Raw genomic sequence first — 72089 nt, forward strand, 5'->3', positions numbered from 1 at the left:
AACAATTTATTTGGAAAAAGTAAACAAAATGTAAACATTTTAATTCCAGTCAGCGGCCCTTATTAGCTGTACTTTGAAGAACATAGCCTTTTCAAGTTAACTCCCCCGAATGAGCATGTAATGTGAAATAATGTATCACAGGTACAATGTGTAATATGGTCGTATAATGCCAGCTCAGTTTTATATTGACATTCACAAACCTGTCGGCCCACAGTTTTGTGGTTCATGATGTCACCAGAATCCCTCAATGGTAAAAGTTGCTATATATGTAAATAAACACACCCTGACCCCCAAGACCATGCAGGGAGTTTCCAAAGGGGGAACAAGGGAAGCTTGAACAGATCCATAGGACCAGGTCAAGCAAGCTTGCCCTAGATTTGTGGATCCCATCCAGGGATCTAAATAACATGTTTAAAAAGGGTGGCAGCATCTGGAGGCAACCACCATTGCTTAGACCATGGAGGTTGGCTGCCTGCAGAGGACTGGGTGCAGGGATGGCTGGAGGCAAGGCCCTGCGTTCATTCCCAGCTGTGCACAGCCTTCATCATGTGCAGTGGGGGCTGGCGGCTCATGGTAAGTTGGATGGAGGACAATTTGCTGCCTGGGTTGGCTGCCTATGGAGGAATAATCAAAGGACTTGGCTGAATCTGGATCTGCAGATCCGGCACTGGCATATGAAGCTTGCACTGCCCTACTGTACCACAGCAGTTACGCTAACCCTGGACCCGTTGAGCTCATTTTTGATCCACTGATCCAAATAATATTTTTTTTAAAAGAAGAGGCTAGTCGTAGAACAAACCCTAAAGCCAACCACCAATGTGCAGGCCATGCACAGTGCCTGCAGAGTGTTGGGTGAAGGGCCAAAGTCCATGTGCAGCATTGGCTGGCTGCTGGTTGAGGGTGGGGCACACGGAACTATTTGGATTGGAATATCAATCATACAGTACTTGTATAGCACAGCTTGTCACCCATGAGGGTATCCAGGCACTGGGCTGCAGGTTTCAAACGAAGAGCCAAGTCTTGAGATTCTTCCTGAAGTCTGTCAGCGAGACTGATGTTCGGAGGTGGAGTGCATACCATGACTTGAGGGGGGAGGTGGGAGAAGGAGTATCCTCCGGAGCAGAGGCAGCGGATGCACGTGTCTGTGCAAGGGCAAGGTAGGCGGAGCGGAGATTTCTGGATGGTTGGTGGAGGTTCAGGCGGTGGTTCATGTATGCAGGTCCTTGGTTGTGGAGGGCTTTGTAGGCATGGTTCAGTAGCTTGAAATGGCATCTTTTCTGGATTGGGAACCAGTGGAGGTCTCTCAGGTGCTGGGTGATGTGGGTCCTTTTGAGCAGGTTGAGGATCAGTCCGGCTGCTTAGTTCTGTATCATCTGGAGTCTTCTCATGAGTACGCTGGGGGTTCATGTATAGAGTGTGTTGCATTAGTCAATGCGGCTGGTGATGAGGGCCTGCGTCACTGTTTTTCTGGTGCTGATGGGGAGCCATTTGAAGATTCTGCGGAGCATGTGGACAGTGTGGAAGCAGGCAGAGGAGAGGGAGTTGACCTGTTGTTTTATGGAGAGTTTGCTGTCTAGAATGATGCCAAGGTTGCGGGTGTGGTCTTTTGGTGTGGGGATGGTTCTGAGTTCTGATGGCCACTAGGTGTCATTCCAGAGGGAGGTGGGGCTGCCGAAAATCAGCACTTTGGTTTTGTCCGTGTTGGGCTGCAGGCAGTTGTCCTTCATCCAGGCTGAGATGTTCTTCATGCAGTTGTGGAAGGTGGATTTTGAAGTGGCAGGGTCAGCTGAGAGCAAGAAGACAAGCTGGGTGTCGTCGGCGTACAAAATGATGTTGATGTCGTTATGAAGTTGTCCGCTAGTGGCATCATGTAGATGTTGATGAGGGTTGGACTGAAGGATAAACCTTGAGGGACACAGCTTGGGTTGTGACATGAAGGGAGGGAGGTACGTCCTGTGAGGATTGATGCCATCAATCAAAGTGAGTCATCTTTGATTCCAATCTAGGACAGTTGTTTGATGAGTGTGTGTTGGGAGACGGTGTTGAAAACTGAAGTGAGGTCGAGCAAGATCAGGGCGGAGAAAACTCCTCTGTCGAGTAGGGTGCGGATACCAGCTGTGGTGGTGATCATGGCTGTCTCAGTGCTGTGGCTTGCTCTGAATCCTGATTGGGAGGGATCTAGCAGGTTGTTTCTCTCCAGAAGTTCGGTGAGTTGGAGATTGATGGCCTTCTCCATGACTTTGGCAGGAACAGGAACAGCGAGATGGGGCAGTAGTTATAGAGCTCCCTGGGGTCTGCAGAGGGTTTCTTGAGGAGGGGTCTGTCTGACCTTTGAGTGTTTACAGACATCGGTAAAGGTGGCTGTGGCAATGGAGGCTTTGTGGATGGTAGTGAGCTGGTGGCTGATCTTGTCGCTTCCGAGGCTGAAGAGTTGATGGTGGCATTGGTCAAAGGTTGCTACCCAGTGGATGGAGTTCATTAAGGCAGTGGTTTTCAATGTGCTGAGCTGTTCCCTTGTGGTGAGCAGGTGGTTGGTGGCAGTCTTCATGGGCGTGAGAAGGCTGAGGAGGTCGATGGGTTGGGGGGGTTGAAGTTTCTGTATATGGAGGCTATCTTGTTGTGGAAGTAGTCTGCTAGAGTGTCTCAGAGTTCCTGGGTGGGGATCGAGTTTTCAGTGGCTGATGGGCAGGTGAACTCTCTGACGATGGTGAAACATTCCTTGGTATGAATTGTGCTGACCTCGATGCGGTTTGCCAGGGCCTCCTTTTTCGCCTCTTTGAATTGGTGGTGGTAGTTGTTGGGGGCGGACTTGAAGGAGGCTCGGTCATTTTAGTTTCTGCTGGTGCGCCATCTTCTTTCTAGTTGTTTACATCTGCGTTTCACTGCACTGAGTTCTGGGGTGTACCACCTGGCTCATTTGGTGGATCTGTGCATTTTGGCTGGTTTGGTGGGGGCAACTCAGTCGGCGGCGTTGGTGATCCAGGCGTTGATGTTCTCTACTGCCTGGTTCAGGTTGGTGGATTCGTCAGGCTGGGTGATGGTGAGGGCTTCAGTCCATTTGTACTGCGTGACTTTAGTCCAGCAGCGGAAGGGGGCTCTGTGGCTGTTGGGGGTGGTGTGGGGTGGTCCAGCGGTGGTGAAGTGGATGATAAAATGGTCGTAACAGGTGAGTTCTGTAGTGTGGCTAAATATAACTGAAGTGAAGATAGGGCCAGGATGTGTCCTGCTCTGTGCATGGGATCTGAGACCAGCTGCGGGAGTCTAATGTTGCCCATTTATACCAGGAGGTTGGTGGAGTTGGTGTCTGTGGGGCCGTCCAGGTGGAAGTTAAGCTCTCCCAGGAAGATGTAGTGTTCGGATTCGATATGATCAAAAGCCACAGAAAAAAATAAAAAATCAAAGGTCAAAATGAAACTGTGGCTGGCATAGTTATAACACCTTAACGCATGATTAAAAAACCTCAAAAGGTCACCTAAAAAACCTTGGTTACAGTAGAGTTATGGTTACGAGTTAAAACCGAAAATCAACTGAAATTCACAAGTTATAGTTAGGACTACATCCCATAACTCGCACAGCTGCATTCAAAACATAACTTGCACAATCGTATACTGCCGTTTTCACTTCTATGGAATTCAATGCACTTTGATGCAAAAACATGTCTGGCTTGGTATGAAAGTAGAACTTCACTCAAGAAAGTTTATTTGCTTGTAAATCTGTTCAGTAGTTTTCGAGAAACTTGATTAAGTCGGGGCATGAAAACTTTAAAATATAGAGCCTAAAATCCCCAAAATATCGAATTTTTGTGAACAAAAGAGCTTTTTCTCCCATGGCCATTTTAGGCCAGCTGGTATTGTGGACCCGAAGCTCTCTGATTGGCTAGCTAAGAGAAAAGTCTGTCGCAACTGCTTTTACAGGATTTGGGAGCTCAGGTGCTAAGTACCAGAATCCAAAAAAAACCTAAAAACTGGGCTGGATGCGGTAATGACTCGAATATTGGGAAAATCTGAGAGCTCAGCCCCAGGGTATTTTCCATCATATTTAAACCTATAAACAACCATTAATATTGTCCCTACACCACAGACATATCAATATAGCCTTTATATGTTGTTCTTGAAAAGGTGGCTATATCAGGCGTTTGTCAATTTTTTTAACTTTTTTAAATATATTTTGTTAGTATTTTCGAAAAGCATAGTTTAAATGAACAATACCTTGCTATATGTAGTTTTGATGACTTACAGGATCCGTATGACAAACGGTGTACAAAAAATCTACAGAAGTGTCTTTGCCGTCCACAGTCCTCTAAGTGAATAAAGGTCCACAATTGATAAATAGCTATGCATAATGGCCCAGAGAAATCTCACAAGGGCCGGTTAAAAGGAAAAAAGCGGAGCAACCCATCTGAACAAACAGGGTCGGACTGGGAATGAAAATAAGCCTGGGCACCAAAGTAAAAGTGCCCCCCATTCACGAATTGGGGAGAAAAAGAGTGACCCTCATTTGCATCGTATCTACTTGGAGATGTGTGACATGCCATCTGGTTGGGAAGTGAGAGGTTTGGAGCCACATGCATATGTGCTTTCTACCGGCATTATTTGTAGTAACCCTGGAGATAATGTAGCAGTAAATGTCATTATGCCCATCAAAAAACATGAACATTCCATCTCTTCTACTCACAACCTCCATTGCAACTGCTTTCAGTGTAATACTAGCACTCCCAAGCCACCTTCTTCATTCCCCCACGCATATGGGATGTACTTACGTATATAGTATTTCTATAGTGCGAACATAGCCAAAGGCAGCGGAGTGCTGTACATGATCAAAGACCATTTTTTCCCACACCTTTACTATGACGCAGCATCACTTTCCACCTTACCTGTCCTCCTCCCCAACTTTTTGACCTACGTTGAGGGTAGTGGAAATTTTAAGGTGACATTTTCTGTAACAGTTGTTATTTTTGTTTTGGGGACCTAGGTACAAGGAGGAGCAAGCAGCTTAATTTACATTGAAGAAATTGAGAGCTTGTCCTTTAGGAGGTACATGGAAAGTGATGCATTGACCTTTGGAAATACATTATGGTACCACCAGCAATCAATTCACATTGCTAAAGTTGCCAGAGATGGAGTCATGGACAGTTTGTAGATGAGCTAGTTAATAGTCTGCAAGACTGAAGTAAAGAGAATTTCCATAATCCAGACTGAAAGAGATGAGTAGCAAGATTTGCTGAGAACCATAAGTATGCAAAAAGGAATCAGTGACACTTTGTCTATCTTTGCTTTTAAGTCAATATCACTAAGTATTCCGAAACCTGTAGATTCAGATCTCCATTTGTAGGCGTGGACACAGAAGTCCAAACATGGATAGTGCTGTTAACTAAAAAGCCTGGACAAGTTGGATGTGTCACACAACTGGCCAGTGGCAATCTGATTACTGCTTGTACCATTGATAGTCGAGCTTGAAGGAGCTAGGGCCATAATTGGATATTTCCTCATCTTTATCTCTTTTTATTGCTGCATCTTTTTCACAATGTGGGGGAGTATTTGATATGTCAGTGAAAATCTAATTTCTGGAGGCAATTGTGGACAGAACATGACCTGTTTCTGCCATTCGTGTCAGGGTTTAGTCTAGGCGCCTGCCTGGACTACAATTCCCACAACTCCGTGGGTTTTAACTACACTTCCCAGAAGCCCCGGGCGCCGGAAGGATATAGCGCGGCGAGACCGACAGGGGAGTGTTCGTGATTCGGAGGACGTTCAGAACTTGGCGGGAGACGCTGAGCTGGGTCCGGTGTATTTGGAGGCTGCGCGAGGCGAGTCGCGATCGGAAGAGAGGAGAAGGGCTCCCGAGTGAGAATCGAGGAGCCGTTGGATCGTTCCGAGACGTTCGGAGAGTTGGACTACGAGCGGAAGCTCGGACAGGTATCACGGGTGTCAGCTGGTGTGCCTAGAAGCTGGGAGTCGGGACGAGTATCCCAACGTTCCTGGATTAAAGGGAATCGGCAAGGGGCGGAGTGCGGGGGGGGGTAGAGGAACAACCTCCGCATTACCGTCTCGAAGATTCGTGAGACAGTCAGGTGGAATATTGGAGACAGCGCGGACGGCAGTAGTTAAAACCTACGCCCTCCCGTGTTGATTGACTTTGGAGGCAACGCGGACGGTGGTAGTTTGTTCCTACGCCCTCCCGTGTTGACTGACTTTGGATTTTGGTGAAGTTCGGTGTATATGAAGCAATATACACCGAAGGTTGCATGACACTTGTACATAGGGTGATATTTGAAGGGATTAAACCAGGAGGTGACCCGCGTATGACAGTACAAGGATGTTCCCGCAGTAGAGGGGGGTACGTGAATCCGAGAGTTTACAGGGGTATACGTAAGGGGGCAAGGAGAGCCACATCTCATAACCAATACTCTTGTGTTCTGTAGGGGAAGGAAGGCACCGAGAGGAACCAGTGGAGATAAAGTCGACAGGCCAGGCTAGCACAGGTGACTTTCCTTTCATTAGCGAGAATTACTGAGAGTAGGAATTGGCGCATGAGTAACCTGTGTGTTTTGTTTTTCAGCTTCCCTTCCCTGCTGCCCCTTCCTTTCCCTCCCTGGGTTTTTTCCCCTGATTGGGGTTTTTCCCTCGCCGTATCAGTCGCACACCCTGTACGTATTTTACCACCGGGTGTGTGGCAGGTCCGGAGGTGGAGCTTATCACTGCGAATGGATCCCGCGGAATGAAAACCTGACAGAATCACGAACCCACGAATTGCATTCCGCCCGGTTCATTTCGCAGTGATAATGGCGTCCATGGAGGACGTGCTACATGCTTTAGTTTTAGTACAGCAGGAGTTGGCGTCGGCCAGGGCCGAAACCAACGCCTTAAAGGACAAGGTAGAATTGTTGACCAGGAACCCTTTCAGTGCCTCTGCCACTGCTTCTTCCATACAGGTGACGGTGCCTCCTCCCATACCCCTGGCTACCCCCGAGAGGTTTTCGGGCGATCCTCGAAAGACACAGGTTTTTCTAACCCAAGTATTGCTACATTTTTCATGTAAGCCGGCTTCCTTCCCGACCAACCATTCAAGAGTGGCTTTCGCCATATCCTACTTGGCAGGGGACGCGGCCAATTGGGCAGTGCCACTAGTGAGGAACAATGATGCCATATTATCTGACTGGGCGGCCTTTAGAACAGAGTTCGAGAAAGTCTTTGATCGTAGGGCCACAACCTTTAGTGTGGACAAAGAACTCTTGGAGTTAAGGCAGGGAAAAGGCGAGTTGATTACCTATTTGACCTCCTTTAACAGACTGGTGGCTGAGGCTGAATGGCCGGAGGAAAAAAGGATGTCTCTTTTTTATCAGGGGTTGAAAGAGGATCTGAAGGATGTGGTAGCCCAAGTAGATCCACAGCCACAAACATGTGTAGACATGGTCAATCTTGCGTTGAGACTGGATAGTCGCATAACGGAGAGGGGTGGTGGCAGGAGAAAATGGGAGAGAGGAGCGGTTGGCTTTGATAGGTCCCCGCGCAAACCCCTGGGAGGAAACGAAGGTGGTCAGGAACCTATGGAGGTTGGGGCCCTTCGTGCTCCTTTGACGAAGGATGAGAGAGAAGTCAGGAGAACCCAGGGGCTTTGTATGTACTGTGGGAAGAAGGGGCATTATGTTCGGGAATGCCCCTCCAAGCCCAAGAGTATGGGGGTCACTAGATTCAAGAAAGTAGCGGTGTCTTCGGTAGTTTCTGATGGGGGGATGCACGAGAACTCGAGACCAGGGACGGAGGCAGAACCTGAGTGGAAACTCACCTCGCTCTCCACTCGGGGAAGCGGGGAAACCGAGTCTCATCTAGTCTTAGGCATGACGCTCGAATGCGAGAGTGAGTTCCATCCGGTGTTGGCTATGCTGGACTCAGGAGCCACAGGCAATTTTATAGATGAGGGCCTGGTGTCCCGTCTGGCGTTACCCCGCGTCCCGAGAGAGAACCCTGAGGACGTTCTAGCAGTAGACGGGCAGCCGTTGAAGTCGGGCCAGATAACTGAAAGAACACAAGAGGTCGGTCTATCCGTAGTCCTACAGGGAGTGTGTCATGCAGAAGTGTTGTCATTATCACATCATTGCGGCTCCTCAGTATGAGGTAATTCTGGGCATGCCATGGCTATGCCTGCACAACCCTATAGTGGATTGGAAAACTAAGACGATCCGGTTTTCGCCCGAGTGTTGTCGGGAGCACATGTGGCCTAGTCCCTCAAACTATATAGCGGTGTTGGCCACCCCTTACGTGGCGGCCACGGCCGCAGAAACCGATGTGCAACTCCCGAGAGAATACAGCAGCTATGAAGACGTGTTTAGCGAAATCAAGGCGGACACCTTGCCCCCACACCGGGAGTATGACTGCCGCATTGATTTGGTGGAGGGGGCTACCATCCCCACTTGCAGAGTGTATGCGTTGTCCGTCCCGGAAACAACTCATCTGAAGGAATACATAGACCAGAGCTTTCCAAAGTATGTGTCGCGACACGTTACTGTGTCGCCTGACCTTCGTGGGTGTGTCGCGCAACAGGAGCCTTGGCCCTCGCAGTGAGGGCTTGAAGGCAGGGGCGCAACGGAATTGAGCTCAAAGAGCTGTCTGTGTGTGCGCGCGCCCAGGCTGAGACAGCTTCCCACACACACAGACAGCTTTGAGATTATCGCAGCCGCACCCGGGTACTTCACAGGTCTTTACAAGACCATTAACGAGGCTTTGTTTTTTTTTTCACCCCTCCATCTCCACATGGCGAAAGGGACAAATCCTTTGTTTGTCACCGGTAACCTTTGCCGACTGTCCTGCTGCGTGGATATTTCCTTTTCTATGCAGTGCAGGAGAAAAGAAGTTTGTTTATTCCTGTCACCTTTCCCGACCCCTGCAGCAGTTTATCACACCAGGCTGTGACACACTTTGACTAATAAAGTAGGTAGGAGAATTTGTCACTATTTGTTTTTCGATTTAAAATGTGCACAGGACCAGCAGGACACATACTTTGTGCGTGCTTCATTTAAACAATTTTTTTATCATTATCATGACCGATGCAGGATAAAATAAGACAACACAACATGCCCAGATAACGCTGGTGATTAATGATCCTGCTGGAGGGCAATCGTTTGTCTGTCCGTAGTTTTTAAATGCAGATCAACTGTATTTTATGTGGAAGCTCAGTGGGTTACTGCCTTTGTCACAGAGATCCTTGTGCTACTTGCAGTTCAGAAGTTACAATCCTAACATAGGACAGTGACCAATGAACTGTCACCAAAGAGCTGCATACAAACATGAATGGTGTAGTTAGAACTTCGCTTATTTTTGTTTTGTGATATAGTTAGAACTTCCTCAGTCTTTCATTATTCTAATGTTGCTGAAATGAGTATGTTTGGGCAGATATACATTTTTATCAGTAAAGCTGACCCCCATGTAATACTCTTTAAATCCTAAAGTTGTTTCCCCACACCTAACCCTCTTAAAATATATTGCCCACCAGTATGTATGACGTGATTCATACACCTTGTCATCCTCATTGGCTTATGTGACATTCCCTGTAGACTGATTTACATACTTGTATGACTCATTGTCTCTGTATAATGTGTGCGTGGTGTAAAGTACTGACACACTACACTGACATGAGTAGCGCTATACAACAAATGAAATGCATATGAGAGAGGGTCTACGTAAAGATGAGGGGCACTGTTGGAGGGTGGCAGCGAGGGAATCTGAGGAGGAGGTGGTGGTGGGAGGGGCTATGGAGCAATGAGGGGCACTGTTGGAGGGCGGCAGTGAGGGAATCCGAGGAAGAGGTCATGGGGTGGAGGGGGGGAGCTAGGGAGAGACGAGGAGCACTGGTGGAGGGTGGTAGAGAGGGAGTCTGAGGAGGAGGTCATGAGGGGGAGGGGCTACAGAGAGATGAGGGGCACTGGTGGAGGGTGACAGTGAGGGAATCCGAGGAGGAGGTCACGAGGGGGAGGGGCTATGGGGAGATCAGGGGCACTTGTGGAGTGTGGCAGTGAGGGAATCCGAGGAAGAGGTCAATGGGGGGGCCATGGAGGGATGAGGGGCACTGTTGGAAGGTGGTAGTAAAGGTATTTACGGAGAAAGAGGTTATTAGTGTGGCGCCAAAAAAGACTTTCGCATCAGCGCTAAACCCGGCCCTGTCATGGCCTTTCTGTTTTTGTTTAATTAGCAGTCTGGTCATACAGGCTACTGTGGAACATACTTTAAAGTGCGTGCTAATTATATTTACTGCTTTATTCAATGTTTTAAGTTTGAAGGTGATTTTACTATTGTTTTTACCGGGAAAAATGAAAGTGGAGCCCGATGGTGCCTGATATGGGGCTAGGGCCCAAGGTCAGCTGTGAGATAAGGTGCACTGGAGAGGAGTAGTGGATAATCAAGCCTGTAAGGGAGTGCGTTGCAGAGTCCGGGGTCAGGTGGAGGTAGTAATGAAGAGGGATTCTCCCTGAAGGCTCGCTCAGAGGGAGCCCGAGTAGTGTCAGTTGCCTGATACTACCACCTCAGGAACCTCCTTTTCCCATCAAAGGAACATTTCATAGAAAAAACACTTTTTGAGAGTGATAATATTTAGAAAGAGATTTGGAAAAGAGTGCGTTTTACTGGGCCTTGTAAGACTAAGAAGAGATAAAGGAGGGCACTGAAGCAGGCCTGCCTAGACATATATGCGACAAATCGATCCCGCAGTGGCCCCCCCAAATGCACCCTTGGCCCACCCAAATAAAAATTCCTGGAGCCGGGCCTGATCAGGATAATTAAATAAGAGGTCGCAGGCCATGGGGCCATTTTTAGCAGCCCTTTTCTACCTTATTCCATGTCCCTCTCTCACTTACACACACCCAACACCCCAACCCTTTTGGTTAAGACATGTCATTAAACAATCCCTAACGCATGGCTAATGCAACATGTTCACTGCTCTTTAGCAGTTACTGCTTCAAGCTGTTTCAGGCAATACTCTCACCCCTGCACACTGCTGTTTACAAAAAGCTGAACTAAACAACAGGCTTTTCCCACTGAACGATGAGTTGAACAACTGTATTACTTTTACCAGGTAATAACCCGACAAAGCAAAATGACAACTATCAATTATTTAACAAATCCTCTCAATTATCTCACAGCTTTAATGACTGCCGCTGAAAACAAAAACTAAAAATCAATATTAGTCACTGCCAGTAGCACAAGAAACCAAACATGAAAGTTATATGTTTGTTTAGCAGGTCTATCGTAAGTACATTTGAGCTCATTACAATATTTAACAAATTAGATTTTGCTTCGGGGTTGTGCAAAAAAATTATGCAACCCGATGCAAAATCAGGGCCTTAACATGTATTTATTTTTTTAAATCCTGCCACAAAGAAACTGGCAACAAGGAGAAATGCGGCAGTAAATCTGTTCTACTCAACTGGTTGCAAAGTCTGTATTTTAAAATATCATGGGGTTAAGGCACCTGTGGCAGAGATCTTTGTGTGCTCAGTAAAGCTCGGGGAATAATAATAATGGTAAAATAACTATTTGCTGGAGAGGTTTGTGTTTTGTCTAGTCCCAGTTTTGGATCAAAGTAGCATTGAGGGTTAATAGGTCTCCTGGAAAGCACATTATGTAACGCGCAGATGACAGATTTTTATTGTATGTAAATGGGCAAGTGAGTTAGCGCTTTGAACACAGAGATCCTTTTGTTACTTGCAGTTCATACATTGTAATTCTTCTAATATAGCACAGTGAGCCAAGAAGGACATGTGGCTCCTACACCTTGTAACTCTCCCCATTTTATGTAACACTCCCTTGATTTACACACATCATTTATTGTCAATGTATAATGTGTATGTATAAAGCACTCTGACACTACAATGGGATTAGTAGCACTATAGCGCTGTAAAAGAAACAAAACAAAATAGTGGCATTTAAATTGTTTGTGTAAATACTGGGACAGACTAACAAATCTGATATTCCTACACACATGCATATCTCTTATATAAAAGGACTGAACAAAGTCAAAAGCATGCCTGCCTCTTGTGTGATGTGATGTGATAAGCTATGTGCCTTTGTTTCTCCTCCATTTCATTTAGATGTGAGGCTCCTGATAGCTCCCAGCCTGGATACTCCAAGAAAAGGAGACCTGATGGCCCCTTAACTTCGACCTTTGTTATAGGCCCAGCTGGAATCTGATAAGCCCCTTCCCCGTCTGTACATTGCTGCTTGGAACAAAAGCAAACAATGTGCAGGCACTGTTGAATGTGTCCCGGTGTCTAAAAATTGCACCAAGACAAGTTTACCATATTTCTGTGGGGCCCAATCTCATAGCAGGGTAGACTGCGATCACCCTGTGAAAAGAGTGGATAGACTCAGTCTACCCTCAACTTGTGCCCGGTCTACTACATAGTGCCAAGAGATGCATGTGCATCTCTTGACGCTATGTAGCAGCTATTGCTCATTTTAGTAATGATGAAGTTCACCTGTGTGCCCTAATACTGAAAAGCGAGGGCAAGAGATCTTTGCAGTGTAAGTTAGTAGATAGGTACATAGTACATTTCCTTTACAACGAACCATGAAGCGGTGTTTAGGAAATTATTAATATGCTAGTTAAAACAGGTGCATTTAGAAAACTGAGGCCCAAGCTCCTAACTAGCAGGAAGGCCATTTATTTTCTTGATCTGTGCGTAAGTGGATGAGCTCAAAGGGGTAAGTACACATCACTTATCATTTTGCTGGCTCGGTGAGTGAGGTGAATAATAAAGCCGATCTACAAAGAAAACGAATCAACAGGGTTGGGGCGGGCGGGAGGAGATGGAGTGAGTGAAAACACCAGCACTCGTGTGGAGTGCTCAGAGACAAAGAAAATAGTAGCTCCTATAACGGGAGTAGTGGAAGGACGCAAGCACTTGGTCCATGTTCAGGGGAAGGGTCAAACACAGGAAGAAGCATGACGCTTTTATGCTATGGACTAACGGGAACGACGGATATGAGAGCACGATGGAGCAAACAAGTGGTAAGGCAATGGGCGGGCTGAAGCCCACAGATTGAAAACATGCTGTTCGAGACAGCACATGCGCAGCCTAGACGGGACCTAAAAAAAAAAAAAAGGACAGAATATGACAAACAAGGCCAACATGCTTAAAGTTGATTATTATATAATAGCTCACCAGCAACTTAATATTTGGCCCAATACAGGAAATAGGTTTTCTTTTGATAACGTGGCGAAACAAAACTCCACAACCCAACCGACAGTTGATCTAATGTACTGCCTTGTTTTTTTTAACTGGGAATTATTCTAATTTGATTCACATGTTTCTTTTTAGTATTTAAGAAGGAAGAAACGTTTGCCAAAACCAACACTCCATATGCTGTGGGGGTGCCCTTTTTGTGCTGTAAATCACTGGGGCATGTGTCGATGTGTGCATGATTATATTCTTGTTTCAGGCACAAACCTAACCTTACTCCCTGTTTTGCCAGTCACTGTCTTTGTTAAAAACAGATTCACAATTGCTTTATTAAACCTTCTTGCTTTCTCCAATTTGATTGAAAATGCACCATTTGCCCACTATTTTTTAAACCCCCCCGAACACCTCTGTGGTGATTCCGGCTCACTCGCTACGCTCGCTCGCATTACCGTGTCACTAAAGCAGGAATGTCAAAAAAGTGTGTCACCAGCATGAAAAGTTTGGAAACCTGTGACATAGACCATTACCTAAAACTGGGGTTTATTAGACCGTCTCGCTCCCCTGCAGCCTCTCCTATCTTCTTCATCGCTAAGGCCAATGGAGATTTGAGGGCGTGTGTGGACTATCGCGTCTTGAACAAAAACACTGTGCGTAACCGTTATCCTCTCCCCCTCATCTCCGTGTTGCTCGATCAGGTGAGGGAGGCAAGGATTTATACCCGGTTAGACTTACGGGGGGCCTATCACCTGGTTCGGGTACGTGAGGGGGACGAGTGGAAGACGGCGTTCAAGACGCGGTACGGTCTGTACGAGTATAGGGTAATGCCTTTTGGGCTGTGTAACGCCCCGGCGGCTTTCCAATATTTTATTAACGACGTTCTCAAAGAGTATGTGGATCGATTTGTAGTCATGTATATCGATGACATTCTGATATACTCGCAGGACAAAGCTAGCCATACCGAATAAGTGAAGAAAATATCGGAGAAGTTGAGAGAACATCAATTATACGTCAAGCTGAGCAAGTGTGAGTTTGGGGTTAAGGAGGTGGAGTTCCTAGGAGTGAATCTCAGCGCCAAGGGATTACAAATGTCAGACCGGAAGGTTAGGGCGGTACAGGAATGGCCAGCCCCAAAAAACGTGCGGGAGGTGCAGAGTTTTTTGGGGTTTGCTAACTATTACCGCCGGTTCATCGCACATTTTTCACAGACAGCCGTCCCGATCACCAGGTTGTTGAAAAAAGGGGTGCGATTTGTGTGGACCACAGAAGCAGAAGAGGCTTTCAAGATCCTAAAGAGGGCGTTCACCACGACCCCGGTGTTACTCCATCCGGTGCTGGAACAACCCTTTGTAGTGGAGGCAGACGCTTTGGAGGAAGCAATAGGGGCAGTCTTATCGCAGAGGGACGCATGCACTGGTCGCCTCCATCCGGTGGCCTATCTGTCATGCAAGTTGAGCCCCGCTGAGCTCAATTACACCATCGCCGAAAAAGAGCTCCTGGCGATCAAACAGGCGTTTCAGGAGTGGAGACACTACCTGTGGGGGGCTCGGCATGCGGTGACAGTATACACCGACCATCGCAATCTGCAGTATATGTCTTCGGCGAGGCATTTGACACCACGACAGATGCGCTGGATGTTGTATTTTGCCGAGTTTAATTTCGTGGTGACTTATAGACCTGGAGTAGAAAACCGAAAAGCAGACGCCTTGTCCAGGCAAGGAATACCCGCAGATCAACCAGAGGCAGTCACACAAGCGATCATACCAGCAACCAAGGTGGTATGTGTGGTTAGGGCAGAGAGGTTCCTGGAGATGGTGAAGGGAACCAAGTCGGTGGGGGCCTGGGAACAATGGGTGGCCCGTAAGGCAGGACGAGTGGTGAGACAAGGATTGCCATTTCAGGGAGAGCGTTTGTATCTGCCCACCACTGACTTACGAAACAAGGCTTTTGAGTGGTGTCACGTAACGCCACTGGCAGGGCATCCAGGGGTTACCAAGACGGTGCAGCTACTTCTTAGATACTTTTGGTGGGAAACCCTGAGGGAAGACGCCAGACGGTGGGTGAAGGAGTGCGAGGAATGCGCCAGAGCTAAGGGAGAGAACACAAAGAGGAAGGGCCTGCTACGGCCCATGCCCACTCCTGCCCGCCCGTGGCAGAATATCAGCCTAGACTACGTAACGGGGTTGCCCATGGATCAGGGATGTTCGGCCATCCTAGTGGTGGTCGATAACCTAACCAAGATGGGTCATTTCATACCGTGTATCAACCTACCCACGGCCAGCCAAACAGCCCAGCTGGTGGCTTCCCAGGTCATAAGGCTACACGGAGTACCACGTGTGATAGTGTCTGACAGGGGCCCGCAGTTCATCGCCCGTTATTGGCGGACCTGGTGTCAGGCTCTGGGAATCGAAGCAGCTCTTTCCACGAGCTTTCACCCGCAGACTGACGGGCAGACAGAAAGGCTGAACCAGACCTTGAAAAAGTATTTGCGGTGTTATTCCAAGGAAGCGCAGGAATCATGGGTGGACCTACTCTGGACCGCCGAGTTGGCTTATAACAACGCTTGGCATAGTTCTACGGGACTGTCCCCTTTTAAAGCCAATTACGGTTATGACGCATGCTTCTTGCCCATTGTTATCCCTCCAGAAGTAGACAATCAGCCCACCGTGAGGAAACGCCTCCGTGATTTAAGGAAGGTTCATAGGACAGTGCACACTCGCTTGGCAAAGGCAAAAGAAACATACAAGCGTTGGGAGGACCAACATAGAATCCCCGGTCCTCAGTTCAAAGTAGGAGAGAAGGTGTGGCTGTCCACGAAGTATATCCGGTTTAAGATAAAAAGCATCTTTCATCCGAGATATATTGGCCCTTATCCGATAGTGCGACAAGTCAATCCTGTGTCCTACAAACTGAAGTTACCTAACACTCTAAGGATCCATCCGGTATTCCATGTCCAATTATTGAAGAAGGCGATGACGTCCCACAGGAGAACACCCCCACCGGTGATGGGCGACAAGGGGCTGGAATACGAAGTACGAGCCATAAGGGACTCCAAGATGCGCAGAGGGGTACTCTGGTATTTGATCTCATGGAAAGGGTATTCGGAGGAGGAGGACTCTTGGGAACCCTGGACCAACGTGCACCCACCAAGGGCCATCGCTTCCTTCCACCGCAGATTCCCTTCCAAACCTGGGCCTAGAAGGCGCCAGGGAGGAGGACGTACTGTCAGGGTTTAGTCTAGGCGCCTGCCTGGACTACAATTCCCACAACTCCGTGGGTTTTAACTACACTTCCCAGAAGCCCCGGGCGCCGGAAGGATATAGCGCGGCGAGACCGACAGGGGAGTGTTCGTGATTCGGAGGACGTTCAGAACTTGGCGGGAGACGCTGAGCTGGGTCCGGTGTATTTGGAGGCTGCGCGAGGCGAGTCGCGATCGGAAGAGAGGAGAAGGGCTCCCGAGTGAGAATCGAGGAGCCGTTGGATCGTTCCGAGACGTTCGGAGAGTTGGACTACGAGCGGAAGCTCGGACAGGTATCACGGGTGTCAGCTGGTGTGCCTAGAAGCTGGGAGTCGGGACGAGTATCCCAACGTTCCTGGATTAAAGGGAATCGGCAAGGGGCGGAGTGCGGGGGGGGGGGGTAGAGGAACAACCTCCGCATTACCGTCTCGAAGATTCGTGAGACAGTCAGGTGGAATATTGGAGACAGCGCGGACGGCAGTAGTTAAAACCTACGCCCTCCCGTGTTGATTGACTTTGGAGGCAACGCGGACGGCGGTAGTTTGTTCCTACGCCCTCCCGTGTTGACTGACTTTGGATTTTGGTGAAGTTCGGTGTATATGAAGCAATATACACCGAAGGTTGCGTGACACTTGTACATAGGGTGATATTTGAAGGGATTAAACCAGGAGGTGACCCGCGTATGACAGTACAAGGATGTTCCCGCAGTAGAGGGGGGTACGTGAATCCGAGAGTTTACAGGGGTATACGTAAGGGGGCAAGGAGAGCCACATCTCATAACCAATACTCTTGTGTTCTGTAGGGGAAGGAAGGCACCGAGAGGAACCAGTGGAGATAAAGTCGACAGGCCAGGCTAGCACAGGTGACTTTCCTTTCATTAGCGAGAATTACTGAGAGTAGGAATTGGCGCATGAGTAACCTGTGTGTTTTGTTTTTCAGCTTCCCTTCCCTGCTGCCCCTTCCTTTCCCTCCCTGGGTTTTTTCCCCTGATTGGGGTTTTTCCCTCGCCGTATCAGTCGCACACCCTGTACGTATTTTACCACCGGGGTGTGTGGCAGGTCCGGAGGTGGAGCTTATCACTGCGAATGGATCCTGCGGAATGAAAACCTGACAATTCGGTACCACTGCCCCTGGTGCACAGGCCAGGTCCTCTCACAGACCTTTTGGAAAAGACACTAGAGACAGGTCAGAAAAAAACTCAACATGGTGGAGCGTTTGGCCACTACAATGAATAGAACCATTGCCCATAGACACTTATAAGTGCAGCCTCAATGTTGTTAATAGTTTAGCTGAAGAGCCAACAACATTCAAGATTCGGATTTGGGATGCAGCTATATATTTCATATTTCTTCCTTTTTTGTTGATATTCATAAAACATGAATATACCACATAATATGTGGACATTTTGGGCCTCATTACGATGTTGGTCGGTAAGCCTCTGACCACTAGTCGGAGGCTTACCAACCGACACCATTGGTTTACCTTCTGCCTGCCAAATTTCAATGTCCGCGGTCGGAGTGTAAACCGGCCGGTCAATCCGACTGTGTTCCAATGGACTCAAGAAGCTCATCGGCCAGCCGGAAACCTTTCATAATCAGTTATGGACAGCGTTTCCGCCGTCAGGATTATGATTTTGGCTTCCGACAGCCTTTCAATGTCGGGCTTTCCGACATGGAAAGGCTGTCTCAAAGCAACTTTGGGATCCTAGCCTATGTGCTCTCTGAAAATCCCTGCGCCATGAGGCAGGACCAATGAGGTGCCTGCCACGCGACGCAGGGATTTACACAAGCTCCCATAGTGAAATGAGAGTTTGTGACCGCATCATGTGCAGTCGCATCGTAATCCAGTGTTCGGAACCGCCGACCTACAGTCGGTCGGTTCCCACACAGAGAAGGTATCGGTCAGAGGTAACTCCGACCGACATCGTAATAGGAGCCTGAGGATGAAATGGATAGAGGAGTACTTGAATGGGGTGGAGGAAGCATAATAGTAAGATTATAACATATTTCTTACGGCAGTGTATGCATGTAACAATCTCATGGGAGAAATGTTTGTCCCTAAGAATAGAAGGAATTAAAAAAGGACTGGGACGTGTACCTATGACAGTGGTACTAACTAAGCAAGGAGAAAGTTTGATAACATGTGAAGTAAGTGCGTAGTGCTCCGAGCTTTCATGACTCGATGCATGAATAGAGCATCTAGTCAGGATATCTACTGTATAATCTGATTTTTGTATTCCTGAAAAGGTGAGTACACATGCCAGAATGTACAGAAAAACCTGGAATAGATGAGTTGTTTATGCATGGGAGCGGGACAGTTCACAGATATGTTAGTGCACCCGCATAGTCATGGCAATGACAGAATGGATGTGATTAATATCTCCTTACGGGTTAATGGATAAAAAACGTGACTGAGATTCCAGTGACATATACAGCACTGTGGCATTATGTTATCTCATCAACATGAGGAAGTGCCAATGCTCTGCCCACCTTGTCTTTGTTATTACGTGAATTCGAGCTGCATGTGACCGGCCACCACCAGCGGTACTAGTGCTACATTATCAGTACAAACAGGGCCGGCTTTAGCGCTGGTGGCGCCCTGTGCGACAATGTTTGCTGGCGCCCCCCAATGGCCACCTTTGGCACAGATTCCCTCACTAGCACCCTTTAACAGTGCTCCTCAAGTCTCCATAACCACGGTCTCTCCGATTCATTTAGTTTTATAGCACCGCGCATACCACTGTAAGGTGTCAGAGCACTTTACATCACACATGCATTGCACAGAAACAATCATATGTGTGTAAATCAGTGTATAGGAAATGTTACATCAGACAGGACAACAAGGTGTAGTGTAGGAGTGACATGTTATCGATACTGATAGGCAATATAGTTTAAGAGTCCATATTCAGGAAAAGCACAAATTCTGAATTTAAAACATAACACCATTGTTAGGTGTTTGTCTTCAATAATAAGAATTGTTTTCTACCCACATGAACCCTTTTGAGAAGATTAGGATATTGAAAGACTGCAAAAAAACATACTGCTCAATGTTCCATATTAGGATTTTGATTTATAGACTACAAGTCCCAAAAAGAGCTTTTTTACAGAAGCAGTAACCCACTGACCTATTTACATTATATGCACTTTGTGATCTGCATGGTACACGTTGTAGACGAAAACTCCGGTCTCTTTTCAGGAAGACGATTAATCACCGGAGTTATCTTGACATTTTCATTGATGCCTGAAAATTACTGGATGCCAGAAACACGGCAGAAGGTGCTTTTAAAATGATAATAAACTTGCAAAAATGACGCCTCATCCCAAGTCAGCGTCCGGTGTGGTGGAACCGATCGCACCACCCTAGAGAATAAATTGACAAAATCATGCCCATATATGCCTACATAAAATGGCCCACCACAAATACAAAACCAGCCCACCACACCCTAAAACAAGTGGCTGATCTATACAAATACTGGCGCCTAGTAGGGAACATTCGAATAGACGTAAACACACGTGTGTTTAATGCATGCAAACATGAAGACAATGTCCACATATGCATACCTACTTGTTATGAATCTGTGCATTGCTAAACGCTGTAGTGTCTAGGTCCAATTGTCTTGCAGAGGAGCGGCTGCCGAACGCCAATGTCGAAGGATACAGATTTTAAGTATAATGAAGAATAAAGACAGATGCTAATCTACTTCTAGGATGTTTGGTTTTCTTATTACAAATGACTGACAACAGTGTGCCTTTTCCCATTTTAATGCACAAACTTGGTCTGCATTAAGTTGCAGTTGTATTTCAAACAGCTGAATACAGGTTGAAGGAGCACCTGTGGCCGACACCTATGTAATGGACTAATCGCGGGTGTGCTGGGCTATCATCCTTTCCACAGCTACGGATTTGTGAATTGCAAATATTTTTTAAGCGTGTTAATGTTTTATTGTCAAATGTACTTTTATGGTCTTTTGCGGCCGAAATAAAGTTTTTGGAATGGAATGGATTCAGGGTACTTTAAGTTGGCTGCTATGCCTTTTACTGACCAACAAAATAAAACGAAGTGTGATATTGCGCCATAGTTTTTAATAGCAGCTAATCCTAAAATATTAAAATAATTATTTAGTTATTCACTAATTACCTTCCCACTCTTTACACATACCAACCAAGCAGCCCACACCTTAAATAAATATGTATAGCACAATTTACATAATTGATTATCAATTAAATAATCAATGAAAAATTACTTTTTTCATTATTTATTACTTAATTACCTTCCCACCCAATACCCCTACAACCCAGCAGCCCACACTTGAAATATAACTACAATATATAAGTATTATACAATTTAAGTAATTAATTAAGAATTAAATAATTAATTATTTTCAAAATAATTATTAATTAACTCCCCGCCCTTAACCCGTACAGACCTAGTAACCAACACCTAATATATAAATGCAATATATAAATATTACACAATGTATATCATTAATAATCAAATAAATAAGGAATTGTAATTAAATAATTAATTGTTAATTAATTTTACTTAACTTCCCACCCTATATCGGTACAAATCTAGCAACCCACACCTAAAATATAACTAAAACAATACAGTATTACATAATTAATATCAATTACATATGAATTAAAATGTGTTAATTAACTAATAATTAATTATTACTTTATTAACTTCCCACCCTATCCCCCTACAAACCCAACAACCCGCTTTCACACTATAAATTACTATTAACAATTAAATAAGAAAAAAATCAAAACCACTTAAGATTACAAACTAAGGGGCGTTTTATCAAGAATAGTGTTAAAATTATCGCCGCTTTAGCGGCAGGAAACTGCAGTTAAAGCGGCGATAATGAGCTTGATAATATGCCGCAGAGAATTCCAATAGAAGCCCATGTTCACACCAGAACATGGGCTTCTATTGGAATTCTCAAGGGCATATTATCAAGCCCATTATCGCCGCTTTAGCGGCAGTTTCCTGCCGCTAAAGTGGCGATAATTTTAACGCCGTTCTTGATAATATGCCCCTTAATTTCTAAAAATGAATAACAACTATGCAAACAATAGTAACTCATACAATTAATATTTAAACTTAAAAACATTCAAATAATTGAAAAACAATGTTTTTACAACTGTATTTCTGAAAACTATATTAAAAACAACAACATCCTTAAAAACATTATTACATACCTGAAAAAACAATATTCTTGACAACAATATTTTTGCATCACAATATTTTAGTACCACAATATTTTATTTCTGGTATTTCTGTCTCGATATTTTGTCCAACCACCCCCTTATGGTGTTTGGAGCTTCATAAACACTGATTTGATTTAATAGCTTCTGAGTCACCAAGCAATTTACTTTGGATGACAACACAAAAATGCTTGTGCCGCAGGACAAATAGTGCCTATGCGATATGTCTTTTACTTTATGTGTTCTGCAGGATGGACCTGCTAAAAAGGGACACTTCTTCAACTCCTGCAAACGCTCAATGCAAAGCATGGAGTCTCGAGGGTTGCGCAGGCAGACACTGGGTCAGTAGAATAAGCACAGGGATTAAACAGTAAGGCCTGCACCCTGCTCCACACACAGGTTTGTTGTCAGTTTTCAGGGCTCAGAGTCTTCAAGTGTGCAGCCTGCTCACCTGATGTGGCTACATACAGATGTCAAGGGCTGAGGTGAAGCTGTTATGCCGAAGCACAAGCACTGAACCCTGCACTCCTCAGCAGTGCCTGACAGGCTGTTTGACAGGTCAGTGAGTGGGTCATATTCAGGTCTTAACTGTGACAATGCATGTGTTATTTGCTCTTGTTTGTGAGAGATATTGTGTACAGCAAGGAGCTTTCGGTCCTCCCATTGTTTGCAATTTGTTGGGTTGTTTGTCAAACTTATTTGCTGCCTTTTAATTGGCCAGCGTATGCTGGTTTCACTTCCTCTTCTTTCGGCTGGAGCATGGATCAAGCGTACATTACTTCAGCTTGGTTGCGGTCCTTCCGCTCATCACGCTATGATTGAGACACTACTTTTATTTTTTCTTCTTCCCTGTCATTCTTGCAGAACCTCTGTAGCTATGTTTTACAATGTCTCACACACTTAAAAAAAGTGTTTTGATCCCTTGAAATCCATGTTTATTGGAACAACAGGCGTTATCTGCTCTTAATTTACAAGCGATGTTATGTGTTTCCAAATGTATTTTCACTAAGACACAGACATGGGCGCAATTTCTTTTTTTATGTGATAGGATATTTTGCCAAATGTGAATTCTTTTTCTTTTTCATGCATTGGGAGATTAACTGATTTGCTCAGAGCCTCAAGGGTGTTGTGGCGAGACCTAACAAGCATTGGTAAAGCCAACAGGTCTCACCATTGAGACTATTGGTGAAGAAATATAAACTCCTTCTCAGGGGTCTCACTGATACTTAGTCCATTCAAACCAATAATAAAGAATTTGGCACAGAAGCTGAAATATAAAAGAACATTTTTATTAAACTCAAATGAGTGTGACTACGTCACACAGAAGCCGTAGCAACTGAATGAGGTAGTCCATAGAATGGTCTTACTTCACGTCTTATATACTCTTTATCCTGCCCTAGGCATGTAAGGGAGTTGTACCAATTACATTCCTAAACAAATGGAAAATCTGGAGGGTCAGCAGGTGAGTAGCCTTTGGGGTTTTAGCAGGATATGGGCAAAACATTATAATTACATAGTTCACAAAGGTTAATCTGATTTAGATGGCACTGCAGGGCATGACATTATTACATGTACAGTATCTTGATTGGCAATCTCAGACAAAGATCGATCAGGGAAATTGGCTTTGCGAAGTCAGTTTCAGGTGTAGAGGTCAGTTTCTTACAGTTCATTCCAGAGTCAGAAAGAAACCTAGTTAATGTATACATAGACTAAGAAGACCAGGCCACTTTGTTCGCCAGGCTACCTTCACAGGCCTACGTGAAGGCAACACAAAATGGTGGCACAATATAAAATGGAGTCAGTCTCGAGAATTACAGAACCTCATTGGTTCTAACATTGCCTTCTGTTCATGCTGTACAGCATTGGCATTGGAGGCTTTGGCAATGATTTGTAGCCATGCTGTATAGCAGTGCGGCAATTGTGCAGCATGTTTAAAGTATTAATTAAAAAAAAGAGCATGATTCATCCAGCGCTAATGAACATTTAATAAAAAGTGCATTTGCCCTAGCTGTCTCATAGTGCTTTTTAAAATTAGCTTTAGCCACAATGGAAATCATCCATGCTGCAGTACAGCACGGCTACAAAACACTGCCAAAGCCAAAAGCACTCATAGGAGAGACTTATTGGCTTGGCTCATGCTTGTTGTTTTGGCTGTTTGTGGGCCTGTTTTCCGGTCTCTGGGATGGTTTTCACAGTTGACTTCCCTGATAGTAAAACAGACACTGCCTGCAGTAAGCACACACCTATTAAGTCTTCTATACTATCCAAAACACTTATGCAGAGTGTCTTTACAAGTTCAAAACTGCCCTGATTTGCAAACATGGGCCACCTTTTTAGCTATCTCATTCACTTATGGGGGCCTACTTTTATTTTGGTGACCAGGTTAATTTTCTGTCCCAATCCGACCACAGCTCTTCTTCAGGGGGAGCTGTCAGCACGGACTTCCGCAGTGACCTGAAAGTTCACAGATGCAGGAGAAGCTGTGGAACTGGGGAGCCCAGCTCTGTTCGAAGAAGTATCATGTACTGTGAACCAGAAAAATATTATAAGCCACGGAGGGGCTCCATGACCATGTAAAGGCAGAATTCCTTAAGTAGGTGACCTGCAATAGCCTCTTAACGCAACGGGTATTTTATTCAGTATTATGCATGATCATACATTACATTTTTGATCCATTGTTCCTTTTTACGAAAGACAACCCTTTGCGGAAGATATGTAGCAAACATGTGGAGCAGTACTGTCAAAATTAATGCATTAATATATACTTTTGATTTTGTTGCGAACACACTTTGCGCAGTTTTAGGTAAGATGCTTTCAAAATTGATTATGGGTTAAAAGTTGTAACCACAAACGTCTCCAGGCATTCTTCTAATAAATTCAAGCACAATGCTGCATTCAAATCCTTTTCAGCTAATGAAATTTCATTTGCAGAGAGGAAAAGTTCAAAACGAAGGTGAAAATCTGCCTTCCTCCTTTATTTGCTTATGCACAACTCAACTGTAATATAATATTACAGTAGAGTATCTGTGTCTTTTTCTTATTCTGGTTGAGTCGCAATGTGACACACTAGACTGAAGTAAGGAAATTAAATGCAGTGTTCAATACAGCCAATGTACCTTCCGTGGATTACAATATTCCATCGCCCTCCATTATCCGCCTGAGAGCCGGCTTGGTGCAGTGGGTCAGGGCATCGCAGGAGCATCTTTGGTCCCAGCCTCCCTCCCCCTCCTGCTGCCGTCTCTGCGCCGCGCTCCACCTGGCATTAGATAATCACTCTCCTTGATTTGTACTGGATCTGATTAAACGGCCTAATGTGGCCGGGCTATTTCTGGCAGAGGCCTGATCCGGCGCTCTAAACCCGCAGCGCGCGCCGCTCAGCCGCAGAGGCCCCTGGGATCGCCGGGCGGCTCGCGCCCTGCCAGGAGCACGTTTCTGCTTTGCTCACATTTTCCACTCTCTGTTGTAACCAGCTGAAACGTTGAATAGTGCCATGTTGGGCACCGCAATAGCATCTGGGCCATCACTTTAAAACCCACCAGGGCTCCGCCTCCGGCACCACACAAAAAACATCTTCTGCGTCAGGAGCCATTTCATGAGTCAAATCGCAAGGCTCATTTTAACCACTGGTATGCATGGGGAGTCAATTAAGGTTTTAGTAGTATTTAGTGTGGGATTTCACGGTGTTAACACAGGGAGATTTCTATTACACATGTATGTTTTGCAGCCTCCAAAAGGTCTATTAACAACTTTGCAAGTGGACAAAGCTAAGGGGCCTATTAGGATGGCGGGCGGAAGTCCGCCCGCCACCCTAGCGGTGCTGGGACCGGCCGCCAGTGGTGCGGTGGTCCCGCACCGGCAATTAGGATGCCACCGCCACGGTGGCATCCCCCATCCACAACATTGTGGCGGGCGGTGCTCACAGCACTGCCCGCCACAATGCTGTGGATGCACCTTGTGCATTTGCATGCACAACGTGGCAGGCACCGTGTGGTGCCTGCCACGTTGTGCCTGCAAATGTACCCCCATGTGCACCCCTACCCCCCAACACCTTGGGGGCCCGCAATGGGCCCCCAACTGAGGAGACCGCATGCCTTGCCGCCACGGAAAGGCTGCTGCCCGCTGACATTGTAATATGGATGGCGGTGTTTATCAGACACCGCCACCATATGCAACCCTTTTCCGCCCGGTCGACTCGTCGACCGGGCGGAAAAGCGGTGGACTATCTTCCCATCCGCCGCAGTACCCCCGCCATCATAATATGGCGGGGGGGGGGAATGGGAGGCGGGCGGGGGATAAGGTCGGGAGGATCGCCACTGCCATGCGGGAGGTGGCGATCCGCCCGACATACTAAAAGACCCCTTTTGCAAAGTTTTTTTGCTTTCTTACATCTTGACATTTAGGACAATTTACTTTGCAACCATACAGAAGGGTTTACAGAAAACATTCATTACATGGGCAAATCAGTGCATTAACATTGATTTTCGTATGTTATATCCGCTTCACTGGGTCTACGTAGGGCTCCATAGGAGAGTGCTTGTCATCCTATGGTAATCACCGCATCTAACTCACCCACACCCTCCGCATCAATGGATGCAACAGCACAGAACGCTCTTTCTCCTTCTTCACAGCGAAAACGTGGAACGACCTCCCCTTGCAACTACGGACCTCCACCTCTCTACCGGAATTCCGGAGAGCACCCAAGATCTGGCTGTCCGATTGAGCCACCTGACCCCTCATGAACCTCAAGCGCCTGGATACCCTCCTGGGTGATTAGTCGCACTATACAAATGCACTGAGTGATTGGTTAGTATCAATGCTCCTGTAATGTGAGCTTTAGTATTATTCTGCTATAAAAAAGCTCCACGAAAGGTTAACTTGCAGACACAAACTCTGCACACATTCTCTGATAACCCCTATGTTGTACGTCTTGCGAGTGCGCATGCGTAAGACGTACAACGTAGGGGTTATCTAAGAAGAAGGACATCGAGGAGGAGGAAGGAGGGCGGCCATGGCGAGGAGGAGGCAGCCACCGCAGGTAAGTGCCTTTTTTATTACTTTATAATTACTTTGGGAGGGGAGAGGGCGCATAGCAGAGCGAAGTTCCAAGGAGTTGTTTTCCAACTGCGTGGAACTTCGCGTAGAGGCACTACGCCTGCTCCGCCCACGCTCAAGCAAGGTGGGCCAATACATTGTCAAGTAAGTTCATATTGTAATTTTTTATTTTTTGAAAAGTATTTCTTTATTGTTTTTTTCATCAGGTAACAATTAACAATAAAAAATCAAAGTGCATCATCCCTTGTGCTGACATTTCATTATAAGACACAGAATACAGGAGTACACCCATTACCCCAGTTGAGACCAGGTAGACTGTATAACAAAAACAGACGCTTTATTCGTCTTGCCCGATTCACTCGCCCCTGAATTTACAATGAGCCTGACGGGTCGCGCTGGCTCTTACACCGCACACTCCCTGTCCTACTATGCGGACCTGATTCCTCGACCCATTGAACTGAAGCCTGACGTGTTGGGCTGGCTCGCACTCTGCGACTCCCACCCTGCCCTACCATGTGGACCTGATTACCCGGCCCCTAGAATTCGATTCCTTCCTGGCAGCTATGTCTACACGCCAAGACCTCTAACTTCCGCTGGCCTCCATTCAATTGATATCCCCCAGTGGTCTTTTCTACCGAATTTCTACTTTCTTGGATTCTTCCTATATCATTGTGCCACCAGCACTACCCCAAATTAGTAACCATCGTCCTGATGATGACCTTTAATTGAATAGGTCGAAACGCCGTCGACTCTACAACGCTATTCGCGGCTACCAGTGGGTCATTTGCATACTATGAAACTGTGCCTGCATTTGTTTAAGTCATATGTGTGACCCTCATAATTGATTGTTTTAATTGTCTTCCGCCGCCTCACGTTGTTTTCTAATCACTTGTGTCACTGCGCCGTTCACTTACACCAACACCTTCAGTACACATTTGGTTGTTATGGTTACTGCAATCTAATTGTATCATAGTGCTGTTATAACTATATGCAAATAACCTTTCCACTCTACCTTGGTCTCCCTCCCCCTTTCTTCCCCTTCCTGTGTGATTACGGCTCCTTTTTTCAAACAGTCCTTTGCAAATGAAGTACTGGTTGAGACATTTCATTAAAAGCACATCAAATACTGTTCTTGTACCCCGTGGCATCCACCCGCCTCTTGTAAGCAAGTTCTTATTGTAGTTTACCTCTACTTCAACTACACTCCATCGACTATACATATATATCAGCATTCCCCCTCCAAGTTTTAAAACGTATTACTGTTAAAAAAAAAAATCTGATGTTAACTCTATTCTACTTTTTGTATATTTAATATCTTTGTTCAGCCCGACCAACACTCTTCTTTTCTGGAAAAAAATGGGGTCGTGTGGCCCCTCAGCCTGTATGCACTGGCTGCCGCTGCCCCCCACCCTAGTCAGCACCAGGTGCGGCTGCACCAGTCGCACTGGCCCAAATTGGTAAGAGAACGCCTGGACTCCTTGACTCCGCTTTCTAATCTTAGGTAGCAATAGCAGGTTGGCTGAAGCTGATCGAACACAGCATGTTCGGGAGTACCAAGAGAAAGACTGACTACTATGGCCCGAAGAATGTTATAATTTGTATTCTCAGGTAAAAAAAAAAAAATCTTCTTTAATACTTTGAGTTGAAAAAACACAGGATTCAGAGATCATGACTACCTAAGGTTTAAAAGATATTTTATCATCAAAATTAAATCTTAAGTGTTTTTTTACTGACCGTGTGTGACTGAGGCACTTTATTAACATTCTGTATTTATATAATTTTGATTTACTTGAGTAAGCCTCTCATTTTTCCAGTCTTATTTATTTTAAAATTACTCTTACCCTTTATTTATTTCCCTTATTCCATTTTAGGTCTCCCCACCAGACAACTGTTAGCTGTCTGTAGGTGAAAAGCTCTTGTGATCCATACCAATAACTTCCAGTGGAATTAGAGTCATCTGTTGCTTACAATTGGCTTGGGCTTGGCTTTATTGCCACTCTCATTTGCTTGATTCTTATTCGATGGCTTGCGTTCCTCTTCTTGCGTTTGTCCCTCTTCTGGCTTACAGCCTCCTTAACATCCTTTTGATTGGCTGACTTGTATCATTCAACTGCCCACATTTATGGAACTACTTTTTTCTTTTTCTTTAAGCACTCAATGAGAGTGCATGTGTTTTCTGGATCTCGCCCTCGTGTGCTGCTTCCTTCCCTCAACTCCTTGCACACTCTTCTCTGAATGCTCCATGTTGCTCCCACCTACCCCCACTTGCTCTTTCCCTCATGTGATTTGTTTGTCCCAAATCCACCCCTTATCCCATGCGCTCTGTGTTGCTTCCCCTGCTTCTTCCAGGTCATCTCGAAGTAGAACTCTCGGGTTGTACACATGGCCCGTACTTCCATAAGGCTAAGTAGTGCACCAGCTTAAGGGATAATAGGAAAGAAATAGATAGCAAGCTGCGATCAAATTATGCCAACAAATACCAGGTATATGAATAAACGTAACCAAAAACTGTGCTCCACATATAGATCAAAGACACAAATTTGATATTGAAAAATATACATATAATTTTATTTGTATTCATCAATTATTTTTCTATATAAATAAACATCTTTTTGAATTCATCTATTAAGATAATTTCCTTATTTTCTTTTCAAAAGGTGGAAAAAATATATATACAATGCCAATTATTTACAAAAATTAAATCACAAATATCAAGAATTGTATTTAGAAAGAAATTCATAAATTAATATAACAGTCTGATTTGATGAGATTAATTTTACGGTCGATGTGTAGTTGATGAGAGCAATGCAGTAGATGGAGACCAGCTTAAGGGCCATAATTTGGTAGAGCCAAATTCCAAGGTAAGGTCGAAAAACTAACTTTTTCCTCAGGGGTTAGGGAGCTCACCATCAGCAAAATGCTATTTTGCCTTGATCAGTAAATAACCTTGCACTATTTCTGAGTGAAAAGCTGGCCCACTAGACTGAGGAGACTCAGAAGGTATAGACAGACAAGACAAGAGGCATGTGCAAAGAGAACCGAGGCACATTGTATGGTTCATACAATGAACTTGAAATCAGAAGTACTGTGGTGGAACCTTCATTCCTGACCTGCTGCTCAAGAGCTATAAAGGGACAGCAGGCAGGCAGGGAAGCCATTCCTGCTCCCTGCCCCCAATCAGAGAGAAAGAGATGATTGGTATCCCAAGGCACAAGTATGGGGTCAGGGACTAGGTGGAGAAGGCTGAAAACAGGTAACTTGAGCCTTTGGGAGCAGAATGAGGCACCTTGAGGCAGGAAACAGTAACCTGTGACACAGAGGGACTTCAACTGTGGTCAGAGGCAGAGAACCCTAAATGATGTGACAAAGGATCATCTGTTTGTGGTCTAAAGGCAGAATAGAACTCTAATGTGATGGATGAGCACAGTATCTTTGGGATGAGAACTCCAGTTTGAGGCAACCTACTGTCAGTAATGTTAATACCCTAACATAGGGGGTGGAGCCCAGCAAACTATGCTTAACCCATTAACCACCATCTCAGAATTTGGCTCCTTGGGAGTGGAGGGACGGAACACAGGGCCAGATGGAGAAAAAGTGAAATTGGACATAGAAAAATTGTCATATAGAAGCACCTAGAGACTAACAGGCATGAGCTCTTTGGCACAGTAACTGATGACAGACATTCTGTATGCATTTATCAACTTCTAACTGGTGACACGCTTTTTGCTGCAAAATAGCTGATGGAAAATAAGTATGTGGTACTGTGATTGGCGAACAGGCATTCTGTAGCATAGTGACCAATGTACCTACCTTATGGTCTCCTCTGCTTCACAGATGGCACGAGGGTCAGCCAGCGTGAACATGTCCTGTCTGCAAAACAGAGTTGAGGAGTGGCCCCCAACTGGACGTGGGTTCAGACACCGGTGAATGGCAGTGTATACCCACCTATCACTTGCTGTGTACTTTTCTGCTTACTTTCTTGTTATGCATTAGCATAGTGGACTTTGGTCCTGATGAATGCCTCCACACCTCTTTCATGAGGGTAGAAACATGTTGGCCATGTGTATCAAGTCAAATTAAACCCCGTTATTTACCCCCTACTCAATGGGAAAAATAATGCTCATTTGTAAGGTCCACCAGGAGGTAGTCTTAGCAGTATTTCCTAACACCTCAGGAGCTCCCCCTTCTCTCAAAGGTTGTAGTCCACACCAAGAGCAGGTGTGGAGTTGGTGTGAGGAGGGGGTCTGATGATGAAGCATGCCACCCTAGCGTGAGTGAGAGCTGACATCCTTTAAACTGATAGGACTTCCACACTTCAGACAGACTTTCTATTCTCGTATTATTTCACCATGGGCTGACATTGTTTTTATTCCTACTTTCTGTGGCACTTTAATTGGTAGGAACAACCCGATGGCTCTGTATCTGCTGCAGAGACAGGGGCATACGAGAAAATCTATTTGTGTAGATATTTCTCGGTGTAGTCTTGCAAGGGCTGTTTTCACAGACTTGTTTCTGGTCCTAATAACCCCCAAGGCACAGGAGCTCTGAGTGCTGTATTCTATGACACAAGAAGCCTGATGAACATGTTTCTGGCGCCTGTTCCTAACGGGCATCATCCCTGGCACAGCACTTTCTCATGCAACAAGACATATGACTGATGCTGTTTCCCCTGGCACATGAGTGTGGCTGATGTTTCTGCTGTGGTGTAATTTTCTACATGACAAGATGTCTCCTGAGGCGCAGAGATGACTTTATCCCTGTTGAGTATTTGACACTTGATAAATGAAGAGCCGTGCTAGCCCTGCTGTATGTGTCGAGCAGGGAATGCTTCTGGGGTGCGCATATATAGGATTTCTTTTTGCTGCAGTGAAATTGTGCTGCTGGCTACTGTAGTATATGTTAAAAAACGAGACTGCATTGAACTCCGCATCAGAAGCATTTCTGACAGGTGTTTCGCCAAATATACTTGGACACATGGACTTTAAAGGCAGCAGCTGGCCAGCAGGCTGGCTCAGACAGCTTACAAATCGCCACCTAAACATTACCACATTCACACAAAAAATTGTTATCTGTTTTTGTAGAATTACCTTTAGGAGAAGGTACAGATTTACAAAGAGTTCTCTGGAAAGGTGCCCCAAGTGACATTTTTACATGTTGCTATTAAACAATGCAGAATTGTAGGCACAATACACGTCCTCACTGGGGGAAGCCCGCGCCTATGGGTATTGGTATACTTTTACGTTTTTTATCTCCATTTTCCTTGTGGAGAAACTACTTCATTTTCCTTTCCCCTTTCCACTCTGAAAGGTTATTTACTCCAGCCCTTTGCAGGGGCAAATCTCCCAGCCTTTCCATTGTGGAAAGCTGTCAGTGAGGAGTTGGTGAATGCTTTGACACTCATGCGTTTGTGGGTGTTCACAAACTCACAAGGCGACCCGTGCCTTAATCCTAATCTTTCATTAGGTTTACACTTGGATAATCATATTCAGTCATGCTGTACATGGAGTAAATGCATCTAAGCCTGCTCTTTATCCTTTTGTGGATACCTGCTAGGCATAAATGTAGTCATTATGGCTGTAAAGTCAAAATGTGCTTTGTGAATCCTGCCCGCAGTGACTGTTATGTCCAGAGCACAATTCTTGGCAAGGTCGACCCAGCCTTCCGCCCCTCCGAGGTCAGTATATTTAGTACCATTAAAGCGGGTAGAGTCTAGACCAGAGGAAGGCAGGGTAGGCTGTCTAGACGTAGGGGACTGTGTGCAGCGTAGAGTCTAGACCCAACAGAAGGCAGGGTAGGCAGTCTAGACTAAGGGGAGTGAGTGCAGGGTAGAGTCTAGACCAGAGGAAGGCAGAGGTAGGTAGCCTAGACTTAGGGGACTGAGTGCAGTGTAGAGTTTAGACCCAGCAGAAGGCAGGGTAGGCAGTCTAGGCTAAGGGGAGTGAGTGCAGGGTTGAGTCTACACCCTGAGGATGGCAGGGTAGGCAGTCTAGACTAAGGGGAGTGAGTGCAGGGTAGAGTCTAGACCAGAGGAAGGCAGAGGTAGGTAGCCTAGACTTAGGGGACTGAGTGCAGCGTAGAGTCTAGACCCAGCAGAAGGCAGGGTAGGCAGTCTAGGCTAAGGGGAGTGAGTGCAGGGTTGAGTCTACACCCTGAGGATGGCAGGGTAGGCAGTCTAGACTAAGGGGAGTGAGTGCAGGGTAGAGTCTAGACCAGAGGAAGGCAGAGGTAGGTAGCCTAGACTTAGGGGACTGAGTGCAGCGTAGAGTCTAGACCCAGCAGAAGGCAGGGTAGGCAGTCTAGGCTAAGGGGAGTGAGTGCAGAGTTGGATCTACACCCTGAGGAAGGCAGGAAAGGCAGTCTAGACTAAGGGGATGAAGGGGTAAAAAAGAGCGGGTAGTAGTGGAACGATATCACACCTCATACTCAAGATATGCTAGTGGGCATACAAGTAATCGCTGAGTATATATGATACAATGTTCAAAGAGATGGTTCTTTCAAGGTAGTCCCACACCTTACTACCTGAGATGTGAGTACACGTTGGACAGAGGGCCCAACGTGCCAATATACCAGAAATGGATACCACAGCACTCCAATTAAAGTGTTCAAAAAACAAATAAGATCCAAACAGTAAGGATTTGTCTTGAAGAAAGAAGTTTTCTTTAATATAATTCTAGTATTTCCCAGTAAAAACTTGTCCCACATGTCATATTCATCCAGTTTTCAACACATTGATGACAGCCGACGTGTTTTGTCACACAGTGACTTTTTCAAGGCTGTATAACAATGATAATCAAATATTGAGGAACATGAATCCTATCATATATATACATTGTAGACAAGGGGAGATAAGCCTCTAATGGCAGTTACTAGAAAAGTAAACATTACTTGGAAAGCAGCTGCAAAAAGTGTCAAAAGAAACCAGACCCGAGATCGTGTACTACGGTTGTGCATAGTACATTAGAAAGAAACGTGAAGTGCAAAGATGAGAGCCGTGTGCACAATAGTCAAGAATGGAGTGTCAAGATAAGGAAAATACCACCTCAATACCAGTGATAATACGAGTGCAAACAATATATTGGAGCGTCTAACCTTAAATATTTCAAACTTGCCGGTTAAGAGAAAGAAAAGCGCAAAAGTGTTCCATTTTGAAGAGTCACTTCCCGTGATGTCCTCGCGCTGCTTAAGTTGCCACAGACTGGATTAGTAAACAGAAGAAAGCAGATCTAATAAGTATGATAGAATACAGGTGATTTAAGCCTCATGAAATCTATTAACATCCTGCAATAGCTGCACATGTCAAGCACATGTCAACAACCAACTCATCCACTTAAGGTGAGAAGAATGGTGTTCTGTGATAAGTAATGCGTCCTCAAATATAAGTCCAAATAATGCTCCCAAGTAACCTGAACGATGGGAGTGCAGGGTAGGTAGCTTAAACCAGAGAGAGTGCAGGGTAGGTAGCTTAAACCAGAGAGAGTGCAGGATAGGTAGCTTAAACCAGAGAGAGTGCAGGATAGGTAGCTTAGACCAGAGAGAGTGCAGGATAGGTAGCTTAAACCAGTGAGAGTGCAGGATAGGTAGCTTAGGTAGCTTAGACATGGGGGAGTGCAGGATAGGTAGCTTAGACATGGGGGAGTGCAGGGTAGGTAGCTTAGACATGGGGGAGTGCAGGGTAGGTAGCTTAGACATGGGGGAGTGCAGGGTAGGTAGCTTAGACATGGGGGAGTGCAGGATAGGTAGCTTAGACATGGGGGAGTGCAGGGTAGGTAGCTTAGACATGGGGGAGTGCAGGGTAGGTAGCTTAGACATGGGGGAGTGCAGGATAGGTAGTCTGTAATCAGGGGAGTACAGGGTAGGCCACCTAGACTTATAAGACTACAGTGTAGGTATTGTAGCCCTGGGGAAGAGCAGGGTAGCAAGTATAGACCCAGAGGAATGTAGTGCAGGGACTAGACCAAGGGGGGTGCAGGGAGGTATTCTGGACTCTGTGGGGAATATTAACAAGGGCATTGCACTACCGGAACGTCACTTTTCTCGGCATTCCGCTGGCACAGTGCCCTGTTCCATATTTACAAAGCAGCGTTAACCCACTTTGCATGGATTAACGCCGCATTGTAAATATCGTCCCCTTTCACGAATATATCTGCGTGAAAGGGATGTGCAATGGGTGTTGCTGTGGGTGTTCCACCGCAACAACCATTGCATTTTGAAGCTCCCCCAGATTTACAAAGATCTGTAACTCTGAGACAGTGCCAAAAACTAACGCCACTGAATAGCAGGTGTTAGACTGGCGCAGTGAGAAGAAATACTTTTATTTCTCCTCATTTTTGCTATTTCTATGTTTCACCTTTAAAGATTGTTTATGTTCAGGAAGGTGCCCATGTTGCACGTAAACAATCATCTCACCATTGTGCAAGGGTGCCTGTGTTGGCGCTAGGCAGCTCTTTTTAAAGCCAGCGCTAGAGAAAACGCAGGGACGCGCATTATTCTTACAAATATGGCACATACGTACATTTTTTAAAAGATGCAGCATGGCGCTGCTAAATTGCGTGCAGCGCCACGCTGCGCCATTTACTTGTAAATATCCCCTGACAGTGCAGGGCAGGTAGTCTAGACTCTGTGAGTGCAGAGTAGGTAGTCTAGACTTAGTGAGTGCAGGTAGGTAGCCTAGACTCAGGGTAGCGCTGGGTAGGTAGTCTAGACTCTATGAGTGCAGGTAGGTAGCCTAGACTCGGGGTAGCATTGGGTAGGTAGTCTAGACTCTGTGATTGCAGGGTAGGTAGTCTAGACTTAGTGAGTGCAGGTAGGTAGCCTAGACTCGGGGTAGCGATGGGTTGGTAGTCTAGACTCTGTGAGTGTAGGTAGGTAGCCTAGACTCGGGGTAGCGCTGGGTAGGTAGTCTAGACTCTGTAAGTGCAGGGTAGGTAGTCTAGACTTAGTGAGTGCAGGTGGGTAGCCTAGAAACGGGGTAGCACTGGGTAGGAAGTCTAGACTCTGTGAGTGCAGGTAGGTAGCCTAGACTCGGGGTAGCGGTGAGTAGGTAGTCTAGACTCTGTTAGTGCAGGGTAGGTAGTCTAGAATTAGTGAGTGCAGGTAGGTGGTCTAGACACGGGGTAGCACTGGGTAGGTAGTCTAGACTCTGTGAGTGCAGGTAGGTAGACTAGACTCGGGGCAGAGATGGGTAGGTAGTCTAGACTCTGTGAGTGCAGCGTAGGTAGTCTAGACTCTGTGGGTGCAGGGTAAGTAGTCTAGACCCAGGGGAGGACAAGTTAGAAGTCTGAGCTCAGGGAAGGTCAGGATGGGTAGTCTAGATCCAGAGGCATACAGGGTAATGTAGTCTAGACCTTAGAGGTGGGGAAGGGAGGTAGCCTGGTCCCGATGGATTGCAGGGTAGGTAGTCTTGACACTACGGAGTGCAGGATGGCTAGTATAAGCCTTGGGGAGTGCACAGTAGGGAGCCAAATCATGAGCAGTGAGGGTGGCTAGTCTCAACCTGAAGGAATGCAGGGTAGCTAGTCTAGGCACAGGTAAGTGCAGGATAGGTAGTCTAGAACTGACAGAGTTTAAGGTGGATATTCTAGTCCCAGAGCAGAGCAGGGGAGCTAGTCTAGGCCTCGGGTAGTGAATGGTAGGCAGTCTAGACCCAGAAGGATAGGTATCCTAGACCTGGGTGAGCTCAGGGTAGGTAAACTAGACATGGGGGAGTGCAGGGTAGCTAGTCTAGGCATAGGAGAGTGGAGGCTTGGTAGTCTAGAGCAGCAGAGTGCAAGGTACATAGTCTAACCCCGGAGAAGAAAAGGGAAGCTAGTGTAGGCCCAGTGGTATGCAGGAAAGGTTGCCTAGGTTCAGGGGAACGCAGGGTAGGTAACCTAGACGTAGGGAGTTCAGGGTCGGTAGTCTGGAAGCAATGGGAGCACTGACTAGGTAGTCTAAATGTGGGTGGCGCAATGTAGAAAGTCTAGCCCTGGGGAGAGCAGGGTAGCTAGTCTAGAATCAGGGGAATGCAGGTTAGGGTCTAGACCTGAAGGAGTTCTGCCTAGAAAATCTAAACTCAGGGGAGATCAGGGAAGCTAGTCTAGACCTGAGCAGAGTGCAGGGTAGATTTTTTGCATTCGGGGGAGGGCATAGTAGGTCATCTGGAACCGGCAGAGTGCAGAGTAGGTAGTCTAGAACCAACTGAGTGCAGGATACGTAGCTTAAGCCAAGGAGAATGCAGGGTAGGTAGCTTAGACATGGGGAAGTTCAGAGTAGGTAGTCGGTAATCAGGGGAGCACAGAGTAGGTCGCCTAGGCGTACAAGAATGCAGTGTAGATGTTATAGCCCCGGGAGATGGCAGTCCCTGCAGAGTGCCAGGTAGGTAGTTTTGACACTACGCAGTGCAGGTTAGCTAGTGTAGGCCTTGGTGAGTACAAAGTAGGTAGCCAAAGTGTAAGCAGTGAGGTTGGCTTGTCTAGACCTGCAGGAGGGTTGGGTAGCTAGTCTAGGCACAGGGGGGCCGATTCACAGAACTAACTTAAGACAAAATCCTAAACTTACTACCATTTTGGTATTCCCAGAAGGCACTTACTCATTTTGGAATTCACAGAAGTTAGGAGTCCTAACTTTAGGACTCCTAAATGCCTTCTGTGAATACCGAAAGTCTTAAAATTAGGATTTTTCTCAGTTTAGGAGTAGAAAAGCTAGGACTCCTAACTTTAGGACTCCTAAATGCCTTCTGTGAATACCGAAAGTCTTAAAATTTGGATTTTTCTCAGTTTAGTAGTAGTAAGGTTAGAACTCCTAACTTTAGGACTCCTAAATGCCTTCTGTGAATACCGAAAGTCTTAAAATTAGGATTTTTCTCAATTTAGTAGTAGTAAAGTTAGGACTCCGAACTTTAGGACTCCTAAATGCCTTGTGTGAATACCTAAAGTCGTAAAGTTTGATTTTTCTCAGTTTCGGAGTAGTAAAGTTAGGAGTCCTGACTTTACTACTCCTAAAGTCCTTTAAGACTTTCGGTATTCACAGAAGGCATTTAGGAGTCCTAAAGTTAGGACTCCTAACTTCTGTGAATACCGAAATGAGTAAGTGCCTTCTGTGAATACCAAAATGAGTAAGTGCCTTCTGTGAATACCAAACTGGTAGTAAGTTTCGGATTTTGTCTCAAGTTAGTTCTGTGAATCGGGCCCCTCGAGTGCAGGCTAGGTAGTCTAAAACTGGCAGAGTTCAAGGTGGATATTCTAGGCCTGGAGCAGAGCAGGGTAGCTGTTCCAGGTCCCGGAGAAGTGAATGGTGGGCAATCTAGACCCAGAAGGATAGATAGCCTAGACCTGGGGGAGCGCAGAGTAGGTAAACTGGACAAGGCACATGCAGTGTAGGAAGTCTAAATACAGGGAGAACAGGGTACATAGACTAGACTTGGGGGAGCGCAAGGTCGGTAGTCTATCCCTGGGGGAGAGCAGGGTAGCTAATCTAGACTCAGGGGAATACAGGGTAGGGTGTAGACCTGGAGGTGTTCAGGGTAGCTAGTCTAAATTCAGGGGAGAGAGGTGGAGTTAGTTGAGATATGGAAGGATTGCAGGGTAGCTTTTCTACACTCTGGCAAGAGCAGATAAGGTAGGCTAGACCTGGCGGAGCACAATCCAATGGAGCACAGGCTAACCCGGTGGATTGCAGGGTAGGTAGTCTAGACCCGGTGAAGTGCAGGGTATGTTGTCTAGACCTTGGTAACACAGGGTAGCTAGTCGAGACCCATGAGACCACAGAATAGATAGCCTAGACATGGGGAGTGCAAGGTATAAAGTCTACACTCGAAGGAGGGCAGGATATGCAGTTAAGAACTGGCGAAGGGCAGGGTAAGTAGTCTAGGCCCGTTGGAGTGCAGAGTAGGTAGTCTAGATCCTACAAATTGCAAGATATGTAGCCTAGTCCCGGGGAGTACTGATTAGGTATCTGGTCCCCGTTTCATATTGGTCATGTAGTGGTATTGGAATGTACATTGAAATATTCAATCAAAGAATGTTATAGGCACTCTGGAGTCATTTCACATGACGGATTCCACGCAACGGTCCTGTGTGACAGTTGCTGCTACACTTTTGTGTGAAGGGTCTCTGTCCAGCGGGCTCCTTTTTCTTTTGAGAAATAAATCTCTGAGTACTTACCAGCTGATTCCAGAAGTCTTCCTTAACAGTATCCTTGACCCGGAAAAAGTCAGGGTTGTTGGGCTAGCCCGAGAGAATTGCAGAGTAGCAGGTCTAGACTGCAGTAGTTTAGGTTACCTAGACATGGTGGACTGCAGGGTAGGTAGTGTATAGCTGGTGAAGAGCCGGGTTGGTAGTCTAGGCAAAGCGGCAAGCAGAGGAGGTATTCTCTTCCCACTGGAGAGCAAGGAAGATAGTCTAGACCTGTGGGAGCGCAGGGTTTGTAGTGTGGGCCCGGGGGAAAGGAGGGTAGAAAGCCTAGATGTAACGGACTGTAGGATTTCTAGTCTGGACTCATGGGAGTGCAAGGTAGGTAGTCTTAACCCAAGGGAGTGCAAGGTATGTAGCCAAGACTCAGCAGAATTCAGGGTAGGTAGTCTTGCCCCAGGGAATTAATGGACCGAATCCAATGGGTCCTCGTGCAGTAAATGTGGTCTTAGAGTGTGACGGGAAGACAGATTAGGTGATAATGACCACTGAGTGCCGCCTCCACTCCTGAACCTGTTGCCTGGTCTACGTGGGTGTCCATCCCCCTACGTATCCTGGGGAAGGGGTGGCGATATCGAACACTTACCTGGCCTGGACCTTACTGCCTCAACGGACCACCCTGCCCGCACCTCACACACTCCCATTTGGCCGGTGGAATTGCCCTATAGCTGCCCTCACGTCACGACAAATCAACAAGGAGCTCCAGGGGAAAAGGGAGATTGGGTCGTCCCCCACTCGAGTCAGTATTACAACAAAGAGACCCAATCTACTTGGTACGGAAACTCTTTACACACTATGTGAAAAAGGACTGAGAAGTATAAACTTAACTTCTTCTGACCAACTCCCCACCATCTGGATTTGAAAGAGGGGTCCCTAATTCACAAGATTCCATACTTATATAAAATCTGCAAGAACCTTATCCAAATGTAGCTGTCACTGTGTTCAAAAAACCAATTTGTGAATAAACCCCGTGAAATCACAGAGGTAAACAACCCACACTGTGTATATCAGTGAAAAAATGAAAAAATGTGTGCAAAACAAGGTAGAACCTCACATGCGCAACACCACAGCGGGCTGACACTGGTTAGATTATCACCAGTACTGCCACGTTTCTCATCATAGGTTACTACCTTGGGCAAGAACTGGACAAATGTACCAGAAAAAATTAATCAACGAAGGTGAACATATGTGAATATCACACACAGCAGTCCCAAGTTAAAATTGATAAAGAACCATGGCCACCATAATTTTATTCTTAACTCGTGGGTCAGTTAAAAAATAAAAAGTACTGTATCTTGACAGACCAAATGCCGTTAAGCCGACATGTTTCATTGCCTTACTCTTATGGCAATTTCTTCAGGGCACCAGGACTTCGTCCACCTTATCCGCACATTTGTGGCGAACTATATGTGACTGCATAAAACAAAAGGACAGGTTCTTGCCATTATACACTTAACGCCAAAATGGAACACCTCCGCCGCCCTCGCCGACTATTACCTCGACGGCCCCCTGATTCTGTTGGTTGGCCTACCCTTTTCAACCGGACCCGGCAGCAGTCTGACCTTGTGCTGCACCTCTTCCCCTGGGCCCCCTGCTTGCTGCATAACACTCTGAGGGGTCATGACTCGATCACGGACCGGGAGAGAACTCTCTGCACCCCCTAAAGACAACCCTGTCACGGCTCTGTGGAATAAATCGGGACCAACCCTTGCGGTAGACATGGCATCATCGGCCGGGGGGCCCTCTGACCCTGTCACACAGTCCTTCATGACCAACTTCATGCACGAGCTCAAATCTGAAATCGTCTCTCTTAGAACAAATGTTCAGGCCTGTGTCAAGGAACTCCGGAAGGACGTGGTGGAGCTCGGAGGGAGAGTGGATGACCTTGAAAGGACAGTTGATGCCCGCTCGGAGGATCAGGAACACCTATGGCGGGGCTTGGCCACCCTGGAGGAATAACACATCGAGTTGCAGATCAAGCAGGAGGACTTGGAAAACAGGGGGCACAGCAATAACCTGTGCCTAAGGGGGATCCCGGTTGGGGCAGAGTGGTCAGAGGGTTATGACTTTCGTAGCGGACCTGTTTCAGGACATCAGGGGAGATGACCAGGCATCACCGCTGGCCCTGGACCGCGCCCACCGACTGTCTGGTCCGCCTGGACACCCTGGCCTCATCCCTGACATCTTGGCCCGGGTCCATTTTTTCACAGAGAAGGAGGCCATCCTCAAGGCAGCATGAGACAAAGCAGAGCTCACATACAAGTGTACCCCATGCAACTGTTCCAGGACCTTGCACCCACAATGCTCTGCCATCGCAGATACTTTTGACCCATAACAGATAATCTACGGGAGCTGGGGGTACGCTACCAGTGGGGGCACCCGTTTGCACTTATCTTCCAGTGGGAGCCAAGCGCCAGGTGCTGCAGTCCTTCCGAGAGGCGGTCCAACTGCTCCAGATCCCAGCCACGCCTCCCGCTAGCCCCTCACGCCTGCATCCTCAGACCGCGCACCTGCAAAACCACAATGGACTAAGGTACACCATTCCGGACGCCCTTCCCCCCGGGGCATCTGCGCTTCATCCCAGGAGAAACAGGACATTATACAGCACATCCGTTCTTTGGAAGGTGGAAACTCGCCCTCAGGCTCCCAGCCATCTGAAAAATAGTCATTAAGCGCACCGGGCAGATGCCTACCTTCTCTTCACCCCCTGTGCCGAACAATTGCGGGGATGGGACTGACGCCCCACTCCCTTACCGCTATCCTGCTGCCATGTTTGCCCTGTGCCTGAACTGCAACCCGACGGTGGTTCCGGAATACACTCCTAGAGGGTGATGCTGACCTCCTATGGCCCGCCTCCACTCCTACTCCTTGGAGACTGACATCTCTGGGATGGCCTGTGTCTCTACGCCTAGCTTATCCCCGGACTGGAATAGACCCTGTTGGCCACATTGGCCGTGGCTATTCTTTGGATACTATTTCTCTTCTCTCTCACTTCTTTCTTTTCCCTCTTCCCTTTGTGCAGATTGTCCTTTTCTCCCCAGGCACTGCGCTAGGCCCTACAGCGAACACCATGGCCCTTGTCTTCTTTGTCTTATTCAGAGGCGAGTTGGGGGGGGAGATACTCTGCGTCCTACCCCTACTCTTCTGCTCGAGATGGCGCTTGCACATGGTACACTGATATCATGACTTATGTACCCTGTCTGAAACTCCCCTCCCTTAACGTGAAGGGACTTAACTCCCCCAACAAGCGCCGCTTGATATGGCGATACCTCTTACTGCAAAACCCGGACATCATATTTTTGCAAGAAACTCATCTTCTGAGAGAGGATGTCTCTCGCATGGCCCATCCTCGATACCCTCTTCAACTCTGGGCATCCGCACCCACTAAATCAGCGGGGGTGGCAATCCTCTGTTGAGCAGGCATTCACCAGGGGCACTCCAGGGTAGTCCGTAGTAAGGATGACAGATTCCTCAAAGTGATGGTCAAGACTGGGCAACGAATCCTCACCTTATGCAACACTTACACACCGAACAAAGCTCAGGACTCCTTTCTGCAGGGTTTGTTGCAGGAACACATAACACACGATGATCCTGGTCTCATCCTGGGGGGAGACTTCAATCTGGTATGGGAGGCGGAACTCGATTGTAGCGAAGGCTCATTCCATGGGACGGGAGCTATGTCCTTTGCCTTAAAGAAGCAACTAACTACCCTAGGCCCCATAGATACTTGGCGATACCACTCCCCAGACGCCCGCGACTACTCCAATTACTATTATGTCCATCGTTCCTACACGCGCATAAACTACCTCTTCATCTCACACTCCCTTGGCAAAGACACCCTCTCGGCGTCCATGTCTGACATCTCTGTTTCTGACCACGCTCCTGTGGAACTTCTCATTCAGGATCACTTCTCTCGTCCCAACCGTCCCTCTCAGTAGTGTTTTTCCCCTCATATCCTCAGGGATCCATTGGACGCGGCGGAGATCCGGGAAGCTATCACGTCCTACTTCGAGACCAACAACCTCCTAGAGATTCCACTCCCTGTAGTCTGGGATGCGTTTAAGGCCACGATTTGCGGCAGCATTGCTTCCATTGCTATAGCTCGGGAAGCCTGTTTGTTTGAAGACAAACTCTCCCAGGACATGAAGGCGCTTGAGCGGCTGGACCAGAAGCACCCCATGGCGCTACACAAGAGGCGCCTTGCTATGCTCTGGGGACAGCTCTGGGCGAACAGGACCAACAAGGCAGAACATGTCCTCTTGGCCCTGCAACAACGGTACTACAATGGGGGGACGAGGTGGGCACGGTCCTGGCACGCTGCCTTCAATCGCGGGCCGCCAAGGCAGACATCGCTAAACTTAAACTGGGAGACGGTACCTGGGCCACCACAGAAGCTGCCAAACTGCAAGCATTCCAGAACTACTACTCGTCCCTCTATGCCGATTCAGATCGGGTGCTCGCTGCCTTGGAGGCTTGCGAGTGGTCCCAGATTAGCAAATACCACTCTCAACTGCTGGAGGAACCTATCACACCGGAGGAGATCTCCGGCGCTCTAAAGGACCTGCCTCTCGGCAAAACCCCGGGGCCCGACGGTCTGCTGGTCTTGTTCTATCGCGCATTCTTCCTGCAACTTAAATCTCATATGCTCCGCCTCTTCAATTCTTTTTCAGACACAGTAGGGCCCTCCACAGATATGACCATGGCTGAAATCGCTTTAATCCCCAAACCGGGGAAGAATCCTACACCCTGATCCTCCTTCCGTCCCATCACGCTCCTAAACACGGATCTCAAACTCTATACTAAAATACTAGCTAAACGTCTCAACTTGCACCTCCCTGGACTCATAGAGCCGGACCAGGTGGGCTTTATCCACCAACGGCAAGGGGCAGACAATGTACAGCGTGTTGCCCATTTAATCGGGAAGGCACACCATTGGAAGATACCCTCCTGCTTGCTATCGCTCGATGCTGAGAAAGCATTTGATAGAGTAGACTGGGTATTACTTCGAGCTGTCCTACAGAAAATAGGGTTGGGTCCGCCAATGATCGCTAGAATTATGGCTCCCTATCTCTCTACTCTGGCTCGGATGCGGATCAACGTCCAGCTCACGCAACCCATCTCCATCCACAGGGGCACCCGACAGGGGTGTAACCTGCCCCCCCTCTTATTTGCTCTCGTAGTAGAACCGCTGGCCATCATGATCCCCCAGTCTCCCGACATACATGGCATCACACTTGGGGGATGAGACCACAAAATAGCCTTGTTCGCCGATGACCTCCTTCTCACTTTATCACGCCCACGAACTTCTCTACCTGCCCTGCATAGGTTGCTTCACTTGTTTGAACAGGTCTCAGGGCTTAAAATCAATCATGAGAAATCATGGGCTCTCTATCTCACGATCCCTGCGGAGGAGATCGCCACACTCCAATCTCTTGTTCCTTATCAATGGGCGTCACACTCTAATCGGTATCTGGGGCTCAATTTGACCCCCAACCTTGCCACATGGTCTCAAGCAAACTGGCAGGAGTGTAAAAACGCTGTCTAGCTGACCTGAGAATGTGGAAATCCCTTACACTCTCCTGGTTGGGGCGCTTGAATACGGTCAAAATGTTGATCCTCCCAAAGATACTCTACCTTTTCTAGACTCTACCCACGCCCATCCTGGAGCATCAGGTTCAGGGCCTTCAGTGCGAGCTCATCACGTTTATATGGGGAGGGAGTAGGCCGCGTTTCTCTAATAAAATACGCATGCTTCCGCGCGATAGGTGAGGGCTGGTCTGCCCCAACTTGTTGGAATATTATTGGGCATCACATCTCTGCTTCATCTCGGAGGGGATGGCATGGGAGAGTGAAAAAGTCTGGTTTCATATAGACAGGGCAGCGACTTGTCGCCCCATCTGGGACCTTACATGGCTCTCACATGAAGCCTGCTTGCGCAGCGCCTATATCGCGGTTCCTACTAAGAAGGTACTCGAGATTTGGGACAAATTAGCAATACGCAGAGGCCTCACATCCTTCCCATCCCCCCATCTTCCCATTGCTCACAACTCTCACTTTCCGCCCATTTTCCACCCGCCCTACTTCGCAGACTGGACGGAGTGGGGGGGTGTAGGATGATTCGGGACCTCTTCATGTGGGACACCTTCAAAATGTTTGAACAATGTAAACGGGACTTCCAGCTATCAGAGGGGGCTAGATTTCAATACATTCAACTTCGACATTGGGTTCTGGCATCTTCTCTGACACGGGCGGCCACTCGACTCTTCACTTTGTTCAAGCGGCTGGTGTGCTCCTTCAGTAACTCCAGGGAACTAATTTCTCGTACATATCAAGTCCTCCAGCATTCACAGCGAGCCACTTCACATGCCTACCAGCTGCGGTGGCAGTCGGTCTCGGACACCGACATCACACCAACCCAATGGGAACACCTGTGGTGAGATATCCAGAAAGACTTCCGTAGCATACCCCAGCGGGAATCAGCGTATAAGGTTATGACACATTGGTACTATACCCCTCACAGGCTGCATAAAATGTTTCACACTTCTTCACCTCTATGCTGGCCTTGCACTAACGCACCGGGGGATTTACTGCATATTTGGTGGACGTGCCCACTCTTGACCATCTATTGGAAGGAGGTTCTCAGTCATATCAGACTGGTAATAGGCTACCCCTTGCCTGAAAACCCACTTGCGATTGTCCTGGGTCTCCAGCCGGTGAACCTGCGTGCCATGACCCGCTGTGATTGGCATCTCAGCCTCCACATGCTTGGGGCGGCCAGGCAAATCATTGCTCTTTACTGGAAAAAAGCTGAAACACCCCCGATCAACGTCTGGTTCACCCGCCTGTGGCACGCGATGGCAATGGAGTTACTCACGGCACGCTTGCAGCTACAGGACAATAAATTCACCAAACTGTGGCAACCACTCATGGACTATCTCTGCAGACTGGAGCACGCTTGACTTCAACCCCCGAGGTTGCGGGCACTGCGCCTCTTCGAAGACGCTGTATAACCACCGGAGGAAGATAGCCTCTGGAAATCCACCGATGGACTCACTCGAACCCCACCCTGGGCGGCGCTTGCGCATCAGATCCTGGATACCCCACTCCTCCTCTGAAGAAGGCAACCCAGGCCTTTACCTGAACGATGCCAGTGACCACCAATGATTCTGGCAGCCACAGCGCTACCAACGCCCTCGGCGTCAGGCGGCGGCAGAACCCCCCCGCCATATCTCTCCCATGCATCTCGCCCCCATCCCTTTCTTACCTGCTCCCTTTCTGATGTCTCTTTCTTTATCTATTTGCCCTTTATGATGACTGTACTGTTCTTAGTTGTAATTGTGATTCCTATGAGCAGATTTGAAAGGTATTTCCTTAAGGCCAATGTCTGCTGGGTTTGAGTTTTGTTTTGAGCTATGGTAATTAGGCAGTAGTCCCACGATTACCAAAACTCAGAGATTGCACCCACAAGAGGCCCGGCCTTGCCATTGTTTCCCCTCCTATAAACGCCATCCTGCACTGCATGCACTGTTTCTGAAATCAACCTTGTTGCATTAGATAGACGACACTAATGGACACTGTGTAATGGCATCTGCCTTCTGGCTGAAACGATATGGTGTAATGCTGTGGGGAAAGTGGCTGATAATAATAATGAGATCTGCTCCTGCGTGATTACTATAAATGCCAATAAAAACAAGTTTAAAAAAAGGTCTTTCTTTTGAAATTCCCAGTGCTTGCTTTGAGTAGAATTTATTTTGAATTTTTGATTAGGGAAACATTGTGCAGGCAAGCAAGAACGTGGGAGTGGTGGGAGCGGAGCCATGGAAACAAATCGGGATTTTCTGCATATTTGGTGGACGTGCCCACTCTTGACCATCTATTGGAAGGAGGTTCTCAGTCATATCAGACTGGTAATAGGCTACCCCTTGCCTGAAAACCCACTTGCGATTGTCCTGGGCCTCCGGCGGGGGAACCTGCGCGCCATGACCCGCCGTGATTGGCATCTCAGCCTCCACATGCTTGGGGCGGCCAGGCAAATGTTATGTTATGTTATGTTATGTTAATTATATTTTTATAGCGCACAGCTGCCCCAGCAAAGGGGCGTCCTGGCGCTATGACAGACACTACAACATAACACACAATAAAAGAAAAAGAAATTAAACAGACACGGGAAACAGGAAAGTTTTGATCGCCTGCCTGAAGGCGAGTAGGTCTTCAAGAGCTCGGATGTGTACCGGGAGCGAGTTCCATAAACCTGCCGCGAGCACCCTAAAGGAGCGGCCACCCATTCTGCTCAATTTAAAGCGTGGACAGACAGCCAGGTGAAGCCCCTCCGATCTCAAGGATCTCAAAGGAGTGTAGGGCGTGAGTAGGTTGGCAAGTGCCGGCGGCGAAGAAGATTTCAAAATTTTAAAGGTCAGGCACAGCGCTTTGAACTGGATTCGCTGTCTGACCGGGAGCCAATGTAAGGCCGAGATGGTACCAGACACTGAGCAATGTCTAGGGAGGCCCACAATGGCCCGTGCCGCGGCATTTTGTACCATTTGGAGCCTAGAGGCCTCTGCTTGATTCACCCCTAACAGCAGTGAACTGCCGTAGTCCAGCCGAGATAGTATAGAGGCCTGGACCACAAGCTGTCTGGTAGGGGGATCAAAATACTTTAAAACCGGCCTTATTCCCCGCAGAATGCCATAGCACGTGGCAGCCACCTTCTTAGTGTGGTCCCTGAAGGTGAGCGCAGAGTCCAACCAGATGCCTAAATTTCTCACTCCAGAAGCTGGAATGGGAGTGACACCCAACTCTGATGGCCACCACTGGTTACCCCATAGCTCAGCGTGCTTCCCTAATACCAACACCTCTGTTTTGGTGGCATTTAACTGAAGGCAGTTGGTGCGAAGCCAGCTTGCTACTGCCATCAGACCCGCTCGGAATCTGGGGGCCTCCACCTCAGGGTCTCCACTGAGTGTCACCGCTAGCTGTGTGTCGTCCGCATATGAGGCCATCGTAAGACCCCACTGTTTGACGACACCAGCCAACGGTTTCACATAGAGGTTGAACATTGTAGGGCTCAACGAGGATCCCTGTGGTACCCCCAGCTCCAGGGGATAAGTGGCGGATTGGCCAGGTGGTATAGCCACTGTAAAGGATCTATCCGATAAAAAAGACCGAAACCACTGGAGGGCGAGATCAGTCACTCCCGCCTCCTGTAAGCGTTGGATCAGTATATGGTGGGACACAGTATCGAAGGCAGCGCTTAGATCTAATAGTAAAAGCGCTGCCGTACGGCCTGAGTCCAGTACCTGGCGAAGATGTTCCGTGATGTAGAGTAATGCCGTCTCGGTACTGTGTCCCGACCGGAAGCCGTTCTGACTGGAATCCAATATCTGGTTGCGAGCCAGATGCACAGACAGAACAGAGTTGACGTGGGCTTCTGTTACTTTGGCAATCCAAGGCAACAGGGATATGGGTCGATAATTTTCTGGCAACCGGGGGTCAGAGTTGGCTTTTTTTAATATAGGAGTGACCACTGCCTGTTTCCATGCCATGGGTACCGTTCCGTTGGACAATGACATATTGATAAGATTCAATAAGGGGTCACGGCACAGTGGGGAAAGTGTGTTGATAAAGGCTGGCTTTAACGGGTCCGAGGGAGAACCTGACTTTACCCTGAGGCTAAGCCTGTCAAAGGTCTCAATAGTCAGTTCAGGTATCATAGCAAGGGTCTCATATCCCATCGTATCGGGGGCAGTAACCTCTCGGTTCTGGTGGAGTGTGTCAAAACCTTGGTAGATTTTTTCCACTTTCTCCACAAAAAAGGAGGCCAGCTTGTCACAGTGGGAATCTGTGCAAATCACCTCTGAGGTGGATCTGTTTTTCATAAGATCCTTTAGTACCTTGAAGATCAGTTTTGATGGGTTAGGGCTGGTAGCAAATTCTTGAGCGTAGAATGCGGCTCGTGTTCTGCAAATAGCTCTATGGTAGAGCTTCAGCTCAGTGAAGTACCGAGTTTTCAGAGCAGGGTCATAGGATCTTCTCCATTCCCTCTCTGTTTTTCGGCAAGCTTTTTTCAGTTCTGCGAGTGACTCATTATACCAAGGACTAGGTGTTTTTGTCCGGCCCTTCGACCACCGTAGAGGTATAAGAGAGTCCAAGGCATCGGTGATCCAAGCGCAGAACTGTTGGTAACCTTGTTCCACATTAATAAAGGTGCTCAGAGGTTTCTGTTCCAGTATGCTATAAAACTCTTCAAGCCTAAGCTTGTGCCAAAGCCTTTTTCGGATAGGTCTGTCCACAGCTATAAAAGGCTTATCGTGGACCGGACAAAAGGCTTCTACCAGCAGATGATCAGTCCACCCCATCAGCCTCGGATCTGACAGCCTCACCCCATCAAGTGTGGAAAAGAAGGGGTCCAAAATATGGCCCCCTGAGTGGGTTGGAAGGGTGACGAGCTGAGTGAGTTGAAGAGCTTCAAGGTTCGCCAGCAGAGTGCTCACAGTAGTGGATGACCCATTATCAAAATGGATGTTAAGGTCCCCCATGATGTTGAAATTGGCACAACCAAGTGCTATAGGACTGACCATATCGGCCAGTGCGGACCTGAAGACAGAATCATTGCCGGGAGGACGGTAAATGAGCATACCACTGAAAGTGAATTGATGGGAAAAAGCGATTTTAAAAATAGCACTTTCACATGCAGGTAGTCCCGACGGTTTCCATTCAGCTGGAAAACAGGATTTGACTGCCATAGCAATACCACCTCCTCTTGTGGTCCTATTGGTAGTGAAGACGGTATAATTCTGAGGGAATGCAAGATTCAATATGGCAGAATCCGAATCCAGAAGCCAGGTTTCTGTCATTAGAAAGACATCGGGGTCCTCTTTCTCAAGCAGGTCATAAATGGACAGGTGATGTTTTACCAGCGATCTAATATTTAGACACCAAATACGAAGATCTCGAGATGCAACACACGTTCGCGTGACAGGAATAGCATCTTCCAAGGAACGGATTTTAGTAGGGCTCTTAAGTGACCAGCCTTTGCAGGCACAGCTGTAAGGGCCAACTAAAGGGTCCACAGGCTTACAGACACATCCTCCGGACCTTTGCCCTATGTACAGCAGCTCGGACCGTGTGTAAGACAACATACCTGCCAGAAGCGGCGAAGCGATACCGCGACGAAAACCAGAGCCTGCCCCGCCTCGCGCTGCCTCGACGCGGACGAGCGCAGACGGGCAGGACTCTGGCACGACTCCGGCTAAGCGACGGCGTCCTCACCTGCGCGTCCCGCTGCGCGGGGGAGGGGAGCTTTAAGTAGGCTCACCAATCCCAGCGCGAGCGCGAGGATGCTCCAAGATGGCGCCCGAAGCTACATTAACATCCCTACCCAAAATGGCGCCCACAGTGAACCACCCCCGAGATCCAGGCCCGCCAAAACGGCAGTGAGGGAGCCAATTTATATGCGGAATGAGGGAGGGGGCAAGACCCTGCTAAAAACAGGGGAGAAGTGCAGCAAAGTAAAATAAAACAAAATCACAAAATCAGGAGTATTAAAAACGAAGCGCCAGCAGCAGCGCCAGCAACAGCGAGTGTGCAATAGCATAAGCGTCTGTCAAGGCCGCCTCGAAACTGAGTCCGCCTTAAGTAGGCTCACCAATCCCAGCGCGAGTGCGAGGACGCTCCAAGATGGCGCCCGAAGCTACATTAACATCCCTACCCAAAATGGCGCCCACAGTGAACCACCCCCGAGATCCAGGCCCGCCAAAATGGCAGTGAGGGAGCCAATTTATATGCGGAATGAGGGAGGGGGCAAGACCCTGCTAAAAACAGGGGAGAAGTGCAGCAAAGTAAAATAAAACAAAATCACAAAATCAGGAGTATTAAAAACGAAGCGCCAGCAGCAGCGCCAGCAACAGCGAGTGTGCAATAGCATAAGCGTCTGTCAAGGCCGCCTCGAAACTGAGTCCGCCTTAAGTAGGCTCACCAATCCCAGCGCGAGCGCGAGGACGCTCCAAGATGGCGCCCGAAGCTACATTAACATCCCTACCCAAAATGGCGCCCACAGTGAACCACCCCCGAGATCCAGGCCCGCCAAAACGGCAGTGAGGGAGCCAATTTATATGCGGAATGAGGGAGGGGGCAAGACCCTGCTAAAAACAGGGGAGAAGTGCAGCAAAGTAAAATAAAACAAAATCACAAAATCAGGAGTATTAAAAACGAAGCGCCAGCAGCAGCGCCAGCAACAGCGAGTGTGCAATAGCATAAGCATTGCTTTTTACTGGAAAAAAGCTGAAACACCCCCGATCAACGTCTGGTTCACCCGCCTGTGGCACACGATGGCAATGGAGTTACTCACGGCGCGCTTGCAGCTACAGGACACTAAATTCACCAAACTGTGGCAACCACTCGTGGACTATCTCTGCAGACTGGAGCACACTTGACTTCAACCCCCGAGGGTGAAGTCAAGCATGGGTTCAGGCCCGTAGCCAGAAGCATATTTTTTAGGGGGGGCACAGACCTCAGCTATCACAAAACATTAAAGTTGTTGTATTTAGGTGCATTTCTTCCCAAAAACTGGTTGCACGACTAAATATCGTTCCCTATTATAATGTGGTACAAAAATCTTAAGGACAAAATATCAAAAAGTAAGTCCATACAGGGGTACATATATGTGGAGTGAGGTATAGAAAAGCGAAGGGACATATTTATGTACGGGTTGCGTCACTTTTGCACCTTGCAACTGGGTGCATGTGCGACGCAACCCTAAAATGCGATTTAACAAGCTATGCAAGGCCACTCTGCGTGGCCCTGAGTCGCTTGATAATAGAAAGAGGAAAATGCCTCAGGGGATTGTTTTTTGCGGGAAGGTGCCCCTTCCTGCACAAAAACAATCCTGTCTACAATGCAGGCACCCTTGCACCATGGTGAAAACTAAAAATAAATTAAATGTCATTTTACAGGGGAACTTGGGAAGATCCCACAATCAATTTCACTATAAGGCAGTGACAAAAGATGAACAGTTCAATTATATTGGACCGCAAACACCAGTCTAAACTGCATAGACTTGAAGCAGTCGCCGACATTAGCATTTGCCCCTCTTTGTTATAGTCAGGTTGTGTGAAAGGTGTTGTGCAAAAGGAGACCTTTGCTGGACATTGATCAGCAAGGCAGGTAGGCATGGTAAAGGATAGCTGATTGCGAGAGCCCAGGATGGGCCACTTTGAGGCCTGTGGCCTGGCTAGGAACACTAGTTCCATCTCCAGTAAGAGGAGCTGTAGATGGACAGGCCGCAGCACTTCCTCTAAGGCTCTGAGTGGTGCTTTCACGGTTTGCATCTAGAATCCTGCTCTGCAATAACATTTCTGTTTGATGCTGCTTGCATGATACCTCCCATTTGGATGCTACAGAAATGTCCACTTCAAGGAATATTAACGTTCTCTACTTTTTCACATGCGGTACACTTCTTACATGGAATCCTCAAGGTGACACCCTCTTTGTGGCTAATATTGCTTGGACTAGCACACACTTTACTGAGTGGTGAATGTAAAAAGCATGGAAGCCTGCTAAATGGAAAGTATTTATTTACAGATGTATTGTTTGCCATTACTACAGGTGCAGATAAAAGTCAAGCTTCCTTTTATGAAACTTTTACTACCATATTTAAATGTACAATAGAAAGCAATATCTCCTCCTTAACAGAACCTGGACTTCTCAGCAAGTAGGCTGTACATTCCAGCAACTATACCAGCAAACGTAGACATGGCTGATATGAATTAAAAGAGAAAACGTAAGCACTTCTCACCAAGTGCATATAGCAGCAAATAACAAAGGAGTGCTAATGTGAAGAAATTTTCAAAAAAATAAATGTGGATCAAGTAACAATGGTTAGACCTTATTAGGATTTTAAAGGCCACTATGCAAGGTGATTTTTGGCTCTTACACTAAGATTCCTTTTAGAAAATAAAATGCAAACCTGTGCCTTGAAATCACATTGGGCCTGGCATGTTGGATAAAACCTGATATGCTATAAATTCCACTTAAAATCTCCAATCACCATTTCTCGACATGTGCATAGCTCTCATTTTACTCCTTTAGGCTCTGTCTTACTTTCTATATTCTCTCAATGCCTGCTCCCACTGCCTCGCTCAACTTTTTCCCATTATCCCTTTCTGTTTGCAGCTGCATCTATCTTCCCATTCCTGTCTCTTCTGCTCTCTCTTGCTTTTTCTATTTACTCTCCTTTTCTTTCTCTCAATCTTCCCTCCTTTTCTAGAACCTCTTCATTTTATCATGTCTTCTATCTTCTTTGTACTTCTCAATATTTGTTATTCTTTCTCTAGCCCTTTTCTCCAAGGAACATGTACGGCAACTGAAACTTTCTCTTGGCTCTGCATGGCCATTAGCAGCACCTGCCACCTTTCTTTGACTACAGTGCTTTTGCTGTTTCTCAGTCCCAGAAGCCTACACCCTTGGGGGCTTCCTGGAAGTGGAGAAGTCCCCTATGATCATGGAACAAAGACATCTGTGCAATGTGGCCATCGTATCCCTGCAGCTTGTTGACAATTGTCGTTGGACAGGACCTCAGGCTGCATGGATTTTGTGGGTTTTAACTGCTTTATGGCAGACGACAATGTGTTGGCATCCACTACACTATCTTCACAGTGCGGTGGACTTTAACAGGTCAGCCACAGTACTGGAAAAGAAAATGTTTCTGGTAAAAACACCAGAAAACATTATTTTCCAAAATCAAAGTTGGGATCCAAGGGAAATGCTACCTACAAGTCCATAGTTTGATTTTTTGTTTTGCTGTATTCTGTTGCACACTGTGCACACTGAGTTTACACACCAAAACATAAGTGAAAGTAGACTGCGCTAGTGGAATCTGCGGGCAAAGTAGAATGTTTCAACAAAGTGTTAGTGGAGTGTATTCAAGCAGCACATAGAAGTAATATGTGTGTACATCAAGCTAGAAAATATTTAGTTTGGTCATACCGCACAGCACCACATGTAGTTACTTCTAAAAGCCCATTTGAACTCATGAGGAGGAGAATAGCTTCTACTGAGCTATGTCCATTTTGGATGGCGTAAATGTTCGATGAGGGGTGTAATTTGAAAGAGGTGTGGCTAGCAGCAAACAGAAAGTCTGATGATATCAATAAAAGGAAAATTGCGCTACAAGTTCTAGTGAAAAGGCCAGATTGAAAATTAGTGATTAGGTAAGAATTAAAAATCACATTTTGGCAAGTAAAAGTCTATCAAAATTTCAAGAACCACAACAAACATGTGAAATACACAACAATGCAGTAAAATTATCCAATGGAAGTTGGTGGAGCACTTCTCGTGTAGCACTGGATCCTAGTTTACATATTAGGAGTATGACCAAATCTGGATCTAGAGAGCATCACAAGAGTTGCAACCCCACATGTGACAGTGAAAAGGTTGCGAGAGACAGAAAAAGTACTCGAGTTTGTTTCAGGCCTAGAAAACTACATGATTATGTTACATTAGTTAATCATCAAGAGTGGAATTTCTTATTCTATTGTTTTCATTTTTTTATCCTTCTTTTCTCCTTCTCTACTTCTTAAAATAAAAAAGAGGGGAATATGTGGCATATTTATGATTGATTTAGTTTAATTTCCTATTAACCATTTGTGGTTAATTTATTTTTCATATACCTTCATCCTGACCCTATGCATTTTCTGCGTGTGTAATGTGTATACTATTTAAAAGGGGGGGGGGTGATCATGTCAATGCACTAAGCCGCTGATGGGGCATGGAATGAGATTACATCTGACACTGTATGAGGTCTGTGTGTTCCATACCTTTCACTGGCAGTTGCTTTCTTTTTATAAATTTATTTATTTATTTATTAATTTCCAAAAGAAAAACAGCAAACAAGATGTACGTAATCCACAGACTGGCAGTTGCTTTCTGTGCACCTTAAATACTGGATGCATCCCTGTATCTCCATAATAAATACTTATATATACACCCCAGAAGATTGTGACAAGCATCTTTACAGTCTTTTTTAGCGACTGTGAGGAGATGGAATGAGTCCTCTGAAGTTTTGTTTGGAGAGGAATGCTCTGCTTCAGCGGGTGATGCCCCTTAGTGTGAATGAAGGGCGTGGTCGCAGAACCAATGCGGTGTGTCCTCTCCTTGTGTAGGCAGCTCTGCCTTGCGCAACAAGCAGAACGGGCCATTTGTAAGTTGCTAGGCAACTTCATTACAGGAAGTGGCATTTCATAAATTCCCGTGTTTCCACCTTTGTTGTTTACAATGGAGCCTTGTAAATGTACGGAGAACTGACAACATGTCTCTTCTGAGAGACAGACCTCTGGTGACGAGAGACGGACCGCATTATCAGAACAACTACAAGAGATTAGGGACAAGGCAGTATCCCATGCCTTGCAACATGATCACATTCAAAATTCAAAATTAGCCAGATGATCAAGTTTTGGAAGATGCACCTAAAGGAAAATTTATTTGAGGAGTAGAGTTGGCTGCACATGTAAGTCACATGCAGACTAATTTAGTCTTCTACATCTCAGGAGGCAGACCTGTTCAATCAGTATCAACCTGTGGATCCACAGGCAGTACCTTCACAATCAGCCATACAGAAGAATATGCTGAAAGGCAGTTCACATTCCCTCGAGTGTTGGCCAAAAGGAACCCACTGGAAAGCTTTGAAAATATGTTTTCTCCTATTGCTACAGTGGACTCACTACTGGCTAATATGACGCACCAGTGAATGGTTGCACCCGATGATTCTCAGTCGACGGGATAGGTTGACCAAAAAGTTGAGGGATCTGAGAGAGAGTACGCTGATATAAATTCCAATTTTTGTGACTTCAGTTTACGCAGCTTATATAAACCAATCATTGCTCAAACATTTTCAGGCCTTGTTTGATGTATTTCAGCAAGAAAAATATGGTCTTCACATTTTAGGGGAATTTGACAATATCTGCTCTGCAGTCCGCAAGCGTATATGGCTTCATCTCTGGACAATGGACAATATTTAAGAAGTCAGTTGATGCGTCTGCCATTCACTACTATACGTCTGTTTGGGTCTCAACTAGATGAGAGGGTTAGCAAGTCATTGGAAGACAAAAAGTTGTTACTTCCTGTTCATTCTCAATTTGGAAGATGGCGGTCATTCTCGCTATTTAGAGACTATGCTTCTTTTCCAAACCAGTGTCCCTTTTGAGAAGAGGGCTTGTGGTCTGAGGGCCCTATACTCGAAAAAATCCCAACCTTAGGAACCGGCTCCAACTTCAGCACTACAACCCCAACCAAAGAACTGCCTGTGCTGACAACCTAGACAGGCCGTCTGAAGGTTGTCTAAGTTTTTTTGTAGAGAAGTGAAACTACACAATGAAGGACGATTGACTGAAACAAACTTTAACTCATGGATATTCAATAGAGGTTGGACAGATCTCACAGGTGGATGTGTTTCAGAAGCAGCCTCTTTGCAAAGATCACGAAAGGTTGAAATGTCTTTCATTAGGTCTGAAGACAATGATAGGCAAACAAGAGATGGAGCCAATCTCTTGGGAGCAACACTTGACAGTTTTCGATTTGGTCCTCTCTTGATTATTCAGTCAGGGGCCTTTTCAATGGATCTTCACCTAAGGGATGCATATTGGCACATTCCAGGCCTGCCATTACATGACTGTCTACTAATATTTGGAAATTCCCATGAGCAATTTGCGGGTCTCCCCTTGAGCCTGGCAATAGCACTAAGGGTCTTCCCGATACTACCAGCACCTGTCGTAGGATACTTACACGAGGTAGGGGTTGTTTCCATAACTAGATGACTGGCTTATTTCAGCTTCTTCTTTTTTAAAGGTGGAACAGGGTTCGGCTTTGGTGCGTTCAACCCTGCAACAGCAGCATGGCTTTCTGAGGAACCGAGAGAAGTCTTCTTTGATTCCCTTTTTTTTTTTTTTTTTTTAATATCTTTATTAGGTTTTTAAAGCAGCAAGAATAATTGATCGAGCTCTACAAGTCGTACGTAGAATTAACATAAATTGAATAAGATCAGACCAGATTTCATTTAAAAAAACATTAAAATACAAAGGCAATAAAGAAGAAACAGAAAAAGAGAAATTAATCTTCTAAGATTGAATCCAATTACTAATAGGGGCCCAAATTTTTAAACCTAAGGCTTTCTTTTTCCTCCCCTTTAGCCGATACACAGCTTGCTCTAACTGATAAATGTTCAGCAATTTCGATTGCCATTGAATGAATGAGGGAGGATCAGAATCTAACCAATGGGAGGTAATACAGTATCTAAAAATAGACATAGATATAAATAAAAAGCCTTCTTCAGCAATTGACCACAATTTAACAGGATTTGATTGGACACCACAGATAACAAATTCAGCGGAGAGGATAACAGATGAATTCATGATATTTTTCAAAAACATTTGAATTTCAGAAATAAATTGAGTTAGATTTGGACAGAAATAAAACACATGAGCAGCATTTGCACCAAGAAATTTACATCAACTGCATTTATCACCCCTATTAGCTTTCCACTTCATCAATTTGGCTGGAGTATAATATAAATCAAAAATACACATAAAGAATTGACTTTTTAAGGATCCATTAATTAAGACTAAATCAGATAAATATAAAGCATCAGATAAATTAACAGACTCTATGCCCAAATCCTTTTGCCATTTTAAATTAAATAAATCGAGATTGTCTTCCATCCGGGTTAGCATAGTCTGATAAATTATGCCAATTCTATTTTGTTTCTTACGACATTCGAGTATATCAATTTTCCTAATTTTATTAGTATATAATAAGTTCTTGGTGAGTAAAAAACTACGTATTTGCAGGTATTTGAAAAAAATCTTTTTGGGGTACATTATAATTTTGTTGCACGTACAAAAATGAGACAAATCGTCCTTCTTGATAGAGATCACCTAGACTAAACAAATTAGGTCTTTGCCATTGCTGAAGAATCTGGTCTGAAAATATTGGTGGCAAAATCGGATTATTAAATAATGGTGTATAATAAGTAATATTATTAAAGCAAAATCTTTTCTTACATTGTCTCCATACCTGATAAACGGTCAATATGACTTTAAATCTTCTTTTTTTGTAATAGCTTGGTTCTGAAAAACGTACAAGACATTGAGGTACTTGAGCACCTAGAATCATTTCGTAAATTGTTGGATAAGTAGGGTCCCTAGATAATAATTCTTGAAAAATTAGAACTCTCATAAGTTTAAGTGATATCGCCAGGTAGTATAAGCGAAGATTTGGTAATCCCCAGCCTCCTCTATAAGTAGGGAATGAACACCATTTAAGGGATCGCCTAGCTCTCTTATATCCCCAGAAAAATCTTGAAAATATTCTATCTATTTTTGTAAATAGAGTAGAAGGAAATAATAAAGGTATAGTACGAAAAAAATAAAGAAATTTGGGGAAGAAGAGCATCTTAATAACATTAGTACAACCATAAAGGGAGAGATGGAGATTATTTAATCTTTCAAGAGATCTATTGGTTGAGACGAGTAGTGGATCAAGATTAAGATCAACAATATCTTCGATCTTGGCAGAGAGTATTACACCTAAATATAAAGCCGTTGTAGCATATGTCAAGTCAGTTGGTGGGCTAACACTAGAATGAATTATTTGTGTTTTGGCTATATTTAATTTATATCCAGAATATAAACCAAATTCCCGAGCTGCCTCTATAATTTCAGGGAATGCTAAATTGATATCCGAAGTGGCAATCGCGACGTCATCAGCATACGCAAAAATTTTATACTCTACTTGATGGATTATAACCGGAGGGATACTCTCCTGGTGTATTAATTTTTGCAAGTAAGACTCAATATAAAGTGCAAATAAAAGAGGGGAGCATGGACACCCTTGCCTAGTCCCCCTTGTTATTGATAGTGTAGTAGATGTATCAGAAGCTATGCGAATTACAGCCCTAGGCTGTTTATATAAAGCTTTTAAAGCACGTATGAATTCAGCTGGAAACTTTTTCCAAATCAGTACTTGCCAAAGGAACCCCCAGTCTCAGCATCAAGTAAAACGATTCCGACTGGGGATCCCGTGGCCTGCGCCCAGTCTAATAAAGTAATAATCCTTCTGACATGATCAGTTGTATCTCTCTTTTTAATGAAGCCATGTTGCGAATCAGCCACTAAATTTGGCATTAAATCATTCAATCTATTAGCTAATATTTTAGAGAAAATTTTACTATCTGACGTTATTAAGGATATAGGTCTACATGACCCGAGATCCATAGGATCCTTCCCTTTTTTTTTAAATACAACAATAGTGGCTAGTGACCATGATGGAGGCGGCCGACCATTGAATGCTTCTTGAAAAATTTTCAGCAACTCTGGTTGTAGAATATTACGGAATGTTCGATAGAATTCCAGAGGAATATTATCTGGTCCAACCGCTTTACCAGACGCCAGACCAAGAATAGCCCCTTCTATCTCTTCCCAAGTAACTGAAGCAATTAGTGTACTTTTTTGGTCTTCCATAAAAGAAGAAAGATGTTCAATATTCGGAAAGTAATTAGAAGCATCTTCACAAACACTAGTACCGTCGTTTGATTGATTGTACAGAGATTGATAAAAATCTCGGAATGCTTTCAAAACACCAGACTTGGATTCCTGAATGACCCCATCCATATCCAGTATTTGAACTATTTCCGTAGCGGTTGCTTTCTGTCTCAGTCTTTGAGCTAATACTCTACCAGTTTGTTCACTTAATTCATAGCATTCTTTTTTAAATAGTTTGTACTTCTCAGCTACCTGATTGGCTAAAAAAGAATAAACGGTCGACCGCGCAGTGGCCAACGATATTTGAGCCTCTTGTATCTCTGAACCCAGCCTGACACAAGAAGCTAGTTTCATTTCTGCTTGCCTTATTTGATCCAGACTCTCCCTAAAAGCAGCTTGTTTTTTTTTGCGGGAATTCGAATAACTCAAGGTATCACCCCTTATTATTGATTTAAAAGTATCCCAGACCATTTGTATCGAGGCAGTATTATTATTATTCGAAAAAAATTCCCTAATTACCAGAGCCATATGAGCTAGATAATCTTGATCTAACAATAAATTTCTCTGAAATGTCCACGGTCTTTTTTGTGAGTGGGCTAAAAAAGAAAGCGAAAGGTCCAAAACAATAGGATTATGATCAGAAATGATTTGGGGTAAAACATCAATACTACTATTACAGACAAATTGAGCAGAAATAAAGAAATAATCCAGGCGAACAAATTTTTGATGTGGAGCCGAGAAATAATTAAAGCTTGATTCTAGGGGTCTAAGTTTATTCCACACATCTATCAGTCTATTACTTAATATTAGTTCTCTGAGAGCTTTAAACGTTTGAGGTTTGCGATCTTTATATTTCCCGAAATTCCTAATATTACAATCAGCATTAATATTAATGTTGAAATCACCACAGAGAATTAAAGGATGATCCCAAACTGCTAATTCAGAATTGATTGTATTAAATACCTCCTTATCGTCTAAGTTCGGGCCATATACAGAGCAAATAGTCAGTTTATTCCCGTCAATAATAATTTCTGCAATCCCCCATCTCCCCCATCTATCGCCTAAAAATCTAATACATTTCCCAATTCCACGTTTTATAAGGACAGCGACACCTCTGGTTATTCCCATTTGTTTAGAACAGACAAGTAACTCTAGATCAAGAATTTTCAGCAAATTTCTCTTAGACCAAGGGATATGTGTCTCCTGTAGACATAAAATATCGATTTGCAGAAATTGAATCAAGTATCGCAAAATCCCCATCTTTTTAAAGTCATTCAGGCCGTTAACATTAAGAGAACAGATTTTGATTTTTCTCACCATTTTGAAAACCTTTAAAGAACACCAACAATAGTAACCTGTTTAATTGAATCGAAAAGTCCTTTCGCCAACAAACGCTCAAATAAGACATAAAAATCAACCTACTAAGGCTTATATAGCCCAAATCAATCATCATTGCTGTTTTATACCACACCACCCACCACCACCACCCCCACCATCCCCACCACCCCCACCACAGCCTCAACCCCCAGGTTGAGGACCACCCACCCACCCCCCTCCCCCACACATGAGGCTCAGGAACTAACAGTTCCTGTGTAGGATGGAGTGCTGTATCTCTCTGGCTTCGCCCCGTATCAGAAAAAAGAATTCTTAGAAATAAGTAGCGCTAGGCTAGATATATATATATAATTTGTCAAAACCTTGATAATACAAGAATTAACTATGCCATTATAATATGAAAGAGAGAGAAAAAAGAAAGAAAAGAAAAAAAAAGCAGATAAATATCTAATATCTAACGTTGGGCCATATATTATAACATAAGTAAGAACTCCTTAGCTTTGATCTCTGAAAAAAAATTTTTTTTTGATCTTTCCATATAACTTTAAGTTTGGCGGGATTCTGAAGGTAAACGTTAGCCCCCTTCTGCTGAAATTGGGGTATTAGCTGTCTAAGCTGCCAACGCTGGGTCACCGTTGCCTGACAGAAATCCGGCCGCACAAAAAAAGTACAGCCTTTGGCAGATATCTTCTTCTCAGGTCTAGCTAGCAGTGAAATTTCCTCTCTTGCAAGAAAGTTATTGAAGCTGACGAGGATTGCTCGAGGATATGGCTGGTCACCCTGTCGAGTGTTCTTCATAGAGAACGGAAAGCGATGGGCTCTTTGGATTTCCTTTGTTCAATCCCATGTTTTTAGATCAGGGAAGGCCTCATTTAAAGGTTCAATGATAAATTGTCTAGTATCAGACCCTTCTTTCCTTTCGGGAATACCCAAAAATCGCAAGTTATTTCTTCGAGCCTGATTTTCTAGCCCGGTTAGTTTGTAAGAGAGGTCGTCCCTATGAGCTTTCACATTCTCAAGTTCTGCTTTCTGGGTTCGTGATTCTTCCTCCAAGACCAGAATACGTGCCTCGACTTCGGTGACTCTATCAGCGGTCTCTGCCGAGTCTTTGATTGCTCGACGAACGGAATTTTTCAGTTTGGTACAAGTGGCTTGAGTACGGAGATTTTCAGCTCTGCTCTCTGCCCGATGCGCCATCATAGTATTATAGATAGTGGCTAATGTGATCTCAGCAGGGATTTCAAACGGATTAGATTCGCCTTGGGTATTGACCAATGTCTCTCCGGCTTCAATTTCAGTCTCATTTGTTGCCACCGGAATATCACCCAAAGGTACAGAAACGAGAGAAGGGTTTCCAACAGTCTCGATTCCACGTTTGGTTGATGTGCGATTATGAGAACCCCTCTTTTTTCGTCTTTTAACTGTGGCAATACTTGTACTAAGTGAAGCTCCATCATCATCGTCTTCTCCTAAAAGACTACTCTCTGCAGTATAATCCGCCCATTCCCTGCTATGGGTTGGACTATCATCCGATGTATAATCAGACAGAGAATAGAAATTTTCACCCCCCTCTTGAAGAGTTTCAGCTCTTTCTGAAATATTTAAGCCTGAATTCGCAAAAGTTTCAGCAAACTTTATGGATTGTGGGGGGTCACTTAGGACTCCATCTCCCATACTCCTTTGCGAGCCAGGCGCCTGTGAATCTAGGTTTATAGATACTTCTGATATGATTGGCGCTTTTATTATGATACCGGTTTCACTAGTATCAACAGCTAAAGGTTCAGACACTTCCGGCATAGATATTGGCACAGCTACAGGAATAGTGTCTCTCTGTGTCCCTATTTTTTTTCAAAGAAACCATGAAGCGGGAGAGTACCTTGTTTTACAGTAGGTTGAAGCAAAGAAACTTTCTCCAAAACGCTTACGCCTGTTATACTCCGTGCTTTATCGACAGACTCTGGGATAAATAAAGATTTACTCACAGTTTCTTTTATTTGTACAGATTTTCCTTCAGCGGGTTGTTTTGCCCGCACACTCCGGGTTTGAGCCTTTGGCTGGTTTTTTTGCGGCATGTTTTGAGGCTTCTGAGATCCGTTAACCTCCCGTTCTATCAACCAGTGTGCTCCGACAAGCCTAAGGTAGCGCCAGAGCGGGAACGGGAAACGGTTACAATATTCATGAGCAATAAGCAGCATCTGTTAGTAGTCTGGATAGCTAATAGCGTAATTGAATTGGACCTCCAAATACTTCTACACCGACAACAAGATCTCTAAGCCTCAGTCCGTATTCGAAACGAACACATGCTTTTCCTCTAGATCAGAAAGCCACTTAATAGTAACAGCAGGTCACAATGTATCCTTGCTTTAATTGGAAATTACAGGTCTCTCTTCCCCACTTGAAGTCAAACAGTAGAAACCAATTTGTTTAAAGCCATAGTTATAGCTCAGTCGGCGTCGGCGTCGCCTGTGTAGGGCCTTGGAGGGCGGCCGCCTTAGTGCCACAGGAAGGCACAGGGGTGGGAGGTCGAGTCCCTGGGCTAGTCCGGGGGAGACCCCAACAGATAGCTGTTTCCGGCGAGGGCGGGCAGGAGACAGGGGTACTTATACTGTCTCCGCCCCCTCCTCGTCCTCTTGTCCGCTCGTTCGCCTTGCCCGCCCCTCCGCTTACCCGGCGTCCGGAGGGACAAAAGGGGGGGGCAGGTTTTTTTCTAACAGTGTTACTTTGTGTTGCAGGAGGAGTTACAGGGCGATCCAGGGGCTGCACTTACCAAGGGGTACAGCATGCAGCAGCACCATGGGGTGCTAAGCCAGGATACCCAGGGATGTTTAGCGGGTCCCCTGGAAGAACGACGGCGCCCCGTTAACCGAAAGGCGGTTGTGGGTCTGAGCAACCGGGGGCTGCCATTTATGCTCCGCCCACCCATCACGGGGGGGCGTGTGAAGCATGTGGACTGGTGGTCCACGGATGGGAGGGGTGGACCCTCCCAATATTTGGTATACACCAGTTGGCGTCGCCATGGTGACTCTAGGCTTATCAGACGGGCAGGCGGCATAGGGCTGGCCTGCCCTGGGATCGCCCGTAAGATAACCCACCTTGTTTGCATATTGGTTATGCTAATAAACCTGCAGCAATATTTCTCCACTTACATTACAGTGTCGTGTGTTTTATTTATGCACTTATGTACTTATGTGCTTTGTGATAACTGTTGCCGATATTGGCACTAAGTGTTTTACTCGATAAAACACAAAACCGCAAAGTGAAGAGCTGCTCTCTCCGTCATCAATTCACCTCAAAGTCCAAAAAAGTAAGTTTTTTATCTCCCGGATAGCACCAGTCGAAATACTGTAGTGAGTTACAATATAGCAGTTCCCTGCTAACTCACGTGTAATAGTCCGGTTGCACAACAAGGAAACTGCTCCGGGAACTCAAATTGGAATACTGGAACCACCAAACCTCCGAAGCTCCGTCCGAAGCTCCGTCCGAGTCCGAACCCGGATCCAGGGCGCGGGCTTCCCTCCAAGTCTCCGAGTTTCCAAATCGTCACCGCCCGATGTATTACAGCTGGCTACAATGTATCCTTTTCGTTTTCCAGCTCACACTATATAAATGTCTCTCCCCATCATTTTACACGGCAGAGAAGCTGTTTAAAGACGATGCTTCCATAAACGTTATTTCAGATTCTCTCCAGAGTACGGAGCCAGAGTGAGGAGCTGCTCACACAGCCCATGCCACGGCCGCCATCTTGCCTCCGTCTTCTTTGATTCCCAAGCAAAATCTGATGTTCTTTGGGGCTCATTTAAAAACAGACCCGATCATGTTATTTTACCAACACGCAATGCCCTTCGACTGCAGTCACTCTTGTGGTATTGTAGCAAGTCAAATGTCAGTCCATCAATGGCTTTGTGTACAAGGCCATATGGTGGCAACAATACTGGTGATGTCATGAGCCAGGCTTCATCTGAGGCCCTTATTGTATCACATAATGACTTATTGGACTCTAGGCACTCAAGAGTATAGTCCATAAAACATCTGTTGACTCGGTGGATGGTTCTCTCGTACCTTTGGAAAGGAATTTCTCTAGCTCGTTCTGCCACACTAATCATGACAACAGACACCAGCCCTATGGGATGTGGGCTATAGGTGTGGACAGAAAAGTACAGAAGACTTGGACTCTGGAGGAAGCCTGTCAGCTGCTGGCTGTCCTTAGGGCTCTTTATGATTTTTCTCACACTAAAGGGTCACAGAGTCCTGGTACAAACCTATAATCATGTGACAAGGTCATATATCAACAAGCAAGCAGGTATTCGTTCTTCGTCTATGAACAAAATTGCTGGAGAAATATGCCTGCGGACGGCGATACATTTTGAAGCCCTGTCTGTAACATATCTTACGAGGGCGGACCATATGTATTCATGAAGGTGGCGCAGGTGCTATTCCTCTCCATTTCACTTCTGACTTCATCAACATTTATTGCCCAAGATCAAGTTAAAGTGGGATCCTCCAGTGATGGATTTATTTGTGAGTGGAAATGATGTATGGAGATGGGATACAATGTCCTTCCAATGACCCCAAGAACTTCGGTATGGATTCCCTCCTTTTCCTCTCCTCACTAGAGTAGAGGCGAAGATCAGGGAAGAGGGGGTGTCAATAATTTTAATAGTTGTATGGTGGCGTGACGGTCGTCGTTCCTGATAATTAAACAAATGATGATTAAAATTCCAAAGACTTTTCCTCTTCATTTCCATTTCAGAAATGCCCCTTCTCTCTTTGCATATGAAGGCCTACAGTTTCACTAGTTAGGCCTACAGAAAAGGGGCTGTTCTCATGAGGTAGCCTTAGACGCTAAGGGCCCTATTTTGAAGCCGGTCGGAAAGCCGATCAACATCTTCGGTTTCACTTTCAATCACCGCATTACAATGCTGGCAGTCAAAAGTGAAACGGACGGTCATTCCGGCTGGATTCCAACAGGCTCAAGGAGCCCATTGGCCAGTCAAGGGCCCCACTGTAATCCCTGAAAATGGCATTTCCGCCGTCTGGATTACAATGTTGGTTTCCGCGGGCTTTCCATGTTGGGCTTTCCGACATGGAAAGCCTGTCGGAAAGCGACTTTGGGGGCCCATTCCTCCACGGCCTCCGGTTGCGGGCCAAGGGGGCACCTATAGTGCCCCCCTATTAATCCCTGCAGCACGTGGCATACACCTTGAGGTGCCTGCCACGCGGTGCAGGGATTAACAGAATCTCCCATTTCTCGATGGGAGCTTGTGCTATGGCTGGTTTACGGCCGCAGCACAAGCTCCCATAGAGAAGTGGGAGTATGCGACTGCATCATGTGCGGTCATGTTGTAATGGTGGTGTCGGACTGCCGACCGGAGGTTGGTCAGTCCCGAGATAGCGGCGATGTCAGGCAGACGTGAGTCCACCCGACATCGTAATCAGGCCCCAAGAAGTCTAGTCATTGAGAAGCATTAGGATAATTATTCCAAGTGGTGTATTTTGCATAGCTATCAAGCTAAATTGTGTCATTTGTTTTGCATTCTAAATTTCTCAAGAGACAAATTTTTGCTCGGTTTGTCTACCTCGTCTGTGAAAGGTCACTGGGTGGCGAGTAGGGCTTTCAGGCATTTGTGAGAAGACTTATTTCAGCTACAATCATATGTGTCACCATTATTGAAGAGTTTGAAAATCGTAGGCCAGTCTGTTTTCCTTTCTGTACCTTCAAGGGACCTGCAGCTAGTCTTGTTTGTCCATAAAGAGACTCCCTTTGAGCCACTAGAAACGGCTTCGCTGTTATTTCTAGCGTTTCAAGTTTTACTTTTGGTAGCAGTCGTGTATGTCCATAGAATTTAGAAACTAGAGGCTCTTTTGTCTTTTTCCATTTTTTCTATGTTTGTTTCCTGATCGGGTAGTGTTAAAACCAGGTCCAGCATACCACCCAAAAGTTATTTCACAGTTTCATGTGGGACAGGACGTAGACTTACCATCTTGTTATTCCTAATACTCAACCTCCAGCAAAGGTGGTGTTATATTAGCAGTGGGCATAACTAGCGCAATTTGTATTGCGTAATCATACGGAACTACCTAATTATTCCGTGAGATTACACGGAATTATAGAGAAGAGAAATTCTACATTTAGCGCTTTTTCTTAGCGCATAAATGCCCCTTTGTGTCCAAAGTGGACACGAGGATGCATTTTTGTGCTAAGAAATAGGGCTAAATGCAGCAGAACACAATTATCAAGCGGATGCTCGCGCAATATGCTCTCAGGGTAGGATTTTTCCCCAACTTACTCCCGGCTTTTTGCTGAATGCAAAATGCACCCTGGCATCCAAAATGGACGGGAGGAGGAATTTTTGCGTTAAAAAATAGTGCTAAATACAGCAGAACATGATTAAATGTACTCTTGCTGTAGGATGCTTTCCCCCACATTACACGAGCAGGATTAATCATGTCATTATTGATAATTCTGCATCCAAAAGTAACGCAGAATTACCAAAATTACTCTGATAACTCCAGCGTAATTTAAATTCCACCCAGGCCTATTTTACATTCACTGGGCATGCATGAAGAATAGCCAATCTATAATGAAAGAACAATACCATTGCTTGTTATGTTTTTCCAAAAGTTATTTGGAAGCTGTTTTCTCTAATAGAGTCATTTCTGTTACAATACATTTCAGTTCAGCAGTAATGGCGTTACCCTAAAGTAACACACCTTTTAAAAACCTTTCTGTTGGATGTGCTTCTATTTGAGCAAATTGCATTGTTTTTATGTCAATTTAGAAAAATCCTACCCAGGAGTAGGAAAAATACTGATTTATTTAAAAACAGAATATTTTTTGGGCAGTGTGAGAGAAATTGCATTAAAGAAACACAAGGAGAGCTGCATGTGTTTTTCCAGTAAATGGTCGCAGCAACACCTGATCACATCATATGTGCCCTCTGTCGCCCCCAGGGTCACACATGAAACGCTAGTGCTGTGCTCCAGTGCCCTGCCTGTCAATCCTGAGGAAAGTACATGAATAATTATCCTCGGCTTGCAGAAAATGAAGCTAAACTATTCTGGAACGTTTCCCAAAACCCGCCCTCCCTGCGTGTGTGTGTTTTCCTCACTCCAGCTTGGTTAGCGTGAGTTGGTGATGAGTGATTCACTGTAACATGTTGCACCTTCAACCAGACCAAGGTCTCACCCGGGAGCGCTTTGCATGCTGGGAGTTTCCAGCCCATCCTTCCAGACCTTTTTTAGAAACAACTTTGGTAGCAGTTTGAGCTTTACATTGTCCAAGAGAGCAAACAATGATTACTCACTTATGGACAATCTTCATACATTCTCTTAGTGAAATTTAAATATACTGTTTGTCAAAAAAAATATATATCAATTGAAATCTACATTTTTTCACCGTAGATTTGTCAGATTTTCTGAATTTTTGTGCACATTTGACTCAACAGACAGACTTTGGAAAATAGTTCTTCGTATTTGGACTAAATGTCCTGCAGTTCTGGATTGCCCTTAATCACTACTGTTTATGAATCCCTACATTTCCATCGCATTGCGTCTTGCTGAGTTGTATTAAAGTTGGTGGTTGCTTGCTGAGTGTTAGTCGATCGTTGGTGTAATGGGCAGCTGCACAAGTGTTTATGGTAAGTGATCAGCTGTTGATGAATCATCACATTCACATTACTTTGAACCTTCAGATGTAGTGAAGTGTGAAGCTGCTGGGTTGCATTAAGGTTGGTAGTTTCTTGTTGAGCTTTAGTTGAGTGAATAGCTTCGCACTGACCTTTACTGTGATTGGCAGCTGGTCATGTGTTAACGGAAGAGGTCAGCTGCTCCCTGGTTTTGTTGAAGTGGGCAGCTGTGTTGAGGGTGGTTCTAGAGTAGTGAGAAGCTGCCAGTGAACTTTCATCAAGTTGTCAGTTGCTCTTTGAGTTTTAGGAAGGCTAAGAGCTGTTCACTGTTTTTAAGTGAAGTGGCCATACTGGGCCGGCGCATATATTTCTGCAGCCTGAGGTGAGCATCATTTTTCTGCCCACCACACCAATCAAGGAACTACATTTTACACTCCAACGAGCAAGCTGCCGACCCTCTACTGGAGGCATCCAGTGCCTGCCAAGAGTCAATCACATTAAGGTAGAGCTAACACTGTGGGCAGGGACGGATTTACATCCATAATGAGACCCAGAGTTTACTGTACATGGGAGTCTGAAAGGCGCCATTTCATGGTGTCGCCATCTGATTGGCTTTCCAAAACTAAGCAGAAACCACAAATTTATCCAAACCGTCTATGAAATCACACATGACAGCAATGGACACTTTTTGCAAAACAATGGCACAAAGGGCTCTACAAGAACTCTATCCCATCCCATTCTTGCCCAATGAGAAGCGGCCTTCGAGGGTAGCTAGGCCAACCTTGTTTGTTAGAGAACCTGCAACCACCAGGTGTTATGATCTTAAAAGGGCCGTCTTAACCAGCTGAGCTGTTCAATCTGCCTCTGTCCCATTATCCTGCCTCGTTGACACGTAGCCTGCCATGTGCACTTTACTTTGGATTCTGAACGAGTTGGAGCAGTATATTGCTGGGCAGAATTTTAGCAGAGGTACCACTAGTTTCTAGAATTGGAACTCAATACATTTTAGCCACTGACCTGCTGCAATATTCTCATCGATATATTCATCCCTTCCTTTTATTTACTGTCTCTCTCAAGTTAGAAAGTCCCTGCATGCTGGGAGGAAAAGGACTTTTTGCTGCGTAGGTATCACCTCTGATGGCACCAGCAGTCTAGAGTAGGGCGGGCTGGGAAGTGAGGTCCTAAGCACCATCTAGGTTTCTCCTGCCCTCCTCTGGTGCTCCATCAGCAGGGTGACATGTTAGCAAGGAATCTGCATGCATTATATAGCTTTCAATTTCATTTCATAAGGTGACAAGCTGGCTGCTTTCAGGTTGTCTCTGAGAAAGCACTGTGGTTGAGGATCATACCACCCGGCACTTCAACCTGCCTGCATGTGCGCGAGCACCATTAGTGCAGGGATATTGTCACAGATTCAATAAAAGAGAGAACTGCAGTGCACAAGGCCATCATCAGCGTGTGAGGAGTCGGTCTACCTAGTGCCCGTTGGCAACACCACACAGGCGATGAGGTTGTATGCTTGGCAAATGCCCCTTATGACGTTGGAGGCCCTGTTTCAATCACAACTGGCCATGATTAGAGGTGTCTCTTCCACCTCTCCGCTGTCGACAAATATACACAAAAATCTCAAAACCCCCGAAGACGTTGCCCCCCTTTCTATCACGCTCCTAACGATTAAAAACTGGGTGTCTAACCACCATCTAAACCTCAACCCAACTAAAACAGAATTTCGCTTGATTTCTCCTCTGAAAGCAAAAACCCCAATAGGGGATTGGTTGGCTAACTTGCCTGCCATGGATGGCTTCCCTGCAATTGTCCAGAGTGCTAGATCACTTGGTATCACCCTTGAAAATAATCTCAGTCTTCACAGACGCACTGCAGCCATGTCCAAAAGCGCACAACACTAACTTAGGCACTAACCTAGGCAGCTTTGAGACATCAGACATTGATCCCGGAACAAGACTTCAAAACAGTGGTGCAGTCTCTCATTCTCTCCAGTCTAGACCATGGAATTGCCCTTGTCTCAGGCATTCCCAAAGTTCACCTAGGACCATTGAGAGCAACATTACATGCATCAGCTCGATTCGTTTTACGTCTCAAGAATTTTGACCACATTTCCCTGGCCTGCTAACTCTCCAATGGCTTCAAATTGAAGCGCTGGCCCAATTCAAAACCGCCTGCATTACCCACAGAGCGCTGCACTCCTCTTAACCCTCCTATCTAAACGAGAAACTTAAATTCTCTGGAGCAAATAGGGGTTCCGGAAATGCCCAATCCCTGCTCCTGGAACCCAGTCAAGGACGGTACATGTGCCAATCATTCTCCAGTAGTGCCACAAGAATCTGGAACTCCTTACCTCCTTCCCTTTGCCTGACACCTGCCTCGTCACCTTCAAAAAGGACCTCAAGCTCCTCCTATTTGACAGACACCTGGGATAATCACCCTCGACCATACTCAGGTACTCCCTCTACCAGGATACGAACTACCTTCGGTGTGTGACCCCACCGTCTTAATCAATGCTTGAACTGTGTACAACCTCTGACTATTCTGCTGCAACTGTCCTGGTCGCATCTACCGATGCAAATGTCTGAATGTAATTATTGTAACTGTAACTCGCTGTACACTTGTATCCTGCTACTATTGTAAAGCGCTCGGATGCCTGCGGGCCGTGTCCGCGCCATATAAAATTGCAAAAATAAAATAAAATAAATAAGGAGACAGGAACAGTCGGCAAACGTAGACCACTCGATGAAAGAAAACATATTGCGATGCAGGCCTGGGAGTGCCTGCGACTAGACGCCTGACGAGAGGAGCAATATATAAAACATTGTCCCTTGAAAGTGCGTCCTCGAGAAGTAGGTGTACAGGCATTATTCTATAAGAAGCAAATGAGAGCCTTTTATGCCCTCCGAGGCATCAGCTGCATGTGTCTTGTACTGATGATAGGGCCCCTTACAGAATGTGACGAGTCCCCTAGTCTCCCATATCTAAAATATATTCATTGGCCTTTGGCTGCATGGAGCCCCCTTGAAGCGCTGGAGGGCCCTATGGGCTTTGCCCTCCCCCTGCATGGGCCTCCATTACATCCCTGACGGACAAAGGCAGCCACATTTTAGTATGTGGAGATGCAAGTATCAGATGCTGAACGATGGCCATAGAAGGCAGAAATGCATAATGTTGTGTGTCCCAAAGAATCACAACTTCTCTGAGTGCAACGGGAGCTGTGCGTCAAGACCTGGGCAGACACAGCACTCACTTCAGCTCAACTGCAAACAAGACTATGGAAGACTCGCATTGCGTCAGGCACAACCGCCAGAAACTGAATAGATTGACAACTTTATACCAAGCTGAGTAAAAAAAACTCGCTACTACATGTACGGACGTACGAGCCCAACAGACGCAGAGGCGTCGATTCACGACAAACGGCAGAGGTAGCAGAAGTTATATTAGCCAAACGCTCAACTGCTGATGACATCACAGGAAATGAGATCACATTACTTTTTGACCCTAATGATGTTAGAGAGGGTGTTGCCACGAACTTTGACATAATAGCATTAAAGTAGCGACACCGCTGAAGTGACATTAAACGAAAGATTAAACATCAAATGCAGGATTAATACAATATTACAACATGTTTATAAAGCAGATACAAGCCTATCTTGGTACCGCACATACATACATACATACATACACACACACATATATATGCAGACATATATATGTATGTATATACATGTGTATGTACGTGTGTATATGTCTATATGTG

The sequence above is a fragment of the Triturus cristatus genome, chromosome 10 (genome assembly GCF_964204655.1).
Source record: "Triturus cristatus chromosome 10, aTriCri1.1, whole genome shotgun sequence".
Lineage (NCBI taxonomy): Eukaryota > Metazoa > Chordata > Amphibia > Caudata > Salamandridae > Triturus > Triturus cristatus.